The sequence below is a fragment of the Sus scrofa genome, chromosome 15 (genome assembly GCF_054392235.1).
Source record: "Sus scrofa isolate SSC_HxYL_T2T_F1_AM1 chromosome 15, Sscrofa_HxYL_maternal_Yorkshire_Landrace_v2.0, whole genome shotgun sequence".
Taxonomy (NCBI): domain Eukaryota; kingdom Metazoa; phylum Chordata; class Mammalia; order Artiodactyla; family Suidae; genus Sus; species Sus scrofa.
Window position 1 is genome coordinate 147,392,109 of NC_139397.1, and position 60,271 is coordinate 147,452,379.

Sequence of the window (60,271 nt, forward strand, 5' to 3'; positions counted from 1 at the left end):
CTGTCTACCGCCTACCACTGACGGTCCCGTTCAATCCACACGCCAACCTGAAGAGGCGGATACTTTCAGTACAGGATCGCCAGTACCGTGCAGCCGCCCTGGGGGTGGAGTCGGGATCTGTACCAAAGCCATGGGTCCAGAGCCTGCGCCGCCGCCGACTCGGCGCTGTATTTCTCCGAACCTGCCCGGAGAAGGGCTCAGGACGCGCTCCCCTGGGCAGGGCGGGCGGCGGCAACCCAACAGAAACACAGCTCAGGCCCGCAGGCCGCCGGGTCCCCCAAACCCAGCGCCGCGGCGCAGCGGCCGGGGGCCGGCGTCCTGGGATACGCGCTCCCACCTGGCCGGCGCAAAGACGTTCCGCCGCGTCCCGCGCAACCGGAAGTGGCCGGACCCGAGGCGGAGGGACCTGGCGGAGCGGAAGTCACTCCGTGAGGCAGTGGCGACGGCGGCGGCGAGAGGATGAACAACAAGTTCGACGCGTGAGTGCCGCGTGGCCGACCCCCGGGGCCCCTTCCCCCAACCGCTCCCCGCGCCCGCCCCCGCCGGGACCGCGGCAGGCGCAAACTGCGGCACCGGCTCCCCTCCCTCGCTGGGGCTGCGGGCTGGCCCGGCCTGCGCGGCCGGCGGGGAAAGGGGGTTTGGGGACGTGGGATGCCGGGGTGTCGGGGGGTCCCAGGGTCATACGGACCGAGGACGACGTGCGGGGGCGGGGGGGGGGGAGGAGGTGGCCGTGCCGCCCGGAAGGGGATTTTTGGACGCCCAGCGCGGCGGGTGCAGGTTGCCCGCGGCGTGGAGGGGCGGAGACCTCGGTGGTTTGGGTGTTTCCGCAGCCTGTCTCCCTTGGCTCTGAATCCAGCTTTCCGCACACACTCACGGTGGCCTAGCGAGGTCCCGTCTCCTGTCTGTGTTCTCACTTGCAAAGTGGGCACGGTAACAGAGCCCATGTGGGAGAGTTGCAAAGATGCGGTGAGGTAATGTGGCTGCCGCGCTCAGCGCAGTGGCTGCTCAGTTACGGAATTCTCCTCGTCTTGCTGAGACTCCTTCCTGCTTCCTTTCTCCTCCCCCTCCTTTCCCCGTCTTCCAACACACTCCAAACAAGGGCGCCTCAGTTTCTTGCCCAGCGAGTTCACTTGTTTTTACCCTTCCTTTGCAGCTCTGTGCATATCTCATACGATTTCTAGTTCCAGCATCAAATAATTTGGAGGCGCAGGAAGGAAATGCAGTTATTTTTGCATATTTTCCTCCAGCGATTGTTATCACGGGATAGATTATGTTCTTAGCTGTCTTTTAATCGGCTAGTAACTCTATCTTCTCTTCCCAAGACCTAGATTTCCAGTCCCAGACCCACCAGTCACCAGTTATTTGACGGCAGAAAAGTTACCCGGTTTCTGAGCCACTGTTACCCAAACCACATTAGTGGTTAGTGCCCTGTTGCCACACTGAATGTGATATGGATCAGATCACATCCAGCCGTGCTTAAGGTACTTTGTAAACTGACAGGGAGATATAAATGTAAACTGAAATTACTCTTAGTTGAGGTTGCCACTCACTGTTGCTGATGGGAAATTTTGAGTTTTTCCAGTACAGTGAGTGCTGGTGGATAATTCAGAGGTCCTGGATTCCAGCCCTCCTGGTAACTCTTCAGGCATGTTTCTTGGTTGCTGAGCGGACTCTTGCTGAAACAACATTCCTTTTTGATTTTTTTGGTTTTGGGGTTTATTTAAACAAACAAATGCTTGCTTGCTTGCTTGCTTGTTTAGGGCCATACCCCAGGCATAATGGAAGTTCCCAGGCTAGGGGTCAAATTGGAGCTGTAGCTGCCGGCCTCCACCACAGCCACAGCAATGTGGGACCCGAGCCATGTCCATGAGCTACATCACAGTTCACGGCAATGCCAGATTCTTAACTCACTGAGCAAGGCCAGGGATCGAACCTGTGTCCTCATGGATGCTAGTCAAATTCATTTCGGCTGAGCCACAACAGGCACTCCCCCACACTCTTTTTTGGATGGGACTTGAACCCAGCCAGAACTCAGAATGGGACTTGCATCCACAATCCCCAGCTTAGCGGGGGACTCAAACCCACTTTTATTGTCTTTTTAGGGCCACACCCATGGCATATGGAGGTTCCCAGGCTAGGGTTCAAATTGGAACTGTAGCTGCTGGCCTACACCACAGCCACAGCAACACCAGATCCGAGCCATGTCTGTGACCTACACCACAGTTCACAGGAAGGCCAGATCCATAACCCACTGAGTGAGGCCAGGAATTGAACCTGCATCCTCATGGATGCTAGTCAGATTCATTTCTGACGAGCAACAACAGGAACTCCTCAAACCCACTTTTAATTGAAACCACTCACCTGGTGTCAGGACATACTGAAGCTCAGGTCAAGAGGCAAAATGATAGACAAGGGTGATTTATTACCACCGGATGCTTGTGAGAGAGAAGCGGGCAGGCCAGGGAGTGCAGTCCCAAAGGAAAGAGGGCTCTGTTTTTATAATCAAAAGAAAAAGTGGGTCCTCATTTTTGGATAGATGTCAAGGATCACATCATTAAATCCTCCTCTGGCCCTCTGTGGTCTAACCAGAACTGTTCCCACCGTGGCTCAGCAGGTTACCAACCCAACTAGTATCCATGAGGATGCGGGTTGGATCCCTGGCCCTGCTCAGCAGGTTAAGGATCTGGTGTTGCTGTGAGCTGTGGTGTAGGTCACAGACGTAGCTCAGATCCCGAGTTGCTGTGGCTGTGACCTGCAGCTGCAGCTCCAATTTGATGCCTGGCCTGGGAACGTCCATATTCCACAGATGGGTCCCTAAAAAGCAAAAAAAAAAGAAGAAAAATGGCAATAACGGCTTCCACATGCGTTGCTACTTTTCGTATATTATTTCTGTGTCTGCTAACAACCCTCTAAAGCAGATTTTGTTAACCTCCTTTATAGATAAGGAAAACGAGACTCTCTGAGATTAAATAACTTGCCTGCAACAAGAAGGGCCATATGGTGGGATTCAAACTCAGGTTTGTTTAATGTTGGTTCAAGTACCTCTTGACGAAAACTAACTTTGATCGTTTTTAATTAGTTTTAGTTATTAGCTATTTGTATGCTGAGCCAGATTTTTAAAATATCTGTTTTCTAGCTCTGCAGGAAGCAAAACTGTCTTCCATTTAATTAGCACCTGAGAACAACACCCCTGCCCTTAGTTTTGTTTTTGTTGTTTTTGGTTTTTATGCGAAAGAGTGCAGTTTTTAGGCTACTGCCTTGTATTTGGCCTCTGCACCCTTCACCACATGGCTCCTAAGGATGTGTTCCAGTTTGCCAGAATCCTGATCCAGTGCCTGGATTGAGTACTGTAGTCTAATCCGGTGGGTTTAGATTAAAGATGAGCTCTAGGCTCCCTTTTTGTGAGACTTTCCAGCTTCGTAACCTAAATGCCCCCCCACCCCCAGTCCTGAGCTCCCACTGGCCTTGATCCTGTTCATATGCAGAACCCCAAGAAGCCTTCACTGTACTTCAGTCCCTAAGGTATTGAGCTGGGTTTTTAAATTTAGATGCCATATTTGATTTCGTACCTGTTCTTTCTCCATTAGCTTTGGCTCATCTTTTTCTTCCTTTTTAAACATTTTTTTGGCCTTGTTTGTCGCATGTGGGAGTTCCTGGGCCAGGCATTGAACCCCAGCCACAGTAGTGACAATGCTGAATCCTTAACCACTAGGCCACCGAGGAACTCCAAGCTTTGGCTCATTCTTAACTGTTGTCTGAACAACTTGTTTGATGCGCATCCTCTTCTGCCTTGTGCTGCTTTGATTTTAGAAGTCCATTCGGAGTTCCCATCGTGGCGCAGAGGTTAATGAATCCGACTAGGAACCATGAGGTTGCGGGTTCGGCCCCTGCCCTTGCTCAGTGGGTTAAGGATCTGGCGTTGCCGTGAGCTGTGGTGTGGGTTGCAGACGCGGCTCGGATCCCGAGTTGCTGTGGCTCTGGCGTAGGCCTGTGGCTACAGCTCCGATTCGACCCCTAGCCTGGGAACCTCCATATGCCGCGGGAGCGGCCCAAGAAATAGCAAAAAGACTAAATAAATAAATAAATAAATAATTAAAAAAAAAGAAGTCTATTCACTAAACATGTGTGATTTCTCCCACTGCCTGATGCTGGACGTGTAAAGATGGATTAGACCACGTTCCTACCTGCAGTGAATTGTCTAGTCAGAGTACGGGGGTATACCTGGTGAGCTCATTAGGTGCCACTCAGTCTGGACAGCCTTAGATACTAATTGCTGCCTGAGGCTGTGGAGCACTGATTTTTCCCTGTGGATTTTATCATTGCTCTCATCCAGCCTCAAGCTGGGAGGAATGGCCTCCGGAAGATAGGATGCAAATGACTTGCCCTAAGTATAGACTCGGTGTAGAGTGGTTGCTTAGCTCCCCTCTCAAGAAATAGCAGCATAAGATGAAGATCCATTGGGGTTTGCATTTACTATCTTAGGAATCGTAGGAGGGAGTTGGGAGATGGGGTCTAGAGAATCACAATAGCATTCTTTCTTGTCTGGCAAAATTGTTTTTCTTTCTTTTTTTTTCTGTTAATGGTGGTTTATCTCAAAAGCAATAAAAAGAAAGGAAGACACATGCTTTCCTTGTGACTGACAGAAGGCGAGATGCTAGGTGATGTGCCCTCCTCAGCCGGGGTGAAGAGGAGCGGACCCCAGCGGATATGGTGGGGGGTTGGGAGCTGAGAAGAGAGAAGTGGTTTGAGCCCCTGGGGTCCACCCTAAAGAAGAGAATTAGCTGTTTGGGGCCTAAGCAGTAGAAAAACTCATGAGATGTTTGCAATCAGGGGACCAAAAAAACTGGCCATGAGCATCGCTGGGACAAGTACAGGCATTTATGTGGGGATGCTCTGAAGAGGGGCTCCCAACTCAGAGAGATGGGGAAATATTTTCAGGACAGGGTGGCTTTTAGTCTGCGTCTTAGAGGACAGGTTAAGTGGGCAAGAGGAGCTGTCTGAGGAGAGACAGGTGACAGCATAGCAGGGTGAGGTCGGGACTGCAGGTGGTCAATAATCACTGGAGGTGTTCTCTGGTCTCTGATACACACCGTGTGCTTCTGAAGGTTGGGGACCTGCTTGCTGGACAGGCTCCTTCCGAGAAGGAGACCTGCCCAGCTCAAGTTTCATAAAGGGGAAGGGGTGTCGTGAGCACCATTAGGTAGGCCTCCCAGGAGGCAGGGAGGCTGCTCTCGGCCCTGGAGATGGCAGCATCACAAGCAGAACCCTCCTCCTTCCTCCCCACTCTGCCCATCTGCTCCCTGCCCTTCACCCCTACCGGCTTTCTCTGCCTTTGCGTGTTGTCTTTATTTTCTCAGGGCTTTTCTTATATGAGACTTAGATGAGTGCCTCAGCTCCTGAATCGGTGTGATCTTTCATGTCCTGGATGAACAATTGAGGGAGGAATCGACTCATAATTTTGAGCAAGACCCTGAGCCATTGGTTATTGGCCAGGCTGGGCTACCCTTTGGCCAGGAGCCCTTCATAGGCATGTCTTGGCCTGGGTAAGGATGGCAGTGGTCTCGGTGCGTGACCTCCAGAGTGTGTCCTACACCAAGGGCAGTGAAGTGGGCAGAGCAGACGTCCCAGCAGGCGCCCAGCTCATCCATTTGGACATTGGAGCACTTTTTTATGCAGTAGGCACTTGGGATTCGTGGGCAGACAGACAAAGGGCCGGGTACTTTGCACCAGACGCTTCTGCATCCCCGTGTGGCGATGCAGGCAAACCTGCTTTCACTGCCCTTCACAGATACTGCATTTTTTTTCAAAAATTGAAGGTTTATAGAAATCCCATGTTATTGGATGATCATTAGCATTTTTTATCGATAAAGGATTTTTTTAATTAAAATACGTCCTTTTTTTTTTTTTTTTTTTTTTTTTTGTCTTTTTGCCTCTTTTTGTCTGTTGTTGTTGTTGTTGCTGTTGTTGCTATTTCTTGGGCCGCTCCCGCGGCATATGGGGGTTCCCAGGCTAGGGGCTGAATCGGAGCTGTAGCCACCGGCCTACGCCAGAGCCACAGCAACGCGGGATCCGAGCCGCGTCTGCGACCTACACCACAGCTCACGGCAACGCCGGATCGTTAACCCACTGAGCAAGGGCAGGGACCGAACCCGCGACCTCATGGTTCCTAGTCGGATTCGTTAACCACTGCGCCACGACGGGAACTCCAAAATACGTCCTTTTTTTTAAAACATATTGTTTTATTGCGCTCTTATTAGACTGCAGTGTAGTGTAAACATACTGTGTGTACTGGGAAACCAAAAAAAATGCGACTTGATTTATTGTGATAATTTGCTTTATTGCAGTGACATGGAACCAAATCCACAATATCTCCGAGATATTCCCATATCTCAATTATAGTTTGACCGTTTCTAGCACATTTTCTTAGAATTGCCAAATTCGATTTGACTGGGTAGGGTCAAAATGGTGATTTCAGAGAAGATCCATGTAAGTTAATGATCCAGCTCTAAACTAAACAGCATTCATACTATCCTTGTGAATTCACCTTCCATTTATCTTTTGGTCTAAATCCAGTGAACTTGAGGTTCACTGAACGCCTTAGTATTTTGTTTTCGGGGGCGGCACGTTATGCTCAGAGACTGAGATTTTCTTTGCCAATAATTTAACACAGATTCACTGTGAGAATTACACAGTAGTTTCACAAGCCAAGTGTGCAGATGTGTACTATTAAACCGGTAAATAGCATAACATACTCCACACCAGCGATAGATTACTCATACTGTCATTTTAGCAAGAGGAGATGAATAAAGCCCAGATTTTGTTGAGGCAACCTTTGTGTGCATTGGTAATTGAATGAGACAGCTTGCCAACCAAGAGCTCAAGTCCAGCTGCCGGCTCCGAAATAAGTCCCTTGGTTGCTAGAGCACGAGCCTAGGAACCTAGAGCCCTGAGGTGATGGGCGGGCTGATCTCTGTGCGGCTGCCCAGACTGCTAAGGGAGTCACCTTTTCCTCAGCAGGAGTTAATGTCCCTTCTCTTCCCGAGCCTGCTGCAGGGTTTAACACCACTCCCTGCCAACCAGGGTAGCCTTGGCCACTGTGGGAGCAAGGCCTCAAGATCTTGAGAGAGCAGCATCCACAGAGAGTAGCTTTGCCCTGACGGGAAAGGTCCCCTCATCATAGTTCCTTAGGTCCTTCTTTATCTGTTTTTATTGATAAGCCCCAGCAGGGCCACTCAGCAAGTGAGCTACTAGCGCTTATCAACAACAGCAGATGAGATGACATTCTAACACACTTAATTCTTATGTCAAAGCAACTTCTGCAAAGAGTTTTTGTTCTTTGTCGTAAACAAGTGGATTAAAATATTTTCATTTCAGTTGCAAGCAGCTTTGAAATCATAGAAAACCGGCACACAGCACTGAGGATACTTTCTCTGCTCCTAAAACATGGCACCTAAAGTACATCTGACTACTTCGCGGGAGAGAAGACCTTCCTTCTTTCATTTCTTTTGCTTTTCATTCAGCATCTTCTTGTCCTATGTGCCGAAGATACCAGGATTAATAAGACACTGCCCTAAGAGCCCCTTCCATCTAGTAGGAAAAACAGATGTGGGAGGAATGGTGCCTTAGGCTGAGGGGTAGTGTTTGCACATAGCACAGATGTAGGACGGTAGGTCGCTTTGGAGGTAGGGGAAGGGAAAGAGGATGCCAGTTGGCAGGAGTCAGCTTCCGGAGGATCTTACATTCCATTGAACTTTACCCTGTATGGTGGGCATCAAAGGGAAAGGTACACTTGAGAGTTTTAAGCGTGGAAGTTAAATAATTAGATTTGCTTTGTTGTTGTCTTTTTAGGGCCACACCCACAGTACATGGAAGTTCCTGGGCTGGGGTCGAATTGGAGCTGTAGCTGCTGGCCTTCCGCCATAGCTGCAGCCACAGCAGTGCCGGTTCCAAGCTGTGTCTGTGACCTACCCTGAAGCCTACAGTAACACTGGATCCTTTACCCACTGAGCAGGACCAGGGATCAAACTCAAGTCCTCATGGATACTAGTCAGATTGGTTACTGCTGAACCACAGTGGGAACTCCTAGATTTGCATTTAGGTCAGGCTGGTGGTGGTGTAATTGAGATGCCGGGAGAAGAGGGCCTAAATTAAAGCAGTAGCAGTGGGGAAGAGTGGGAAAGACGGTTAGAAGAAGTGATGAAGAAAGGTATGTTTTTAAACTTTATTTGAAATGCCAAAGCACGTGTTTAGCCAGAAATTCTTATTGACTCTTTATTTTTGGCAAAGAAAAGCAGCCCCTTATGCTTACCTCTTGCTTCTTCATGCCACCTTTTAGAAAACTAGCATATGGTGTTTCCTTGAGTTCACAAGGTAGCTGATGGACATTTCATTTTTGTTTAATCCTCCTGCTTGCCTTTCTCTTGCTTTCTTCTCGTCTCTTGTGCCCTCCTTTCCTGTATCTTGAGTAACTTTGGGTTGGTTACATGGAAGTTCATTTGACCTGCTGGCTTTGTTAGATAAGCGAGAATCAGCTCAGTCATGGGATAACGTCGTTGTGCCTTCCCATTCAGATTGAAAGACGATGACAGTGGGGACCATGATCAGAATGAAGAAAACAGCACACAGAAAGATGGTGAGAAGGAAAAAACAGAACGAGACAAGAGTCAGAGCAGCAGCAAGAGGAAGGTGAGTTTTGTGCTGTACTGATATAGTTGCCTTTGGACTTGAGACTTAGTTACCTTATGAAATCTGTTTGTCTGGAAGAGGCCAGATTAACTTGATGGCACACCCTGTTTTGTAATATCTGATTTTGTTCTTAAAAAAAATTGTTCAGGAATTCCTGTTGTGGCTCAGCAGTAACATGCCTGACTAGTATCCATGAGGACTTGGGTTTGATCCCTGACCTCGATCAGTGGGTTAAGGATCCAGTGTTGCCACAAGCTGTGGTGTAGGTTGCAGATGTGGCTCCAGTATGGCGTTGCTGTGGCTGTGGTGGAGGCTGGCAGCTACAGCTCCAATTTGACCCCCAGCCTGGAAACCTCCATATACCGCAGGTGCAGTCCTAAAAAGCAAGGGGGAAAAGTTGTTGACTCACTGGAGCTCATTTTGGGACTTAGAACTTTTCAGGATCTTGGGTTGCTGCCTTGCTTTCCAACATTCTCCCAGCCTGAGGTAGGGAGATTCCCCCTAGAGTGAACAAGGATGTTAGTTGCTTCATAAGCTGCTGCTTGGTATTTCAAATCCTGCAGATCACTTAGAATTTTTGACCTTTTAGTCAGTAATAGTCTGAGCTGAAAGGGACTTGGAAAAGAGAAACTTTAGAGAATGAGAGGTCGATGGGTTTCTTTCTCAAAATATGAAAGCAATGATTAATTCATCCATCCCACAACATTGAGTACCTCCCAAATGTAAGTGTTTTAGATGCTAAGAGGACACAAAGGTGAATCAAGGAGATTTTTTATTTTTATTTTTTAATTTTATTTTATGTTTGCTTTTTAGGGCAGAACCTGTAGCATGTGAAAGTTCTCAGGCTAGTGGTAGAGTCTGAGCTACAGCTGCCGGCCTACACCACAGCCACAGCAACACGAGATCTGAGCCACATCTGCAGCCTGCACCATAGCTCATGGCAACACTGGATCCTTAACCCTCTGAGCTAGGCCAGGGGTCAAACACTCACCCTCGTGGATCCTAGTTGGGTTCGTTAACTGCTGAGCCACGAAGTGAACTCCCTCAAGGAGCTTACCTTTAATGGTGCCAGTAACACTAGTGGCTGTCACTTCCTTCGTGCTTACTATGTGCCAGGCACCGTGCTAAGCACTTTACATCTGTTAACTTGACCCTCAGCAGCCCCGTGAGGTGGTGGTTATTGTCCCCATTTTGCAGGTAAGCAGTTGAGGCACCAACTGGTTAAGCAGCTTGCCAAAGGTCACTAGCCGCTGAGTGAGAGAGTGTCCTGGAGGAGGTAGTACTTGGCTGGGAGTATGGTGAGATAAGATACAGACAGAAATACCTGTGATAGGAGGTAGAAAGTTAGGAAAGCTTAGCAACACAGAGAAAATGTTACAGAAATTTAGTGTCGGTTAACCACTAATTTAGCACGTAAGCCACATCTTGAGCACATTGAAGGTAATTGAGAGTGTATCCTTTTTAATCGTGGAGGTGGTAAGGGGTGACACTGTAAAGTGTTTTCCCGGTCTCAGAGCATGTGAAAAATGCCTGGATTAACACACCTTTTTGATTCACAGGCTGTTGTCCCTGGGCCAGCAGAGCACCCCCTGCAGTATAACTACACTTTCTGGTACTCCAGGAGAACCCCCGGTCGTCCCACTAGCTCACAGAGCTACGAACAGAATATCAAACAGATTGGCACCTTTGCCTCTGTGAGTACTTGGGGGTTTCATGTAGTGACCGTGGTAGTCCATTCATGCCTGTATTTACATGGTTGTGTTTATTTACGCTCCTGGTTTCCTTCGTTGGTTGACCTGAGTCTCTGAAGTCCCATAGATACACTCTTAAGATTTCTTATTACACATGCGTAGGTAACACATGTCAGTATCATTAAATATGTGAAGTGATCAGAAGGGGGCCAAAAGTAAATAGAAGTAGAATTTATTGCGTCCTTCCTACGCACAAAGCATCATGGGTGATAGCAAATGTTATAGCATGTGGTATCTGTTCTCATGAAACCCAACAGTAAGTTAAGAGTAAAATTAGGAAGTTTTTGTGTTTAATAACCTCCCATTAGAGTTTTGGATAGGTTGGTAGTTATGCATACAGTGGCATCTTCTTTCTGTGTTCAGAGAGAGAACAAAGCGTGTAAATGTTTTTTGTGGGGACAGTCAGCACCGAGAACCCACGCTCTGTCTTGTCCCCCTCACGGGTGGCTTGGTCTGGGTACCCTGAGCTGCTCTCCGCAGCGAAAGCCAGTCTCGCTCAGTGAAGATGGTTATGCGCTTCATAGGTGCTGTGTGGTCCATCTCTGGGCAGAATCAAATGCAAGATTGGTTATTTTTCTTGAAACAATTGAGGTATTTGCCCGTTTAAAATGCGGACGCTGGGAGAGGAAACCGTAAATTTTACAGTAGATTAGTAAAGAGGAAGGACACAGTAGCAGCTACTTCGTGTAACTTCTTTCATTCCTACCATAGCCCTATGCGGTCAGTGGTAGTATCCGTATTCTTCCAAGGAGGAAAATGAGACTTGGGTTAATTATCTGAAGGCTCAAGTCAGTTATAAGTAACTTGATTGAGTGGAGGGAACAGTATTGAAAGTCACAGGCTGTAAAAACCACCTTCCAGAGTTCCCGTCGCGGCACAGTGGTTAACGAATCCGACTAGGAACCATGAGGTTGCGGGTTCGGTCCCTGGCCTTGTTCAGTGGGTTAAGGATCCGGCGTTGCCGTGAGCTGTGGTGTAGGTTGCAGACGCAGCTCGGATCCCGAGTTGCTGTGGCTGTGGTGTAGGCTGGCAGCTACAGCTCCAATTCGACCCCTAGCCTGGGAACCTCCATATGTCTCGGAAGCGGCCCTAGAAAAGGCAAAAAGACAAAACAACAACAACAAAAAAAAAAACCCAAAGCCCATATTCTTTCAGTCGTCCATATACCAAGATGCATGCCAGGAGGCTCCAGTTTTTTTAAATGTTTAATTACTAGACAAACAAGATTTATTTATCCATTTATTATTAATCAGATATATATAGCTGGCTATCAGATAATCTGATTACTCTGCGAAATTGATACAATTTCGGCCAAAATATACCTGTGTGCTCTCTTTAGCACTGGTAAATTTAGGCTTTTTTGAATGATTAAAAATAGCTTGTGCACTAGTACATATTTGGTTCAAGAAATGCTGGTTGAATGAATCCAAGGCACTAGTAAGTGTTTAAAATGAATTAAAACCTTGACCATAGGGAGATAAGTCACGCCCGGGAATTTGTAATGCGGGGACTCAGTGGGCCAGGCTATAAGGAAGGCATGGTTAGAGTGCTTTTGGAGTTTGGAGGAAAGGAACGCATTTCAACCTGGAAAAGGAAAGCCTCTCTGAGAGGAGTTAGGTCTAAGATTGAATTTAAAGAATTTGGACAGGTGACAAGAAGAGGAGGGAATTCTTGGTGAACAATAGAATTAAACCTTTAAAAATATGCATGTAGACCTGGAGTTCCTGTCGTGGCTTAGTAGTTAATGAATCCGACTGGCATCCATGAGGTTTCAGTTTCGATCCCTGGCCTTGCTCTGTGGTTAAGGATCTGGCGTTGCGGTGAGCTGTGGTGTCGGTCGCAGATGCAGCTCGGATCTGATGTTGCTGTGGCTGTGGTGTAGGCCGGCAGCTACAGCTCCGATTGGACGCCTAGCCTGGGAACCTCCATACACCGTGGGTGCAGCCCTAAGAAGAAAGAATACATGTGTGTGTATGTGTGTATATCCATCCATGTAGTTCTAACATTCCTGACTCCACAGAAACTTCGATTGATTGCTAGACGTTACAGGTAAAAGGCAGCCGTGATGTTATGAACTGGTTAAGCACCCAGAGGATCGAAGAAGAAACTGAATTGGGTGGATAAGCAGTGAGAGCCTCTGTACAGCACAGGGAATTATATCTAGTCATTTGTGATGGAACATGATGGAGGATAATGAGAGAAAAAGAAAATATATATGTATAACTGGGTCCCTTTGCTGTACAGCAGAAATTAATAGAACATTGCAAATCAACTATAATAGAAAAAATAAAAATCTTTTTTAAAAAACTGAATTGGGGACTAAGTTTTCATTCAGGATTTAATTGAGTTATTTTGGGGTAATTTTAACTATCTCTAGCCTCTTTCTTTCCCTCTTAAGAAAAGCATTTATGAGTTTACCCAGCTTGTGCAAGGAGGGGTTTTGTTTTCCTTCCTTTGGGCATGAATGTTGGACAGTTATCATCAGCATCACCTTGGGTTAATGCTTCTTTATACCCATCGAGGTCCTGTAATTCAAGGTGTTAGGAACTGCCTCAATATTAAATTCCTCGCAGAGGAATAACTGCGCTAGGAAACCAGCGATGCCAAGGCAGTATTTCTCACTGGTCCTCCATCCTAGTGTTTGACAACATTTAAAAGCTCTTGAAATTAAGGTGACCAAGAAGGCCCTGTCTTGAAATGCAAAGAGCACCGGGCCTGGGATTGCAAGTCTCATCCATTCTGGTGCTTGACTTTGTGGGCCAGGGCAAGTTCTGACATCGTTTTCTCAATTATAAAATGAAAAAGGTCCTTGAGATGATTTCTGAGGTCTTGTGCACCTCATAACCTGTGTCTAAACATTTATTTTTTGGTCTCAATTGGGAGTTTCAAAGATGAACATCGCCTGAAGAAAAGGAAAAATGATCCAAGTTTAATGACACTTCTCAAGCTGCCTATTGTTTCATCTCTTAGGGTTTGGATGTGGGATTCTGGCTGTAAGATGGTATCGGGTGGCTCTCAGATGGGTGGAGAGTAAACTGTTCCTAAAGCAGTGCTCCTATGGGAGTTTGGGGATGGTTGGGGTTCTTTGTCCCACCCCCGCCCCCGTCCAGACTCGCAAGGAGCCACAGCGTCTGGCTGGCACACCTCGGTTCTTTGCGCTGTATGTGGTAGGACGTGCGCGCATGCGCTCTCACCTGCCCAAGTCACGGAGTGTGGTTAAGCACAGCAGTGGTGGAGGTAAAGTGTGCAGTGAAGTCCCACACGCGGCCTTCATTCTTGCCTTCGTCGTCGCCTGAGACGTTTCCTGTACTCCTGTTCCCCAGAGGAACGGAAGGCACAGCCGTTTCACACGGTGTACGGTCTGTCCCCCCTCAGATGCTCTCCAGATCTGGGAGGAGGACCCGAGTGGCTCTCTGCTCGGTGCCCGTTTTCAGCTGCACATCATGGAGTCTTGCTTCATGTTTATTTCGAGCCTCCTCGGCAGTGTGTTGGCAAACACCAACTGTGTCTTCAGACTGTTCCACAGTTTCTCTTTCCTCCTAAATGCACGCTTCACCAGCCAGTGCTCGCGGGTGTTCTCTGTGACTTGCCGAGGAGTAGCCAGGTCATCTCTCCTGTCCCGTCGCTGTGAGGGAAACAGGAGGAGCAGGACGAGTATAACTGAGCAGGCCCTTGATAGAGAAATGCGTCTAATTTCCTAACAGGCCTGTGAAGGGGGAGCAAAGAGAATTTTTCTAGTGAAGAGGGGGGACCTGAACCCTAAGTGAAAAAGGCTAAGTCCTGCTTGGTTTCAGCCTGTCCGGGCCTTATTAGCAGGGCACCATGGTTTGGAGTGGTGTCTGTGGCTGGTTCTGTGGCTTAATGCTAAGGAGCTAAACAGATAAAATGTATTTCATTGTAGCCAATGCTATCTTTGCTGTGTAGTTTGATTAATCAAACTTGCAATTGTAAAGAAGTCGTGGGCAGGTAATGTGCACAGTGTGACTGGTTGACGAACACAGTTAATACTGGCGGGGGGGGGGGGGCCTTGGGTTTTTTTGTAGGGTTGGTTTGTTTGTTTTTTTCGTTTGTTTTTTGCTTTTTAGGACCGCTCCTGTGGCCTGTGGAAGTTCCCAGGCTAGGGGTCTAATTGGAGCTGCAACTGCCAGCCTACACCACAGCCATGCCAGATCCAGGCCACATCTGCCACCTGCACCACAGCTCACAGCAACGCCATTCTTTAACCCACCGAATGAGGCCAGGGATCGAACCCACAGCCTCATAGATACTAGTCGGATTCATTTCCCCTGAGCCACAATTGGAACTTCTGTCGCCCCCCCCCCTTTTTTTTGAAGTGATTTGGTTCTTTAACAAAAATACATTCAGGCTGAGGTTCTGTGGCCCTTAATTTACCTCAAGACGAAATAGTTTTTATTGTGTCAAACAAGGTCCTCTTACAGCGAGCGATGACTCTCCTGCGGCCTCTGCAGGAGGCACATGTGGACCTTCACCAACTACGGCTCCTCTCTGAGGCTGGCATTTCTCACCTAAAGAGTTTACTGTTGTATCAGCAATACTGCGTTATTCTTTTATGTACGTCTGCCTTTATCTAATACACCTCCCTTCTCACATGAGCCCCTGAATGAAATCTATCCTACAGAAAGTAGAGCCTCTAGCAGTGTCTTCCGTGTTTATGCTCTTCTCTTAAATATGCCTCAACATTCAAGGAAGAAACATCTTTTTTACTCTGCTGTCTTCTCTGCAGGTGGAGCAGTTCTGGAGGTTTTATAGCCACATGGTACGTCCCGGGGACCTGACAGGCCACAGTGACTTCCATCTCTTCAAAGAAGGAATTAAACCCATGTGGGAGGTGAGGACTGAAAGCCTCAGACTGCCTTTCTCAGCGGGTTTTGTGGTGGTGGTGATGATGTTTGGGGTTTTTTGTTTTTTCCCTTTTTTCAGTCATGTCAAGGTTAAACGTATTTTAAAGGAGTTCCCATTATGGCGCAGCGGAAACGAATCCAACTAGGAACCATGAGGTTGCAGGTTCGATCCCTGGCCTCACTCAGTGGGTTAGGGATCTGGTGTTGCCCTGAGCTGTGGTGTGGGTCGCCGACACAGTTTGGATCCCCCGTGGCTGTGGCTGTGGTGTAGGCAGGCAACTGTAGCTCTGATTTGACCCCCTAGCCTGGAAACCTCCGTATGCTGCGGGTATGGTCCCAAAGAGAAAAGAAAAGGGAAAAAAAAAAAAGGTATTTTAAAGTCTTCTAAAAGCTATATCACTATTTGGTATATCTTGGAACCAGGACCTCTAGGAAATGGCACTGATGCCCTTGTTTGTCTGTGTGGATGGTTTTCAAAGACTGTTTTAGTACTAAAATGGTATTATTAACGACATTAAAGGGCTTTTTTAAAAAAATCACTCTCTTCACATAGAACTGGGTGTGTGCGTATCATCATAGTATACAAACGATTAAAGTGAGGAAAAAGTGAGCCTACAGGCAGTAACTGGAGACCCAGAGCTGAACTCTGTGACCCGTTTGCTCATCCGTCGTCTCTATTCCGGTGGCAGAGCCTTTTTGTAGAAGACAGACGTGGTCACCCCCCCCAGTTGCAGCTCTTCCGAGCTCTCCGTAGCACACCTGGTCACGCACCTCGTTTACCTGTCAGGACCCCTTGCCCGTCTTCTCTAAATCCTCCCTCCGGGGTGGCAGCTCCCTGTCTCACAGGCAGAGTTGGCACGAAGTCGTGTCTCAAGTGCCTGCAGGGGGCTTCGCCGGCACTGCCCGGCTAATTCCCGTGCGCCTCAAGACCCAGCTCCAGAGGTTTCTTCCTCCCGGCTGTTAGCGACTGTCTCGTTCATCTTGAACCCGCTGTGCGTGTCTGTCTCGCAGCGGTGCTTGTCACACTGTGCTGCTGTCATTCATTCTCTCGTCTGGCTCCCTCACTGGACTGGGTCCGGGTAGAGACTGTGGCTTCATGTCTGTGTGTTTGGGACATGGTGACACTTGATAAACTTTTAGCAAATGAAGTGAGGAATGATCTGTGTTTAAAATCTGGCATCATTTCATTTTGATGTGGTTCTGAAAAAAGATTATTTTTAAAGAGTCTGTTTGACCATTATTTTGTTAACGGTTTGGACTTTTTTTTTTTTTTTTTCCCATTTCTTCTCTCCATGCTCCTACCACCGCTTTTCCTGTAGAGTTGAGTAATTGGAAAGTGCTAAGACTTCTTAGTGACCAAAGCATCCTTGGCCAAAAAAAAAAAAAAAAAAAGGCTGTGAAACCATATTTTCTTTTTTTTTTTTTTAATTTTTATTTTTTGGCCGTACTTATGGTTCCTGGGCCTGGAATTGAGTCCGAGCCACAGCTACAACCTACACAGCAGCTGTAGCAACCCGAGCCACTGCAGTTGGCTTCTTTTTTTTTTTTTTTTGTCTTTTCTTGGGCTGCTCCCGCGGCATATGGAGGTTCCCAGGCTAGGGGTCCAATCGGAGCTGTAGCCACCGGCCTACATCAGAGCCACAGCAACACAAGATCCGAGCATCGTCTGCAACCTACACGACAGCTCACAGCAACGCCGGATCGTTAACCCACTGAGCAAGGGCAGGGACCGAACCCGCAACCTCATGGTTCCTAGTCGGATTCGCCAACCACTGCGCCACGACGGGAATTCTGTGAAACCATGTTTTACCTCTGATGCTTTCTTTTTACAGGACGATGCAAATAAAAACGGTGGCAAGTGGATCATTCGGCTGCGGAAGGGCTTGGCGTCCCGTTGCTGGGAGAACCTCATCCTGGCCATGCTGGGGGAACAGTTCATGGTTGGGGAGGAGATCTGTGGGGCCGTGGTCTCGGTCCGGTTTCAGGTAAGCCGCCCCTCGGGCCGGGCTGCTCTCGGGTGTTGCCGTTGCCGTTCTCACGGCCCCGCTTGGTTTGGTGACGCCTCTGTTGCTGCCCCTCTAGGAGGACATTATTTCCATTTGGAACAAGACTGCCAGCGACCAGGCCACCACAGCCCGCATCCGGGACACCCTGCGGCGCGTGCTTAACCTACCTCCCAACACCATTATGGAGTACAAAACCCATACCGACAGCATCAAGTACGTGTCGTGCGGGCTCGGGGGGGCCTTTCCCTAAGTTTAGCAGAAGTAGGTCCTCAGTTGGGCCCAGAGGAACGGGGTCGTGCGGGAAAACTGACTTAAGGAGGCGGGACAGACCAGTCTTCCCCTCTAGTACTTCTGGCCACCCTAGCAGTTCTTGGCTGGCGAGGTTCCCTGCCCACCTACACTGCGGGAGCCCCTCTGCAGCTCCCCGTTGCTCTGCCTGGGCTGGCTTTATTCACACAGGCTGGCGTGCCTCTCATTCACTAACCACTGTCTTAAAGTGAAAGCGCTCTTCTTTTCCTTGCTGATTTTCAGGGTAATTCCACTGAACACTACATCCTCCCCTGTCTGCCCCTCAGCCCGCTTTTGCATGCCTTTGTGACCTGTCAGCCTCAGTCGTTACCTTTGTCCTGGGAAATTGACTTCTCAGCAGAAATGCTGGCTCCATTTCCTTGCGTCTAGAGCTGGGATGGTAGAGGAAGCCGAACAGCGTGCTTGTGAGAGCAGAACCTAAGGGGAGCCCGCATGCTGAGGGGGAGCAGGCGCTGCGGTCCACCTGCGACTCGGGGACGTGGAGCTGGACGTCCACAAACAGGAGTCACTGGCCTTCAGTGACCGAATGTCATAGACAAATTCGGGTTATCATGAAGACGCTGGGGGCAGTGAGGGTTAGGGTTTTCTCACAGCTGGAGGGAGAGCTGGCCAGCTAAGAGTCAGGAGCGGGAGGTTAGTTCTCTCCTTTGTGTGCCTTTGGCAAGTCTCTGCCCCTCTGCTTCAGTTCCCCACCTGTGAGGTGGGAGAGGGTCATGCTTGGCCGGACAGGGTTTTTGTGAGGCTGATGTAGTCTTGGTAATTGGAGGTCCTCGAGGGTGCGCTCAGGAGCCTCGCATTCCCGTTGCTCTCATCGTCATCCTTAGCAACGAGCTCATCGTCATGCCGGCTTATTAACCGCATTCCTAGTCAGGAGCCCAGCGATGGTGTTCGGCAGGCAGACCATTTGGGAAGTGTTCCCCTTGCATTTACAGCTAAGGTCGGGGGTGGAGCTGGCTTAAACCAGCTAAGTGCCAGTTTTTAACTGGCAGTGCCTCCACTGGAGGTGCTTCGTATCCCATGGCTGTGTGCGGCTCGTTGAGCCACCTGCAGTGAGTAGCCAGCCCTGGCCCTGGTGGCCTTGGCAGTCCTGGGTCCACATCGTTTTTCGCAAGGCAGATTTTTCCTATTCTTTGTTCTGGAGTACAAGCAGCTTCTGCCCTCCAGCCATATTCAGTCCAGGCTGGAGAGATGCACACCTGCTTTTTCTAGGACTCTTATGTTCAGGGTTCCCAAACGCCCCTCCCACCCCGTCCACCCAGATAGCAGAGGGAAAGGGGTATTTTTCCACTCTCCCCTCTCCACTGTTCTCCCTCTCTGATGCCCTGAAGCCATTCTTCCTGACTTTTCTGGAAATGAGCACAAGTCCTTACAGAGTCTAGGAGAACCTGTGGGCCTTTGCCTTAGTCTGCTGCTCGCTGCTATCTGCAGAGGTCTGCCTAGTCCTCCAGCCCTGCAGCTCCAGGGACCAGAAAACCCTCCTTGATACCCAGATGCTCCTTTTCCCTCGCGTCTCCCTCTCTTTCTCTCCCAATGTGCCAATCTTTTGCACTTCCACACTAGAATGCCAGGCAGGCTGGGCCCCCAAAGGCTCCTTTTTCAAAACCTCTGGAAGCCGCGGTTGAACGTGCCATGACCCTCTCCCTCTCTGGATGGCACCGTCCTTGAAGCTGGCATCATCGGAGTCTCTTGTTCTGTTGGCGTGCTACCTGGAAGAGCCTTCTGTCCCGGACAAGAGGAATGAAGAGCAATTTATGTTTTAAGAACAGGCTGACATGCAGCAGCTACAACCACAGCTGAGATCACTTAATAAATGGTGCTAAACTAGCTTGTCTCATGCTCTTGCTCTTTCTGGTGCATCAAAGAAGTGGCCTTTCAGCCTGACTGTCACCATGTTACCAATGGCACAGACTGCTCCGTGGAGGGCCATCGGGGATGCAGCCTCATGTCCATAAGCCCGTTGTTTAAACGCCACATGGTATTTGGTTCCAGCTCTGCTGAAGTCTGACATAATGAGGTGACATCTAGCTCTCAAAATGAGACCCCATTTTTTGGTACTTGACTTACAGTTCCTGTCTAGTCATGGTGATGACCAGAACAGTGATTTCTGATTCAGAATTCAGCTTGAAAGTCTGTTAGGTTGGAAAGGGAGATCCTTGGCCTTTGCTTCGCTGACTTTGTTTTTATTCAGAGAGCGCTCTTGCTTGGAGGTAAAGCCCTGCTTCCGTCTGTGTGTGGCTGTACGTATATAGCTTCCTTGCTTTGTGTTAACGCGGTTTCCGCACTGTGCCAAAGCTGCCCAAGCCACAGGCTCTTCGCCAGCCTTCTCCCCTCCGCTCTCCCCTTAGAGCCAGATCATCTTCCTCTTTGAGCGTGCCCTGCTTGCAAGGTCTCAGGGTCCTGGCCCTTCCCCCTCCTCCCAGGTCCTAGGGTTGTTGTGCATTAGGAGACCCGGGGTGGGAAGTGTCTGTCCTGCCTGAGTTCGCCCTCAGGACATCTGACCAGAGCACGCACAGCCCCTCGAGTGCTCTGTGGCCTGGCTCTACTTGCCTGCGGGCCCCTAGCCCGCGTGCGGAGCTTCAGCAAGCCTCGTGTTGTTGACATTTTCTTAGGAGCCACCGCCTGAACCCCAAGCGAACTGTTTTCGCAGCCGCTAGGCCAGGTTGCCTGGTCGCATCTGCGAAGGTCACTCTGGGTGTCACGTGGCGTCTTCCAGAGTGGCTGTGCTGTTCCATTTTGGCAGCGACACCCTGAGCTTGGACCATCCTGACTGGCCATTGGTCTCCACTTGGCCTGGGACCCCACAGAACACCCATCGGACTAGCACCCTGAGCTCAGCATCCTGGGGGTATTTGTGTCGCTGCTGCTTTTTTTATTATGTACCTCACCCAAATGGGTTGGAGTACCCAGAAGGTGGGGGGGTTGTTGGTGTCTGGAAATGCCTGTTCTCTGTGTTTTCAGCATTTGCCAAAGAATCGCCTTCTCTGACCCTTTCCTTCCACTGTGGTGTTACGTGTGTTGACTTTGACTTCAGCCAACACAGCTGGTCCAGGGGCTGAGCTTGATGGCACCTTCCAGAGTTAGCAGTTGGTCAGAAGGCACCAGACTGACCTGGAGACACTCTGGTCCTTGCCGCATCTGAGCAGAAGCCGGGACTGTTCTCCTTTGTGCTCCTCCTTGCGGCTCTCCCGCAGGTGTGGCTTTGAGCCGAGGAACAGCATCTGCTGAGACTTGGAAACTCAAGGGAAGTGAAGAAAGAGCCGACAGTTGTTCTGTCTGGAGATTAGGGCCCCTGGAAGTGGCGAGGGGAATTTTTAGCAGTGGCTTTGGTATCTCAGTCAGTGAACCGCCACCTGCTGGGTTTCAGTCCAGTGTCCTTTTTCACCTGTCTGGGTTTCCAGCCTTCCCCTCGTCGCACCGCTTGTGGCCTTTCCCTGCCACGCTCCTCGGTGAGCTGAGAGGCTAACACTGCGCGTGGGGCCTGATGAGCTGCTTTGCTGCAGAGACGCCACCTGCTGCCTCGTACCCAGCAGTTCTTGCCAGCAGTCAGCTCCTTAAGGGTGCGCGGGTCCCCTTGCGCAAGGGGAGCTTGTTAATCCAGGTGTCAGCTCCGGGCGTGGCTCCTCCTCCTGAGCTCGGTTGTAGTTGTGGCCTCAGAGATGTGGGTCCCGCAGGCACCAAGTGGCTCACTGTGTCCTCTGCTTCGAGGACCATCTCCTCCCACAGCCAGACCTGCAACCCCGAATCTTGGGACCCCAGGATAAAACGTGGGGCTCAGAGCCGTAGAATGCAGCAGTTGACTTTTGAGAGGAAACTCCTCTTTGGAATCATCTGTTGAGCCCCTTAGTTCATCTGGCCTGGAATGGGAGAGGGAAGACAGGGCTGCCACGGGCCACGGTGTTGGGAGGACTGCAGAGAGAGCTGAGGGTAGGTGACTTCCCTTCATTCATTCATTCTAGAGGAGAAAGGGGCCCACTCGTGGCGACTTCGCCCTGTTAACTGTCATTGTATTTAAACATTGAACTTCGTCTTCTCCGAGGCTGAATCACAGCCGGGAGGCCCCGGGTCAAACCAGCACAACTGCTGGCCTGGCTTCGAGTTTATGCTGATCCCCCCCACCACCCCCACCCCCGGCCGACGTTCAAGGCGGAGCCCGGACTAGCAGGAGGCCAGAGTTCGCCCGGGTGTATGAGGGCCAGACGAGTGCAAGGCTGGGCGCCAGGCTTTGGGACAGGGTGGGCACGAGTACAGAGTTACAGACATGAGACCTCTGCTCTCAGAATGTGCTTTCTGGTAAGTGGGCTGGTAAAAAAGTGGTCTTTAGAGAGCTCGGTGTTACTCTGTCATTTGAATCTGTTTAGAATTCCCTGTAGGCTGTATTAACCTCAGGGTGATTTAAAGCATTTCTTTTTAAAGAAACCCTGTTTACATGACAGTTTGAATATTCAACTTGTTCTTTGCCTTTGAGACAAGTTTCAATACTTAACCTGCTCGGGATGCCAGAGGAAAATAGCCAGAAGGCCCCTAGTCTTGGGCGGTTGATGTGCCTTTTAGTCAAGCACTGACCTCTGAGAACAGGCGATTGTACCAGTGACTGTGGATCCATGCGAGCTACTCTCTGCCCAGATTCTTCATGTTGACGTTTTACGCATGAAGAGGATACTGCCGAGGAAACAGGAGGGCAGTTGAACACTAGAGTGGATTAGAGGAGACCTCTGACGTGCATATGTCTGCAGGTTCTTGACACAGAGAACGTCCCTGTTTGGACTAGTGCAGGCTTTGCAGTAGATGGAAGGGTTAAGGAGGTGAAGCTTCAACACAGCCATGTAATTTCTTGTTGACACCTCCATTGTTCAAGTAGGATTTAAATGCCACTGTTAGAACCAGAGGGGGGACCCGCGTCGTGGCCCAGGCATCCGCTTTTGCTTTCCTCTTACCTTCATTTGGAGTCAAGAGTGAAGTGGCCTTCTGACACCACTGACGGATTCTCAAAGTTCTCCACGCTACCGTCTTTCCAGAAAGAGCTGTGAAGCAGGTGTCTTTCTGTGGAAACCGAGTTTGTGGCGAAGATAGCACCCCTGTGGGGTGCTCTTACGTTTTCCTTCAGCTCACTTAGCATGTGTGTATTGGGGATGCTCTGAAGAAGCTATTAACTGCAAATCAGCCTCTTGTTCTGAGAGATAGCGCCCTTCACTTATAAATGCTGCTGTTCAGAAGAGGGATAGATGAACGCCAGTGGTGTGCCTCTTGCCTGGAAGAATGAATTTGTTGTGCCAGGTCTCTGATCTCTTGCTATTTAAAAAAAGAAAGGAAGAATGAAAAGCTCTCTGTAGAAGACTTGGTGAATGAAGTATATTTTAGTGGCTATCATTTTAAACCTGTAGTGAGTTAATTTAACATGTTAAACCCAGTATGTTGTCACCATGGGTATTTTGCCATTTTAAAGCCAAAATGGAATAGTTGGTAATCAAAAATTTTAGATTTAGAAGCACGAAATTACCCATTTTACATACAAGTCCCAGGAAAGTTACCTGACACTTTGTCCCTGGTGGAGCTGAAAGGTGGCTAGAGCAAAAAGGTAGGACATCAGCTCCTCTGAGAAAACACGAGGTGGGTCCGGGCTTCTGGGTACACAGGGAATCTAGCAGGCTGCTGTTTTCTTGGCCAGGAGTCACCGCCGGCCTGCTTTTTTGTGGCGCATCGACTCCAAAAGCCCCCCCCCCCCAGTCACATTCTTATCCCTTCCTAACTCCAGTTTCTAAATTAATACACATTAAAGTTGTGAGGAGCATTGGTCCCTGGAAATTTCAAACCGCTGTGACCCATACAACTTAAGTTTTAAGATAATAGTCACTTGGGTATTATCGGAAATGGAACCTGATATGAATTTGGAGTCTGAGTTCCGAAGAGTCAGAAGGGAAAGCGGATAAAGTGGTATGATTTCCTCACGGCGTCTTTGGACATTGTAATGCTGTCGGGTACCTGCCTTTACCCTCCGGGTGAAGCCTGAAGAGGAGAGAAGGTTTCTACCGCCTGTCCTCACGTCCCCAAGGCAGAAAGCAGAAGGCACTGCTGCCCTTCGCCTCGGTGAATTGGAGGTGTCTCCCTTGGTGGGTGAGCTCAGCTCTGACCTTGTGGCCTGGTTGAGGGGATAGATAGACTTGCAAGTCCTCGAAGGATGGTGAGGGCCAGACTTTGCCAGAGGAAGTGCCAACTGCCCTTGGAAGGTGCCAGCCACCCGCTAAGCTGAAAGGACAGTCTAGGTGGGAAACGTCACTGCCGTGCATCCAGGTATCGGTGGGCTCCACTTGACCTTGAGGGTATCTGAAGTGGGATGTGGGGTTATCTTGTCTGTTCGCTCTGTGTTAAAACGCCTTTGATCTGAATGTGCTATTGTGTTTTTTGTCTCTGGTTTGCCAGGGCCTGGGAGGAGTTTCATGGCCTGGTGAACAGCAGCGGCCGCTGATCGGACGCTCCCCCTCTGTCTCTCCCACTCAGGGTAGGGCCTTGTCTATCTTCTTTGTAACGTTGTGACATCCCCCCCACCCACCCCCACCCCTGCCCCCGCCCGAGGCCCCGGGTCCCCAGGGGATGCCCTCTCCCGGCCACCCCCAGCCCTGCCTCTGCCCGCAGCGAGCCTGCCCCAGCCGCTCCTCTTTGAGCCCCAAACCACCGAATTACCGTCCTGCCTGGGTCACGTGTCTCCCGGTGAACCCCTGGGCAGCTTGCTAAGCCTCACTGTACCTGCTTTTCTGATTCGGAAAACGAGGTGCCACGGACTAGCATGTCTCGGGCTCTAGACGCCGGTATCTCCTGGTGATGCGTGTGCCACAGATCCTTTCTCCTTTGCCCAGACGTGGTCCTTTTTAAGCCATCGGGCAGTGTCCTGTGAGGAACGGGGCAGTTCCTCAGGCCCCGGGATGGCTTAGGTGAGAGGCACGTCCTGTTCGCTGACGCTCTTTGTCAGCTGTGAGGAAGCAGTGGTGCAACTTCAGTGTCGCAGAGGTCACAGTGAACTGGGGTCCGTGTCAGGGCTGTGATGGAGACATTCCCAGGTTGTATTGTGACCGCAGCGTCCCATGTAGGCTGGCAGAGAGAGGCCCTGGGATGTTGAAGGCTGAGTCAGCCGAAGCATTCACTTGAAGAACAGTTGTATTTCAGTTAAGAGAGTTCCAATCCATGTCTCCGTCTCGCAGAAGAAACTGGGTTAATGTATCCCGCGAGGAATTGGCGGAAGGTCAGGGTCTGCGTGTGCCTGACCCGAGAGCACGTTCCTGGACGTGACCCCGGCCCCGCACCCCCGCCCCATCCCTGAGACATGGAGAGTGTCTAAGATTGGAACAGAACGTGCCAGCTGTAGTAGGAAGGAAGCGAGGCCTCTTCTAGAAGAGACCTCGATGGGCTAAAAGGGCGCGGATGGCGGTATGAGGGCCGGAAGCAGGCATCCAGGTCTGAGTTAGAAACCGTCCTGGATTCCTGCACACGCGTGTCACACATGGCTCTTTTTTAAATAACTTAATGGATTATAAATTCAGTTTTTAGATGCTAACACTAGACTTTCCAAATTGCAGTTTAAAGAGTTTTTCTATAAAATATAGTCAATCTAGAATTCTGAGACGGCTGCTGGTATATACAAGGAGGACTATAACATGCATATAAATAAGTTCCATTTCCAGAGGCCTGGTGCTGTAATGGATTTGTATTTAATTCTAAGATTCCTTTTTTGGGGGGCTTTTAATATCCCTAAAATTGAGGTGCTTACAGCGGATGTGCTGAGAAAGGTTTTTGTCGTAGTTTGATTGGCGGTGTGTACCTCTTAAAGTGTATAAAAATGGTGGTACCTTTACAAGTCAACAGCATCTTAGGGTCCGTGAAAAAAAGAGAAAGCTTTAAAATGGAATTGGAGTAGTCAGAATGGAGGAAAACTGAAACTTCTTCCCTCTCCCCCAGCTCACACGAAATTACCCCAGGAAAAATATCTTTGAATTACTTTGAAAAGTCATATTTGCCGTGTGCATAATTGGCATATAAATATGCCATATTTGCATAATTGCCATTTTGTGGTCTCTTTGTTCTTTTTGTCCCCCCGCCTGCCCCCCTGGTATCTTTTTTCTCTGGCAGGTTGAAGGGAGCACTCTTAGGTTGGGTGTTCTCCTCGAAGCACAGACTTGGGAGAATGAGAGTATTACGAGTCTAAACAAAACACCCCGCAGCTCCATTGTCCTCCCAGACTTTCTGTTTCACCGCCGTTTAACCTTGAAGGCCGTGGCGGCGTGTGTTTAGGAAGATGCGCACACCCAGCTCGGGGTGGTTTGAGCTGCTGTTTTAGAGGCCCTAACACGTCAGCCTTCTCTTCCTCCCTTTTCCTCTTTCCAAGTAGATCACGATCTGTGAAGAAACAAAAAGCGCTCTTTAAATATTATTCCTTGAGTCACAAATACTGCCCCTCAGTTTGATATCTTGGCCATTTCATGTAGCTGCTAATATTTTGGGACCGGCTCATTTGACCTTCAGGACCTTTACGAGTCAAACTGCCGTCTTAACCCTGGGGTCAGCGGAAGTCCCGGCTCGCAGCTGGGGAGGATGCTGGGTCATTGCTCGTCCAGGCTGCTCAGAGCCGTGATCTCTCCTGATGGAGAATGAAGTCGATGTGGCCACTCGGGGGGGAGATTAGGGATGGAAATTTGCAGTTGTATTTACTCTGCAGGGAGGGAGGGAGGGGGACGGGAGAGCTGGCGTGGGCCGGGCAGCTCCACAGCCAGAGACGTTTCCCTGAAGGCCGTGTGTGCTGCGGCCTTCGGGCTGATTGGTCAGTGTGCCCTCGGCCCCCTTGGAGCAGAGACTCGGGCGGGTCTCCTCCTCGGTGGCTCCCAGCTTTCCCTGGGCCCAGAATATCACTTTGGTGCCCCTGCTGGGCACCAGCAGAGGGCCAGGTTGTTGCCGAAGTGGGCGGCAGCATTCTTCTGAGGACCTGACCGCCTGGCTCCTCTGTTGTCCGCCCTCGGGGGCCAGCCGCTACCTTAGCTCCTTCTTTCCAGAGTTTGTACTTGTCCCCTTGACTGGAAGTACCGGGAGGTGTACTTTTGAGGGAGCAGATTGGAGAGCTGTTTCAGAGTATTGGGGCAGCACTTTTCCCCCAAGATGCCTGGGCATGTGAACTTGGAGTTGGGAGGAGGACTTGGGTGTCTCTGAGGCGTCGTCATCAGAGCAGAGGTGGCGTTTTGGGTCTTTGGTTCCCACGCCCTGTGTCCCGGCATGTGAACGTCCTCTGGAGTAAATGAGGGGTTACTGAGGGTGACGAACCCCTTTAATCATTGGTCGGGGCTCAGTCTCAGTTGCTTATTTTATGTAAGCCACAGGTGAGGGTGTAAATGTTATCACTTCCTTCTCCAAGAGCTGTTGTGTCATTGAAAAAAAACAAAACCGGAAAGCCTTCCAGTAGTCCACACACTGCTAGGTGCCTGGACGGGCTGACTTTCAGGAGCTCAGTCTGGATTTCCTAAATCTTAGTTTGGGTTTAACAGCAGAAGCAAGAGTTTCCTGGTGGCTCAGCGGGTTAAGGATCCAGTGTTGTCGCTGCTGTGGCGCGGGTCACTGCTGTGGCGCGGGTTCAGTCCCTGATCCTGGAACCTCTTCATGCTGTGGGTGCCGCCAAAAAAAGTAAAACTCTTTTAAAACCAAAAACCCGAAGTCGCTCGTGGCCTCTGCCCCTTATTCTCCCCATCCTCCCCTCTCTGTGCGCTGCAGCCTGGGCTGAGGGGCAGAACTGAGGATTAGCCCCCAGCTGCTTTGAGGTGGTCACATTCCTCAGACTGAACGTGGCACCAGGCTCTTCTCAACCCACTGTTTTTTAAGAACGGCCGAGCCAGAGTCGCCAGCTGCCACCAGCCTGCTCCAGCCTGTCACTGTCGGGAGCCTGTGGCCCCCTTTCTCGCTCTTTGTTTTTCTGTATATCAAACTCTGGGAAAACTCAGCTGGATTCTCCTGCCTCGGTTACCCTGTTCCTCCTCCTTCCTGTTTTATGAACTTGAGAATGATTGTGGCTTCTTAGGTTTTTCTGACGGCGAAGAGATCTATGACACTAGAATATAAAACGGCCACCTGTTGGAGGTGTTCCAGTGCTCGCCTCAGGTGCCCCAGAGGGGACTGTTTCCGGCCCAGCCCCAGCACAGTGCAGGAGTCCTTCCAGAAGATAAGATGACCTGCGTACAGTGAGGGTTTAGCCTGGAAATTCTCTTCGTCACATCACGAACCAGCTGAGAGGGCCGAGTTCAGAGACTTGCCTGCCGCCTTCCTCCCCCCAGACAGATCCTTCTCCTGGAGTCAGAAGAGCCTCGGCTCCTGCCTTCTGGTCACCGTACTTCTCCTGCCGATTAACTTCTGTGATCCAGTTGATCTGTGGGGGTCAAGAAGGCATCAAAGAGGAGGAAAGGAAACAGCAAGCCCTTCCTTCCTCATCACGTCTGTGTAGTTAGAGGTGTCCTCTGTCGTGCGACTCGGGATTACAGCGCATCGTCCCCAAGGGGACTCAGCTAGCACATCTCGGCCTGCTTTTCTGTCTTAGGATCAGATGCATTCTCATGTCCTTGCTGGCTACTTGGGGCACCTCAGTGGGGTCTGTCCTTTTGAAAGACCCTTTAAAAAGGTGATTCCCCAGTTCTCTTTGTGTTCAGTCTTCCACTCTTTAGATGGAAAACACAGAAATTCTCAGTAGCCCTTGATCATGGAGCTGCATGGTCGTGCATGTCAGTTCTAAAAAAATTAGTAGTGAGGCAACTGTGGTTTCTTCCCAGCCAGCGCTCACCCGCACCAGCTCCAGTTTCCCCTCTTAGGACTTGTTTGCAGTCAGTCTCCGCATAGTGAGGGCTGGAAGTCACTGTCAGCCTGCCACCCTCACAGAGGAGAATCTGATAGCCAACAGCAGGAGGAACCTGCTCTTTGGCTGGGCCAAGCATATTCTTTTGTCAGTATTAACTTACTCTGGACCACTGGCCAGATACCAAATGGTAGCAATTTTCAGACAGGGCAGTTAAAGCCAAAGCTTCTGTGGGAGTTGCCTGGTGTCTCAGCAGGTTAAAGATCTTGCATTGTCATTGCTATGGCTCAGGTCACTGCTATGACGCAGCTTTGATTCAGCCCAGGAACTTCTGCATGCCCATGAGCATGCACCCACCCCCCAAAAAATCTTTTAGGATGTTCCATTAAAATTAAGTTGAAGTGATGATTCCAAAATCAGGTTAATGAGAATTTGTTTCGAAATTTCAGACAAATTTGGGAGTTCCCGTCACGGCTCAGTGGTTAAGGAATCCGCCTAAGAAGCATGAGGTTTCCTGTTCGATCCCTTGCCTCCATCAGCAGGTTAAGGATCCGGCGTTGCCGTGAGCTGTGTTGTAGGTCAAAGACTCGGCTCGGATCTGGCGTTGCTGGGGCTCTGGCATAGGCCAGTGGCTACAGCTCCCATTAGACCCTGAGCCTGGGAACCTCCATATGCCGCGGGTGCGGCCTTAGAGAAAGGCAAAAAAAAAAAAAAAAAAAAAAAGAATTTCAGACAAATTTAAGTCTGAAGCACTGGGCCAGAGCAATAGATGCAGCAACCTTTAAAAGTCTCTTCCAGCCCTTAAATTAAAATGGTGGTGTGAACTGCCAAGGCATTGTCGGGTTTCTAATCTGAAACAGGGAGGCTACTAGTGAGTAGCTAAACCTGTCTGCATCCAGTAGGAGGCCACTAAGGAGACACATCTGAAGATCTGTTACACACATGCACACACATGTACCTCTTCCAAGAGTTACAGCTAAGTTTTTAAAGTGAAGGGTACCCAGATTTCACCTCTCAAAATCTCCTTTTGTAAGCAGCTGTAAGTTTGAACCAAGGGGTTGTTGGTTAGTTGGTTTTTTTGGAATGTGTAATACAATCTGTGTGTGGTTCAATTTTTAAAAAATGTGTGTGTGCATGTGAGAGAAAGAGGTTTCCTCTTGCTCTTTCTCCATCTGTCCAACTTCCACCGCGTCCCCTTGCCCTGCCGCCACCCCTCCCCAGGTAACGACTGTTACTGGTTTCTTGTGTAGGTAGTCTTACAGCATTTTATTATGCGTGACCTTATTCGAGGCATGTACGAGCTATGACCTTATTTCTCCCAACCCCACTTACACAGAAGATGGCGAGCTGTGAACACACACTCTTCTGCACCTTAACACAGCAATTTTTCTTGGAGAGCTTTCTCTATTAGTAGAAAGTGGTTTTTCTTTCTTCCTCTTCTTCTTTTTTTTTTTTTTGAAAGCTGCACAATGTCCCATTCATATTTAGTTTAGTCCCCTAAATATTAATATTTATTGCCTTATGGATTTTTAGTCCCCTGCTCACGTGCATTTGGGTTGCTCCCGATTGTTTGATGTTGCAATCAGTTGAAGTGTGTGGAAGGACTCGGGGGGCAGGTTGCTGTGTCGGCATCAGGAGAGCAAAGGAGGAAGGTGCTGGGGTGTGAGGGGGGGCCCGGGGGTGTTGAGGCCAGGTCTTCCCCTGTGTATGCATGCTGCCTAGAGAGGATCTGTGTATTGAATGCTCTGTTTTCTCCCATTTTTTCTTTCAGGGACAATTCAAGCTTTCGAAATACAAAGATCGCGTTGTGAAAGTACACCAGCTGGCAGTAACCCTTTTCTGTGTGTGTGTGTCTGTCCAAAGCGGACGGGAGGTCTCCAGCTGCTCCTTCTGTCTGCTCACTGAAGGGACGTCCCTGAGCCACGTGCTCCCCTTTTGCACTCACTCCTGGAGGACGGGTTCCGCTAGACACCCTCCAGCATCGCTGACTTTATAAAGCGGAGAAAACGGAAAACGTGACTTTATAATAGACAAACTTTTTTTAAGAGGGTTCCGTGGGGGGCGGGTCAGCCTTTCATTTTGCTGTGTGCTGTCCAGGTGCCTCTCGGGCATTCTGCCGTGCTCTCCTCTGCTGTACGAAGGGCATCGTGACCACGTGTACAAGCCAGAGCCGTGGGCTGAGAGTGACCAGTATTATGAATGTCTGTGCCTCCAGGAAGAGCTTCGTGTTGGAGAGTCCCGGAATAGCTATAAATGCTCTCTTCTAGATCTGCCGTTCAGTTATTGGGACATTTTGTTTATTTCACCCCCTCTTCCCCCGAGCCCACCACTTTCTGAAATTGTGTCACCGACGGTGTATAGGCTCCTGCCTTATGCCCTCCAGCTCTCCCTCTGGTGGGACACTTTTGAGGCACTGCTGCACTTAGAATTTTAGTCCAGTGGGCCACACTGGTTTCACGGAGGTGGCTTAGAAGGCATGATTAAGCCAGAGTGGAATCCAGTTTGATGAGGAGCTAAGTTATAACAGAGGTTCCAAGTGCAGGGTTTGGAGCTGAGGGTAGTTTCTGAAACCATTTTCCCAATGAGCAGGGCCTGTGTGTCCAGCCTGTTGGTGCACGTTCTTGCACGCCCCTCCCTGGGGAAGGGAGGCAAAGCTGGTGGTCGTCAGGTGTTAACACTCAGGACGGGGAGTTCTGTGATCCTGAAGCTGGGCCATGTGAGGGACAAGGGACCACGCTGGATGGCTGGCTGCGCCCGGCTGCGCCTGGCTGCAGTGGTGGGAGAACCTGCTTCCAGCCCTCGTCACATGGTGTGCGTGTCAGCAGCTGTGTGCTGCTCGGGGAGGCCAGGACAGCAACCTGGCAGGCCCTCAAAGTGACAGGCACACGTCAGAGAAGCTGGGTGACCAGACTCCGGAGGGACTGATGTCAGAGAGGTCAGCGAGCACCCAGGTTGCAACAGGTACTGGGGACCAGTCCCACTGCAGCCTCCAAGGAGCACTGTCTTACTTGGCTCTTGTGAGCAGAGACCACAGTACCTTAAATTAAGGCCTCTCCTAAAACCTGTCCTTGCAGACCAGCGGGCCTGAGCCACCTGGTCTCGAGAAATCGTGTGAGAGGAGCAGGCATTTCCTTACTGTATTTATACTCCTCTCTTCCTACTTTCCAACTACTGAGCACCCCCTGGCTACCCCTGTCTTGGGGTGCTTTTTCCTAAAAGAACAGGGGAGCACAGGAGCCAAAGGGAGGTGCCTCCGTTACAGGTGAAGTTGGATCGGATAAGAAGATCTAGCAGTCATTTCAGTTCTAGGAATATGAAGAATAAATTCTACGGCCCAGACAGTTGTGAAGGGCTCAGACAGATATATGAGTGACATTGGCAAAAATGGGGAACAAAGGCTGCCTCCTGAGCGTAGACCCCAGGGAGGGCTTCACTTTGGCCTAAACTCAACATTTGCCACGAAGATTCCAAAGAGAGCAGCCATTTGGATTAGCCCTCCTGGAACGTGTACCGGACAATTATTAGTGTGTGTGTGGGTGAGTGGGTGCGTGTGTGTGACGTGTTCCCAAGTGACCGTTACGTCAGGCCGACTGCTTAGGTATCTTGTCTGTATTTGTGTTTTTCCTTTTTTTGGGTCTCATTTGGTGGAATTTTTTAGTCTCCTGTATTTTCTAAAGGCGCTTGTGTTTCCCCGCCTTCCTCTTTGTCTTCGCAGTGTTTGAACATTATTTTTTCCCATCAAAAATATACCAGCTAGAACAAGGGTTATTTCTGCTAAGCAGCCTCTTCCCCCCGAGAGCTCTCCAGACACTCGGCCTAACAACTGCCCCTTGGAGACTGAAGAGGCAGTTTCCCCAAACCACCCACTTTCCACACAGGCTTGCGAGGCCTTTTCAGTTCTTCTTGACTCCGTGGGCCTCCGCAGCGCTGAGACAGGACGTGGTTGCCGTTGTGGTGTCCCCAGTTCTAGAGGCAAAGGGGAGAAGGTGCACCAGGGCCAACCTAGCCAACGTGTTAGGTCGCTGCTGGGAGATGGGGTGTCACTGTCACTGCATAGGCGGGCTGTCCCCAGGACCCCTCAGAAAGCGGCCCCCCCTCCTCTCCAGTGCTCTTCTCATTTATCCTAAGATTCGTGTGTGCGTGTGCGTGTGTGTTCCCTGTGACGTTGGCAGTGACGGTAATTTTCCACCCAGAGAGAAGCTTGTGGTCCACGATGCTCCAGGAATGAATTTCCAAGTATTGGCCATTGGAGGAGCAGAGGCTGTGACAAGATGGTTTAGTGTTGCACTTTCAGAGCAATTGTCTACTGCAGTAATAAATGGAAAGTACCTGCAAGAACCTGGTCCTGGACTCTTTAATACAGTGGAAATGGGACACTGGTGGCCTGTGGCTGCTAATTCTGCTCTTCAGTAGGTGCTCTCTATTTTATTTATTTTATCTTTATTTATTTATTTTTTGTCTTTTGTCTTTTTAGGGCCCCACCCACGGCACATGGAGGTTCTCAGGCTAGGGGTCGAATGGGAGTGGTAGCTGCCGGCCTGCACCACAGCCACAGCAACGCCAGATCCAAGCTGCTCTGCAACCTACACCACAGCTCACGGCAACGCCAGATCCTTAACCCAGTGAGCGAGGCCAGGGATCGAACCTGCAACCTCATGGTTCCTAGTCGGATTTGTTTCCACTGCACCACGACAGGAACTCCTCTTTTATTTTTTTTAATTTAATTTCATTTTAGGCTGTGGCATACAGCTGCTTGACGTGGGATCCCAGTTCCCAGACCAGGGATTGAACCCAGGCCACAGCAGTGAAAGCAACAAGTCCTAATCCCTAGACCACAAAGGAACTCCCTTCTTTCTTTCCCCCATGGGTCTTCATTTTAAATGCACTCTAGAACAAAATATGTAGTAGCATAGTCTAGACACTTCCGGTAACATGGACATGTAAGTATCATAAAATATTCTCTTAATTGATAGTAATCATTGCTAAAACTCAATCTACACTTTGTTTTATTTGGCCACCCTACAGAACTTGGAGTTCCTGGGCCAGGGATCAGATCCAAGGCACAGGTTCAATCTAAGCCTCAGCTGCAGCCATGCCGGATCCTTAACCCACCTGCTGGGCCAGGGGTCGAACCTGCGTCCCAGCACAGCCATGATCCCGCCAATCCCATGGTGCCACAGTGGGAACTCCTCAATGTACATTTTAAATATCAAAATATAGTTCATTTTAATTTAATTTAATTTTATTTATTTATTTATTTTGTCTTTTTGCTATTTCTTGGGCTGCTCCCGTGGCATATGGAGGTTCCCAGGCTAGGGGTCGAATCGGAGCTATAGCCACCGGCCTACACCAGAGCCACAGCAACGCGGGATCCGAGCTGCGTCTGCAACCTACACCACAGCTCACGGCAACACCAGATCGTTAACCCACTGAGCAAGGGCAGGGACCGAAGCTGCAACCTCATGGTTCCTAGTTGGATTCGTTAACCACTGCGCCACGACGGGAACTCCAGTTCATTTTAATTTTAAATTTGGGATGTAAGGAAGTTCAAATATTTAGATTTGAAAATAAGAATTCACTCCAGGCCTTAGCTTCAAATGTTTTCTCTAGCCCAAAGATGGTCACGTGCAGACTTCCAGTGACCTTGCCCATATGCCCTGCCCCGGAGGACGTGCTCACGGCCTCCGTTCCTGTTTATGAAAGATTTAAAACATAGTCCGGAGACTACTTCGATAGATAGAAATTTCCTTTCTATGTCCATCAGTCATGGGTCAAGTGGGGACAGACACCAGGCAAGTTATTTTAGCACTATGATAGAATTGTTGACGTATTTGCTAAAATAGACCTAAAAGAGACACTGAAAAACGGAAAGGCAGTAGCAGCTCCAGGGGGAGGCGCCACTGAGGAGGGTGCTGGTGTCTGAGGGCGAAACAGCTCCTGAGCTTGTTGGGAATGGCCCCTGGACTCAGCTTTGTCAGTGGGGACATTGGTTGCAAAGGCGAGGCTGGGATGGGTGCTGATAGGGCAGGAAGGCGCACGTCCGCTTTCCTTCCCCTACTGCTGAAGCTCTGTTGGAGAATCCAATGGTTTGCCAGCTGGCAAACCTGTGCAGGCTTCTGTGGCTGGTATCCCAGGAACAGAGTTGGAAACGGTGCATGAGAAGCTGAGAGAGGAGTTCCAGTCATGGCTCAGTGGTTCGAGAATCTGACTAGGAACCATAAGGTTGCAGGTCCGATCCCTGCCCTGGCTCAGTGGGTTAAAGATCCGGTGTTGCGGTGAGCTGTGGTGCAGGTCACAGATGCAGCTTGGATGGCGTTGCTGCGGCTGTGGTGTAGGCCAGCGACTACTGCTCTGATTGGACCCCTAGCCTGGGAATCTCCATATGCGGCGGGTGCTGCCATAAAGAGACAAAAAAAAAAAAAAAAAGCTGAGAGATAAGAGCCTCATCATCGTACAGTCCTCCCCTTTAGCCACTCAGCATCTGTACACACCCTTCTATGTGTACTTGAACTTCAGCAGAATTACAAAAGCAACTCTGTTTCTGCCCGAGATGCAGCTAATTGTAACATGTTCTCAGCCTCTCCCCCAAATGCCAAATGCAAAGCTCAGCAGCCAGCATGGGTTTCTGGACTGTGCTGATTCCTCTAATTCAGACATAGACTCATCTGAGCAGATAGATAACAAAAATAAAGGGTAAAAATTTCCCCCAAACTTGCTTGAAATAATGAGGAAAGAGGAAAATTGTGTGTCTACACATAACAATCAAGAATAGATAGAGGAGTTCCTGTTGTAGCACAGTGGGAACGAATCCGACTAGGAACCATGAGGTTGCGGGTTCGATCCCTGGCCTTGCTCAGTGGGTTAAGGATCCAGCGTTGCTGTGAGCTGTGGTGTAGGTCACACATGGAGCTCGGATCCTGTGTTGCTGTGGCTGTGGTGTAGGCCGAGAGCTGTAGCTCTGGTTTGACTCCTAGCCTGGGAACCTCCATATGCCGTGGGTACAGCCCTTAAAAACAAACAAACAAACAAAAAACTTCTGTATTTGAGTTTTGTTTCCTAGGAATTAATGCATTTTTGCTGTCGATGGTAGTTTTCCAGATGATCCGAAGGGTGCTGGCAACTGGCAACCAGAGTATTTGATCAAGGACCCTAAGGCCTGCAGGGAGGAGGTGAATCATGGCAGAGCCACAGGGAGGCTGGAGGCACCAGTGAGTCCACATAACAGGTGGGGTGGGGTCAAGGAAGGAAAGGACTGCAGGCACGTGATTCCAGAAAGAGGGGGTTCCAGACGGGGCCAAGGGAGGAGCAGGGAGGTCCAGGGAGCACGAGGGCGGGAACATACATGGCCCTAACGTCAGAGGAAGAGCAAAGCTGGGACGGAAGCTTGCTAACACCACCTCTTACCTGGGCAGGTGTCAGCCTCCCTGGTGCACGATGCTCACCAGTGTCGCGGCTCAGGCATCAGGGACTCCACCAAACCACAGTTCTAACTTAAATCCCTGTTGGTTTCCTTTACACTGAAGTGGGAGAGCATGAATTAAGACTGAGAGTATTGAGAGGGCCTGTTGGTTCCTCTCATCTTAGGTCTAAAGATTTTCCAAACTTTCCCTAAAGCCTCAGCTCTCACAGTGCTAACAGCCCGGGAGCAGGGCCGGACCTGATTCTCTAGTTCTCGACACACAGCCTCAGGGCGGATGCAGGCATGAGCTTGGGCTCAAAAATTGTCATTCTGGGGAGTTCCCTTTGTGGCTCAGCGGTTAACGAACCCGACTAGGATCCATGAGGATGTGGTTTCAATCCCTGGCCTCACTCAGTGGGCTAAAGATCTGGTGAGCAGTGGTGTAGGTCGCAGACGCGGCTCGGATCCTGCATTGCTGTGGCTGTGGGATAGGCTGGCAGTTGTAGCTCTGATTGGACCCCTAGCCTGGGAACCTCCATGGGCCACAGGTGCAGCCCAAAACAGAAAACAAACAAAAAGACACAGGAGCCTAATGAAACAGCTCCCAATGGCCAAAGCTGTAAAAATTTGAGCAACAAAAAAGAGTAGTAGTGTATTGTAACCCAAAGTATAAAATAAACATCCGCGGAGTTCCCGTCATGGCTCAGTGGTTAACAAATCCAACTAGGAACCATGAGGTTGTGGCTTCGATCCCTGGCCTTGCTCAGTGGGTTAAGGATCCGGCGTTGCCATGAGCTGTGGTGTAGGTCGCAGACGTGGCTCGGATCCCGCGTTGCTGTGGCTCTGGCGTGGGCTGGTGGCTATAGCTCCGATTCGACCCCTAGCCTGGGAACCTCCATATGCCATGGGTGCGGCCCTAGAAAAGGCAAAAAAAGACAAAAGGACAAAAAAAAAAGAAGAAGAAGAAAATGGCCCTTTGCTTCTGTGGTCTTCCTCCCAAAGACCCAGAACCCCCGTTTAAGCCTAAGAAAAAAAATCAGACAAATTCTGTCACAGAGGTATTCTACACTACACCCCACAAGGACGCCTCAAAATTGCCAAGGCCATCAAGAACGAGAAGAATCTAGGAATTCCCTTTGTGGCTCTGTGGGTTAAGAACCCAACATAGTGTCCATGAGGATGGGGGTTCAATCCCTGGCATCGTTCAGCAGGTTAAGGATCTGGCATTGCCACAAACTGTGGCATAGTTCACAGACGTGGCTCAAGTCTGGTGTTGCCATGGTTGTGGTGGAAGCTGGCAGCTGCAGTTCTGACTTGACCCCTGGCCTGGGAAGCTCCATATGCCACAGGTTCAGCTGTAAAAAGAAAACAAGAAGGAGAAGAAAGAGGAGGAGGAGAGGAAAATTGTGGTGCAGACAAGAGCCCAGGAAATCCCAAACCGCCCCCTGCCCCCCAGCACTATCCCAGGCAGGAAACAGGGGTGAGCTGACAGCTATGGTCAGGAAATCGTAACTGGACTTTCTGGAAGAGGAGAGGCCTCGGCTAACAGCATACAGGGCTGATCCATGCAGGTGGAGGGTCTGAGGGAGATGGGGATGGATGCGGAAGAGCAGAGGCCCTGAAATCCTTTTAGTCTGGAGAGAGGAACAGTGACAGGTGAATGGCTTTGCTGTCTCAATGACTGACTGGAAAAGTGGCCTTGTGCCATGGACCCAGGACTTAGAGGGAGACAGCCTTGCAGTTTAAGAAACTGATCATTTGAGCTGTCTAAAAATGGAGTGACTGGCTCGGCACTGCAGGTGAACAAGCAGAAGCAGGCAAGCCACCCCCTGGGGCATTTACAGCGGAGATCTCGGAGGCAGACCCCAGGGTAGAGCAGATCGCCTTAAGGCCATAGGCATCCCTGGATCTGAGAATCTCAGAGCTGAGTGGGAGCTACTCTGCCACCTCCCACAGCTACCCCCGGTTCGGGGGGCGCAGTGCCATCAGGCTCTCCAGCTGTCGTCAGTTGGTGAATTACACCCTAGCACCAGCAACAACAGGCAGCCTGCCAGTTTGGCCACGGAGGTGCTAAATGTCCAGGCTCTGAGCCCCCGGCCTCCTGGGAAATTCTTGTAGCACATTCATAAAGTGAGGGCTTGGTGGGGAGCTTTTCCAGACGGCAGCTGCCAGGAAGGGGGAGATGAGGGGTTTGAAACCCACCATGAGCTAGGCAGGAAATTCCTCAGGACACAGGTCAACATGAAGCAACATAAGGTCTAACCACTGCTGCACCTGTCATGCCTCTGCCTCCTCTCCCAGAACCCGGAGGCCCAGGGCCCCAGCTAAGTACGTCCTGCCGGTGGCTTTCCTTTTGCAGGCCCCGCTCCAGTCCAGGCGACCCAATGCCTCTGCCCTGGAAAGCCTGGCTGTGCCCCACCCTCTCCAGCCCACAGCGCCGTCCCGCGGTGCCTCTCTGCACACACCTTTTCGTTCTGCCTCATCTCCCTCAAATGTACTTCACCCCCCTTTCTTCTGGGTTTTCTTTTTTAGGCTGCCCCGTGGCATATGGAGCCCCCTGGCCAGAGATCAGATCCAGCGAGAGTGGCCACCTCTACCGCAGCTGTGGCAGGTTGGGATCCTTTAACACACTGTGCCAGGCAGGGGATCGAACTTGTGTCCTGGTGCTGCAGAGATGCCACCAAAAATCCCATTGCGCCACAGCAGGAACTCCTGTCCCCCTTCCTAAGGGAAGAGTTTTGTTTGTTTTAAAAAGTGCCTATTAGATAAACAGACTGGTACATCTGCGTAATGAGATGTGACTCAGTGATAAAAAGGAAAGAAATATCAAGCTATGAAAAGGCACGAAGGAAATTTAAATGCATATTATTAAGTGAAAGAAGCCAATTTAAAAAGGCTGCATACTGTGGTTTCCAACTGCATGACATTCTGGAAAATGAGTTTCTGTTGTGGCTCAATGGGTTAAGAACCTGACTAGTATCCATGAGGATGCAGATTTGATCCCTGTTCTTGTTCAATGGGTTAAGGGTCTGTGGTGTAGGTCACAGCTGCGGCTTGGAGCTGATCCCTGACTCCAGGAACTCCATATGCCCTGGGGTGGCAAAAAAAAAAAAAGAAAGAAAGATCCAGAAAAGCGACAATTGGCCAAATTGCATTTTTTGTCTTGTAAATGGCTCTGTTTATTAACAATGTAAATGAAGAGCTTTCTGTCAATGGTTATTCTGCAGTGCTGTGGGCTTTTTTTTTTTCCCCAGCTGCAAGTTCCAGGGCCAGGGATTGAATCTGAGCCAGAGCTACAGTCTATGCCACAGCTATAGCAACGCTGGATCCTTAACCCACTATGCCACAGCAGGAGGTCCTTTCATTATATTTTATTTTACGTTTTGCTTTTTAGGGCCGCACCCATGGCATATGGAGGTTCCCCGGCTAGGGGTCAAATCGGAGCTATAGCTCCCGGCCTACACCACAGCCACAGCAACATCAGATCCAAGCCATGTCTGGGACCTACCCCATAGCTTGTGGCAATGCCAGATCCCTAACCCACTGAGCGAGGCTGGGGATCGAACCCACAACCTCATGATTCCTAGTTGGATTCGTTTCTGCTGTGCCATGATGAGAACTCCTATTTTTTGGGTTTTTTGTTTGTTTGTTTGTTTTCTTTTTTGCTTTTTGCAAATGGAAGTTCCCAGGCTAGGGGTCGAACCAGAGCTACAGCTACCAGCCTATGTATGCCACAGCCACGGCAACTCTGGGTCCCTGACACACTGAGTGAGGCCAGGGGTTGAACCTGCATCTTCATGGATACTAGTCAGATTTGTTTCCACTGCGCCACAATGGAAACTCCTGGACACTCCTATTTTTTAAATGAGAGTTGCAATGTACATTTCAGGTTCTCTCTTGTGTTTTTGTTTGTTCGTGTTTTTTGTCACATGGGCATTATGTGGAGGTTCCTGGGCAAGGGATTGAACTTACATCACACAGCAGCAACCAGAGCCCCACCGGTGAGAACACAGGAGCCTCAACCTGCTAGGCTAGCAGAGAACTCCCCTTTCATTATATTTTAAGCTGAAGCTGCAGTAGAGGGCATGGGAATCATTTTTGTACATTTCTCCTTTAACACCGCCTCTTGGAGTTCCTGATAAATTTCATGAATAGGCTAATTTTGAACCATGTTTGCATTCCTGGAACAAACCCCCTTGGTTGTGAAGTTTCATTACTGAAGCACAAGGTAGGATTTGCTTTAGCAACATCTAAATGCCTTTCATCCTCGGCTAGGACTTGCTGCCAGGGTTCCCCTCTCCTCGTCAGCATTTATTCATCTTCCTCTTCGAGGGTTGCTCTTTTTCCTGCTAAAAACAACCTAACTTCCCTAAACCCCACCCTTCCTTTTGTTTCTTCCCTTCCCGGCATCCGAAATGAATGCTCTGGGCCAGCAGGCACCATGCACTGCCCACTCTGTCCTGGGCCCCGTGACCCAGCCCCCTGCTTTCTGCATGCTCCCTGGCCAGGGGCATACTCGTCTCACTTCTGGCTGACCCTCTGGGGTCCCTGTTCCCTGCCCTGACATGTCCATCTCCTCCCAGGGCCATGAGTCACGTCCCTTTTCTGCTCCTCTTTCTTGTGTCTTCTCCCGCCACCGGCAGGATCTCAGGTTGCTGACACCTGAGATGTCCCGGCTCTTGTATCCTGTCCCCACTTTGCCACTAGACAGACTTCACCATCACTCCGAATTCTATAGATCTGAAGTTCATCCTCTTCCTTCCTCTCCATCTTCCTACATCCCACAGTTCCTCAAGACAGAGAAAACCCCTCTCAGCCTGCATAACTCGGACTCAGAAACCCTGGACACGCCGGTTTTCCTGGACACGCTCCTCCCAGCCGCCCTTCCCCCTCGGTACCCAGACATTCTCTTACCAGCTCTGACAACATAATCTCATTCTGTCCTTCTGAGCTCTGACAACCAGATAACTGTGATCCCATTTTACAGATAGGGAAGCTGAGGCTCCAGGAAATCCATGCGTTACCAGATGGGGCATCTATGCATTGCAGAGCCTAGGAAGAGGCAGGGAGGTCCTCAGCAGACGCCTCCCTCCAAAGCGTGTCCCAGCTCCGTGCAGGTCTCACTGTCTCGCTTTTGTCTCTTGCCCCATTTTCGTCCACAGTTGGTGATGAAATCAGACAGCCAAACACTAAGCCAAAGCCCCCAATCTTGGTGGCACGTTAAAGAATCAGGGCCAAGGGAATTTCTGTCGTGGCTCAGCGAAAATGAATCCGACTAGGAACCATGAGGTTGTGGGATTGATCCCTGGTCTTGCTCAGTGGGTTAAGGCTTTAGCGTTGCTGTGAGCTCTGGTGTAGGTCGTAGATGCGGCTTGGATCTGGCATAGGCCAGCTCTGTGGCTCTGGCATAGGCTGGCAGCTACAGTTCTGATGAGACCTCTAGCCTGGGAACCTCCATATCCTGTAGGCGCAGCCCTAAAAAAGAAAAAAAGAATTAGGGACCAGAGTGGCACAGTGGATTAAGAATCTGACTGAAGTGGCTTGGGTCACTTCCGAGCACAGGTTTGATCCCCTGCCTGGATTCTGCATTGCTGCAGCTGTGGCATAGGTTGCAGCTGCAGCTCGGATTCAATCCCCAGCCAGAGAACTTCCATACGCGAAGGGTACCGCCGTTAAAAAAAAAAAAAAAAAAAAAAAGAGTTCCCGTTGTGGCTCAGTGGAAATGAATCCGACTAGCATCCATGAGGACGAGGTTCAATCTCTGGCCTCGCTCAGTGGGTTAAGGATCCTGAGTTGCCCTGAGGTATGGTGTAGGTTGTAGATACGGCTTGAATTCCGAATTGCTGTAAGCCAGCAGCTGTAGCTCCTATTCAACCCCTAACCTGGGAACTTCCATATGCCGAGGTGTAGCCCTAAAAAGAAGAAAAAAAAAAAAAATTAGGGACCAAGTCCTCAAGACTGTGACCCCAAAGTCCCCCACCATCCTTCACTGTAAGGACACCGTGTTTTTGTCCATGACTATCTAGGAGAACATCAATACGGAAGTGTGATCGCTGGGAGGGCGATGCAGGGTAGGGTCAGGCCACCTTTGCTGCTTGCCGGCTGTGTGCTCTCAGGCAAGTCACTAGACGACTCTGAGCCTGGTTCCTCTCTGGGAATGTAACGATTTCCTACGCCTCAGCATCAAGTGAACTCAAGTCCCGAAGAGCCAGCGCCGTGCCCGGGACATGTTAGGGATCGATGAACCGCTGGGGTTACTATCAAATGTTGGTGCCAGGGGGAGATCTTTGCTTTGAGGCCCCGCGAATCTCCGGGGCAGAAAGTAATGGGCCTGACAGCGCCATCTGGCGGTCACTTTTCTCTTTGCTGCATTTCAGCCTGTGCTTCAGAGGAACCGACGCTTCAGGACCAGAGACCCTAGGGACCCTTTATCCAGGGTGCTGACTCTGGAGGTGGCTGAGGGACGACAGGCAGGGCTTGGACTACTTGAGTGTCACCTGGGGTGTCCGGCCTCTCATGTCCTCGTCCCATCTTCCCTCTAGACACAGATTTCACTGTCACCCCCAATTCAGCAGGCTTAAGGGGGGCGCCCCCCTTCCGCTTTGCTGGGATGGCTTGCTCCCTCCTCTGCAGCTCCTCTGCAACCGAGGAGACATCAGCTGACTCGCTGCGTGATCATTTCTTTCGCCTTCCAACAATTCTTCAAGTAGCAAACCCCCCAGATGACCTTACTGTGGCTATTACAATCTAGTGTATGGCCCGGTGGTGATAGGAGTGGAAATGGGAGAGCATCACTGTTTTGGCAGCTGCCATAGAAGAACTAATTCCAGCAGGAAACATGAAAGCCGTGCTAAAGTGGGTGGGTGAGAGGAGTTCCGGTTGCGGCACAATGGAAACGAACCCGACTAGCATCCATGAGGATGTGGGTTCCATCCCTGGCCTCACTCGGTGGTTAAGGATCAACAAGGCAGCAGCCATAAGGAAACATCAGGCATCACCCACTAGGCTGCAAGGAAGAGAACACAGGGCATGTGACATACGTTGGTTACTTGGGTCTGAGCACCGTTTGGTCAAATCCAAATTGAGGCCATTCTACAAAGGGACTCGTCTATCTAAAGGGACGAGCCCATCTTCTTTGGAAAAAAGTGTATGGAGTTCCCATCGTGGTGCAGCGGAAATGAATAGTTTCCGACTAGGAACGATGAGGTTTCAGGTTCAATCCCTGACCTCGTTCATTGGGTCAAGTATCCGGTGTTGCCCTGAGCTGTGGTGTAGTTCACAGGCATGGCTTGGATCTGATGTGGCTGTGGCTGTGGCTGTGGCTGTGGCGTAGGCCAGCAGCTGTAGCTCCGATTGGACCTCTAGCTTGGGAACCTCTATATGCCGAGAGTGCACCCCCCCAAAAAAAGCCCCCCCCCCCAAAAAAGTAAAGTTCTGGGCAATAGTATCCATGAGGTTGCAGGTTTGATCCCTGGTCTTGCTCAGTGGGCTAAGGATTCAGTGTTGCCATGAGTTGTGGTGCTGTGGCGTGGGTCACAAACGTGGCTCAGATCCGGCGTTGCTGTGGCTGTGGTGTAGGCCATCAGCTCAGCTCCTATTCGACCCCTAGCCTGGGAACCTCCATGTACCATGGGTGGGGACCTAAAAAGAAAAAAAAAAAAGTAAAGTCCTGAAAGTCAAAGAAAGACCGAGGGGCTGACTTGGAAAGTGACAGCAGAGGCAAGACAGCCGACTGCCACATGTGATCCTGAGCTGGACCCTTTGTCCTAAATGATGCTCCCGGGACAACTGGTTACATGTGCATAGAGTCTCCAACTGGAGCATATACAGGAGTTCTTGGTCTTCTTGTTGCAACTTTTCTGTAACTTCAAAGCTGTTTTGCATTAAAATGTTAAAACTAGAAGAGAGTTCTGTTGTGGCACCGTGGGTTAAGGATCTGGCATTGTCACTGCAGGTGGCTGCTGTGGTGGGTTCAGTCTCTGGCCCTGGAACTTCTCCATGCTGTGAACACAGCCAAATCAATCAATCAATAAAACAACTAGAGGACAGAGCTGCCAGCTCCACTGAAGGATCGAATCTTCTGCCTCCTGCCCTGAGAGCCCAGATCGGCCTCTCACACACTCCTGTCAGAAACCACTAGGCAACTGGACAAAATGCTTCTGTTAACAGGGACGAAGCTGGATCCGTGACCCGTTGTGCCACAGGGAACGCGAGAATTTGACATGAGAATAAAAGGCAAGGGGGAGGTCCCATCGAGTCTCAGCGGTAACGAACTGGACTTTTATCCATGAGGATGCGGGTTGGATCCCTGGCCTCGCTCAGTGGGTTAAGGATCCAGCATTGCCGTGAGCTGTGGTGTAGGCTGCAGACATGACTCAGATCCGGAGTTGCTGCGGCTGTGGCGTAGGCTGGCAGTTGCAGCTCTGACTCAACCCCTAGCCTGGGAACTTTCCTATGCTGCAGGTGTGGCCCTAGAAAGCAAAATAAATAAATAAAATAAAAATAAAAGGTAAAACATTACCTTTAGTCTGGGGGGTGGGGAAGAAATCAGATAGCAAACTAATCCAGAAGTCACCATTTTTGAATTTCAGAGAATGTTTCAAATTCGTGTTCCATTTTTAAATTTGTATCAACAGTCCTGGAAGAATCTTGGAAATGGGATTTTAACCCTCTTGGTAAACTGTTTCTGCTGTGCTCAGCCTGTCACCAGACAAGTGGCTGCAGGGGTCTTAGGGCCGGGCTGGATTGGGGCTCAATCTTTACACACCAGGTCCTGCTGCCTGACATTCTGTTTGATCCCAAACATCCATTTCAGAAGCAATGCCACTTTTGGTGGGAAGCCCTCCCCGACCTTCCAGTCCCTGGAATATGCCACTATGGGGTTGGTGTGAATTTATGGGAATGTTTTACTAACATCTGTCTCCTCCGTTAATGCCCCTGGAACTGGAGTCAAGCATGTTCTTGGATCTCAGAAGCACAATGTCTGCACAGGGTGTCATGACAAACATTTACTGAATGAATGAAACATTCATGAATTTTTTTTTTTTTTGGTCCTTTTTCATATGGAAGTTCCCAGGCTAGAGGTCCAATTGGAGCTGCAGCTTCTGGCTTAGGACAAAGCCACAGCAACTGGATCTGAGCTGCTTCTGAGACCTGCATCTCAGCTCATGGCAATGCTGGATCCTTAACCCAATGAGTGAGGCCAGGGATCGAACCCACGTCCTCATGGATAATAGTAGGTTCCGTTTCCACTGAGCCACAATGGGAACTCCTGATGATTTTTTCTTTTCTTTCTTTTTTTTTTTTTGTCTTTTCTATGGCCACTCCCTCGGCATATGGAGGTTCCCAGGCTAGGGGTAGAATTGGAGCTGTAGCCACCGGCCTATGCCAGAGCCACAGCAACGCGGGATCCGAGCCACGTCTGCAGCCTACACCACAGCTCACGGCAACGCCGGATCCTCGATCTACTGAGCAAGGTCAGGGATCGAACCCGCAACCTCATGGTTCCTAGTCAGATTCGTTAACCACTGCGCCACCACGGGGACTCCTTCTTTTCTTTCTTTCTTTTCCTTTTTAGGGCCACATGTGGCATATGGAACTTCCCAGGCTCGGGGATGAATCAGAGTTACTGGCTTACGTCACAGCCACAGCCATAACAATGCCAGATTCCAGCAGCATCTCTGACCTAAACCACCTGTGCTGCAACTTGTGGCAACACCGGATCCTTAACCCATTGAGAAAGGCCAGGGATCAAACCTGCAACCTCATGGTTCCTAGTCAGATTCATTAACCACTGAGCCATGATGGGAACTCCAGGTTAGCATTTTTTAGTAATATATATATATATATTTTTTGCCACACCTGAGGCATGTGGAAGTTCCCTGGGGCCAGGGATTGAAGCCACATCACAGCAATAACCAGAGCCAAAGCAGCGACAGTGCCAGATCCTTAACTCAATGAGCCACTAGGGAACTCCTCATTTTCTTTTTTCTCTTTCCGCTTTACTGAGGTATAATTGACATTAAAAATTGTCAGACATTTAAAGTGTACATTGTGGTAATTTGATATATGTGGTGAAAGCATTCCCCAACTAGTTAATTAATACATCCATCACCTCACATAATTATCTTTTTTTCTTTTCTTTCTTTTTTAAAGTCTACTCCCTTAGCAAATTTCAATGAACCTGCCAGATTTGCTTGAGTGGGACACGGTAATTCCTCACTTGCGCCACTAGGTGGCACTTCCAGCTATAAATCGCCTGCCTGGTGGGAGATTTGAAATCCTCTGCACTTTTTTGAAATTTATTTTTATTATAGTTGATTTACAATGTTCTATCAATTTCTGCTGTACTTCTGATCTTTTACACCCAGACCAAGTTTGTCTTGTAGAAGAGAGAATTGGGGGAGTTCCCATCGTGGCTCAGCAGTAAGGAATCTGACGGGTATCCATGAGGACTCAGGTTCGATCCCTGACCTCACTCAGTGGGTTAAGTATCCGGCGTTGGTGAGCTGTAGTGTAGGTCACAGACTCAACTTGGATCCTGCATTGCTGTGGTGTAGGCTGGCAGCTCAGATTCAACCCTTTGCTGGGAACTTCCATATGCCGCCGGTATGGCCCTAAAAAAAAAAAGAGGAGAGAGAGAGAATTGGTAACTGGGAGCTTGTAAAGATCTCGCAGCCTCCTGCAACCCTGGGATGTGGCTGGGTGGAGAAATCTCGCCATCTGACTCATCTGGAACCTAAGTGAGAGACCCACAGTGAGGTCTCGGCTCCAAGGGGCGGGGCGATGCAGAGACAGGCAGGGCTGGAGACATCCTTGAGCAAGTTCTGCCCCCCCCCCCACGGACCCTCATTTTTACAGTCAGGGTGCACAGGATCCGCCTCCATGGGGACACCCCAGAACATCTTATTTCTAATGTAAAGACTCCCGGGCTCCATCTCCAGAGATCCTGACTCTGGTGAGGCTGAGGGTACTTCCCAGGTTACTGGGAAGATTAAATAAGACAAAACCTGCCTGTAGGACTTTGGGGGAAGTCGTGAGGCCGTATATGCAAAGCTTCTGGTACCGTGTGCATCACACAGTGAGCTTTGGTTGAATGAGAGCTTTTATTATTTTTAACGCTAACAGCAGCCCGGGTGCCTGGGACTGTGTCTGTATGTAGTAGAGGCCCCGTAAATACTGTCAAATGAATCAACAACTTCCTAGGCAGATCCGGGAGGCGGAGGCTGCGACTCCATCTGTAGGGATGAGGGAATAGTAGGCTCACCTGCGGCACGAGGACCACCCCTCTCCCTCTGGGTCTCTGGGGAGCCCCTGATCCCACAAGCATCCTGGGAGGTCCCCTCCCCGTGGCATCTTTGGAGGGGGCTGTCCACCCCTGCCCCCGTGTCGCATGTACTGCCTTTCTGGTCAGATCTTCCATAGCTGAGGGCTCCAGTTGCCTGGGAAATGAGGAAAACTTGACAAGGCCCAGCCCAGCAGCAGGCACCCTGTGGCAGTGGTTGGACTGCAAGTGGCAGAGAACTCAGGGTGACTGATGGGCCAGCTGTGCTCCCAGCGACTCAGGGGCTGGTTGGAGCCACTTCCGAGTCTGAATCACCCTCCCTTGGGCAGAGCGGATCTGTTTGTCCTTCCAAACTTCAGAGATTCCAAGAACTAAATCTGGAACCCCTGAGGCAAGAACTGTCCCAGGGATGGGCTGCCAACAGGAAGCCTCTGCTGGCATCAGGGCAGGTAGGAGGCCCACGTCCCCAAGGGGTTCCCACCCACCCACCAACCAACCCACCAACCAACCAGCCTGGTGACTCAGGGAGCACATTGCCATGTAGTTCCTAGAGACCTCCAGCAGGGGGCAGGCTGTCTGTGAAATCTGGGGCCACCCTCTCCCGCCCGCGGGGTGTGGGCTTCTTCAGGCCGGCTCCCAGGAGTTCAAAAGAGAAGACCCCTGGCCTGGGAACATTCCATATGCCACAGGAGTGGCCCTAAAAGGGAAAAAAAAAAGTGGTTTTATGGATGGAAATAATTCGAATGTTATTTTTTCTGAAGGCGTCTTACACGCATGAGCCCTGCCGTCACTAGGCCTTAAATAGGTGATATTCCCCAGTGTCTGAATCAGACGACCCTAGGTCAACACAGCCAAGCCTGTATTATGCATATGGCTCAGACATTTGTGGATCAAACCATAGCTTCATGCTTATTGTCCTGGAACAAGTCCCAGTGGAAAATCTTCAAGAAATGATCCACATGAATATTAATAGGTTCATTAAGAAGCTAATTATCTGTAACCTTTCACATTAAAGGTTAGGAGTTAAATCTTCCCTTAATGATATGCCACAGTTAGATACAGCTACATGATTTATTACTAGTTCGTCAATAACTCTAGTCCTATTTATTATATTTCAACTAAACCTTTCAAAATATGTTTACTCCTGGAGTTCCCATCGGGGCTCAGCAGGTTATGAACCCGACAAGTATCCATGAAGATGCTGGTTCAACCCCTGGCCTCGATCAGTGGGTTAAGGGTCTGGTGTTCTGTGGCTGTGGTGTAGCCTGGCAGCTGTGGCTCTGATTTGACCCCTAGCCTGGGAACTTCCGAAGGCCATAGGTGCAGCCCTCAAAAGACAAAAAAAAAAAAAAAAAAAAAAAAAGAACTTTAACAAATATCCAAAATATAAAGACAAAAACCCCAGCAAATAAAGCTTTTTAAACCCTTCAAACAGACAACCAAACAAACAAAAACAAAAGAGGCAGACCTGAGCACTAATGCTTATATCACTCATTCTACTTATCAGATCAATAAACTCGCAGGTTCATTTACAGCCACTACCTAACTTTCAATAAACCCAGGCATATGGCAATTCCTCTTAACCCACTGCACCTGGCCAGGGATTGAACCTTCAGCTATAGCTCAGATTTGGACCCTGGCCAGGGAACTTACATATGTCTGGGGTGAAAACCCCCCCCCCAAAAAAAGTTTTGCTTTTCAAGGATGTGTGATTGCCTTAAAAGAGTTTAATATCACTCTCACCCATACTGCATAGGATGGGAGAATCCAGCAAAATTAGTAACTTGTCCCTAATGCTTGATTTTTAATAGGCCAATTTTCAGCCATTGATTTGGGAGGATTTCTGGTTGTTTGATGCTGATCATAAATAAGGCAAAACATCTGGTCTCAGAGTTCTTGTGGCGCGGCGGTAACGAATCCAACCAGGAACCATGAGGACACGGGTTCGATCCCTAGCCTCACTTAATGGGTTAAGGATCTGGTGTTGCCGTGAGCTGTGGTGTAGGTTGCAGACGCGGCTCGGATCCCGCGTTGCTGTGGCTCTGGCATAGGCCAGTGGCTACAGCTCCAATTCGACCCCTAGCCTGGGAACCTCTATATGCCGCGGGAGTGGCCCAAAGAAATAGCAAAAAGACGAAAAAAAAATAAATTAATTAAAAAAAAAATCTGAGTCCTGCTGGATCAAACTGGTGTAGGCAAGTTTGTTCATACCCATTGCCCAATTTTACATCAGGTTTTATTTTTTTGTCTCTTTAGGGCTGCACCCTGGGCATATGGAGATTCCCAGGCTAGGGGTGGAATGAGAGCTGCAACTGCCAGCCTACACCACAGCCACAGCAGCCCCAGATCTGAGTCAAATCTGTGACCTACACTGCAGCCTTTGGCAACATGGGATCCTTAAACCACTGAATGAGGCCAGGGATCGAATCCGCATCCTCATGGATACTGGTCGGCTTGGTAACCTACTGAGCCACAGCGGGAAATCCTGTACACTGTTTTTTTTAAAATATATGCTATTGCACACTCAATAGACTACAGTGTAGCATAAATATAACTTTTTTTTTGTCTTTTTTTTTTGTTTTTTTTTTGTTGTTGTTGTTGTTGCTGTTGCTATTTCTAGGGCCGCTCCCGTGGCATATGGAGGTTCCCAGGCTAGGGGTTGAATCGGAGCTGGAGCCACCGGCCTATGCCAGAGCCACAGCAACGCGGGATCCGAGCCACGTCTGCAACCTACACCACAGCTCACGGCAACGCCGGATCCTTAACCCACTGAGCAAGGCCAGGGACCGAACCCGCAACCTCATGGTTCCTAGTCGGATTCATTAACCCCTGCGCCACGACGGGAACTCCAAATATAACTTTTATATGCACTGGGAAATTAAAAAATTCATGTAAATCACTTTATTGCAATGGTCTGGAACCAAAATTGCAGTATCTCTGAGGATACATGTATCTTCTTCTTTTTTTTTTTTTTTTTGTCTTTTTTCCATTTTTCTAGGGCCGCTTCCCATGGCATATGGAGGTTTCCAGACTAGGAGTCTGATCGGAGCTATAGCTGCCAGCCTACACCACAGCCACAGCAACGCGGGATCCGAGCCGCATCTGCAACCTACACCACGGGTCAAGGCAACACCAGATCCTTAACCCACTGAGCAAGGCCAGGGATCGAACCTGCAACCTCATGGTTCCTAATCGGATTTGTTAACCACTGCGCCACGATGGATGCCTGTATCTTGTTGTATATATGATTAAACAAAAGTTCTGAGAAATGAAGTAACTTACTCAAAGTCGCAGAGCCACTGGGTGAGAGAGCCACCGCTGCTCTCCTCCTCCCCCTTCTGCCCTCATGACTGAGGGCTCCAGGTCTGGTGTCTAAAGAGAAGAGCCAGAGTTCCCGACGAGGCTCAGTGGAAATGAATCTGACCAGCATCCATGAGGACACAGGTTCAACCCCTGGCCTCGATCAGTGGGTTAAGGATCCAGCATTGCCATGAGCTGTAGTGTAGGTCGCTGGCTTGGCTCGGATCGGATCTGGCATTGCTGTGGCTGTGGTGTATGCCTGAAGCTACAGCTCCAATTCGACCCTTAGCCTGGGAACCTCCATATGCCACAGGTGTGGCCCTAAAAATAAATAAATAAATAAATAAATAAATAAATAAGCAAGCGAGCCGAATAGTTTATTATTATTGGGGCCCAAAAGGCTCTCTTATCCTGTGTTGCATGTAAAGACTGTCCAAGAACGTGACGGATCAAATGAGAGGTCACATCCCAAACGCTTGAAGAAATGCTCTTATCAGCAGGTGCCTGGCAACCAAGCAAACCTTTGAACCTCAGAGCTGTCCCCTCTGCAGGCGAGAGCAGCACCCCCGACTCCCACGAGCTTCCTGCAGCCACTGCCAGGCCCGGACGGGAACAAGAAGGGCACCTGGGAGCTGGGACCAGTGGCGCCCTTTGGTCTTTATTTTAGGATGTTATTCTCAGGTCTGGCGTCCTTGGCGCCCTGGATCAGATTTGGGTGGATCCGAGTTCCTTGGTAGGGATAAGCCTAGTGGCAGGGGCGGGGTAGCGGTTCAAACCAGAGGAAGTGGCAGCCAATGGTGAGGCCAGGCAGGCATTTCTTAGCAGCAGAAGTTCGTTCCCAACTGAGTGTCAGAGCAAGGGAGCAGGGACCCCTCTGATTTGCTTAGTGCTGAGTTATTCAAGTTGGTAGCCACCAACCACGAGGGACCATCCAGAGCTTGAAATGTGATGGTCTGAATTCAGATGAGCTGTGTGAAACATACCTCAAAGCCTTGGTAGGAAATAAATAATGTAAAATATCTCAGTAATATTTTTTATATTGATTACATGTCAAGATGCTAATATTTAGCATACGCTGTGTTGAAAAAATGTATTACAAAAAAGAAATTCACCTGTTTTATTTTTACTCTTAAAAATGTGGCTACTAGCAAACTTAAAATACCAAATACAGGCGTTCCCACTGTGGTTCAGCAGGTTGAGAATCTGACTTGTATCCACGAAGATGCAAGTTCTACCTATGGCCTCGCTCCGTGGGTTAAATATCCGCTGTTGCCTCAAGGTGCAGTGTAGGTTGAAGATGCGGCTTGAACCTGGCCTTGCTTTGGCTGTGGCTGCAGCTCCGATTCAACCCTTAGCTGGGACCTTCCATATGCGGTGGGTGCGTAAATAAATAAATAAAATAAAATCCCAAATACACATTTTAAAATAAAAGTGTTCATGGAGTTCCCTGGTGGCCTAGTGGTTAAGGATCTGATGTTGTCACTGCTGTGATGTGGGCGCGGCCAAAAATAAATAAATACAAACAGAATAAAAGGGTGCTTTCTATTTCTGTTGGCCAGCACTGCTTTAGACCCGTTCCTCCTGCCTGGGTGAGTGAATGGAGGACAGATGGCAGAGAGCAAGTCGGCTTAAGAGGGTGGCATTGTCCCCTGTGCCCCTCCAGCAGAGATGGGCTCTGGCTTGATTCAAAGAAGGAAGGAAGAGGAGTTCCTGCGGTGGCGCAGTGGTTAACGAATCTGACTAGGAACCATGAGGTTGCGGGTTCGGTCCCTGCCCTTGCTCAGTGGGTTAAGGATCCAGCGTTGCTGTGAGCTGTGGTGTAGGCCGGTGGCTACAGCTCCGATTAAACTCCTATCCTGGGAACTTCCATACGCTGCAGGAGCGGCCCTAGAAAAGGCAAAAAAAAAAAAAAGACAAAAAACCAAAAACAAACAAAAAATAAAAAACAAGGAAGGAAGAGAACAGAACCACCCCCGGAGGCAGGGGGTGGAAACAAGGCTTAACCTTCTGAGCAGAGGGAGGGAGGACCTCCCCTGATGGAGCGACGGAGAGGAGGGCGCAGGGGACAATGCCTGACAGTCAAATCTTCCGACTGTCACACCCCAGGTCCCTAGGGCCATGGGAGGGTCTGGCTTTCGGGGGTGGGGGGGCACCCCCCACCCCCCAACCCTGGTGAGAATTAGGAAAGGGAATTATTTTCGCTTTGAGCACCATCCCCTGCAGCCCGGGGCTCTGTTTCTTTCCTTTTTTTTTTTTGCTTTTTCCGGCCACGCCCGCAATATATGGAGGTTCCCAGGCTAGGGATCTAATCAGAGCTGTGGCTGCCAGCCTACGCCACAGCCACGGCAATGCTAGATCTGAGCTGCGGTCTGTGATCTACACCACAGCTCATGGCAATGCTGGATCCTTAACCCACCGAGCAAGGTCAGGGATCAAACCTGCGTCCTCGTGGATGCTAGTCAGATCCGTTTCCACTGCACCACAATGGGAACTCCCCAGGTCTCTGTTTCTGAGCAGCCTGGGAGCTGAGGCCACCCAGGGAACCTGGGTCTGCTCATGGTCTGCCTGGAGGGATCCCTGGCAAGTCTCCAAGGTCAGAGACAAGGAAGCCTGGTGCCCAAGGGACCAGAGGATCAGGCCTTGCCCTGGGCATCAGAGCCTCTGGTCCACCTTGGGGCCTGGATCTGAGGTTTAAAAGGCTCCACAGCTTTTCTGCCTGATTCTCTGCCAGGAATGTCCCTGCAGCTCAGCGGGGCCAGGTGTGGTTCGGGATTCTTTGTCTACTACCTGGGAGGAAACACTTTAGGTAGTGCCTGTGGGCTTTCCATGGGGAAGATGCAGCCAGCCTGGGGAAAGACAAGTGAGCCACTTTAAAGGTTTCCCAAAAGACACAAAGACCTGGAGTTTCTGCTGTGGGGCAGTGGGTTAAACTCTGGTCTCTGCAGAGGCGCAGGTTTAATCCCCAGCCCAGTGCAGTGGGTTAAAAGAGCCCAGCAGGGAGTTCCCGTTGTGGCTCAGCAGAAACGAATGTGACTAGCATTCACTGAGGATGCAGGTTCGACCCCTGGCCTCACTGGGTGGGTTAAGGATTCTGCATTGCCATGAACTGTGGTGTAGGTCACAGACGCAGCTTAGAGTTGCTGTGGCTGTGGCATAGGCTGGCAGCCACAGCTCCGATTCGACCCCTGGCCTGGGAACGTCCATATGCCACAGGTGCAGCCCTGAAAAGACAAACAAGGATCCGGCAGTGTTGCCACAGCTCTGGTGTCGGTTGAAGCTGCAGTTTGGATTCAATCCCCCGCCCCAGAACGTCCATATGCCGTGGGTGTGGCCACAAAAAACCAACCAACCAACAAACAAAACAAAAACCATAAACAAAGACCTGAACCTTGCCCTTAAGGAGCCAGCCCTGGGGGAAGCAGTCCTTGAGGGCTTCTGGAAACAGCTGTAGCGGGGTCAGAGGACAGGAAATGGAAGCCACCTGCAAAGGAGGGCGTCCTCCAGCCTCTGCGATCTGAGCACTTTCTTTGCTCACTGTTTAGCCACTTCACTTTCTACTGGTCATTATTTATTCGCTGATTTTATTTATTTATCCATCTCTCAAATGCTTCACTTTTTATATTTATTTTAGGCAAGAAATAGATTTATTAAGACAGGACACTTGTGAGAGATGCAAGCGGACAGGCACGGAAGCTCTGCTCAAATGCTTTATTTTATCTTAATTCATTCGTTAATTAATTATTTTATTTTTAGGGCCGCACCTGTGGCACATGGAAGTTCCCAGGCAAGGGGTCCAATCGGAGCTGTTGCTGTCGACTTACGCCACAGCCACAGCAACGCCAGGTCCGAGCCACGTCTGCGACCTACACCACAGCTCATGGCAACACTGGATCCTTAACCCACCCACCGAGCAAGGCCAGGGATCGAACCCGCAATCTCATGGTTCCTAGTAGGATTCATTTCCGCTGCGCCACGACAGGAACTCCTCAAATGCTTTATTTTGTTAAAACTTTTTAAATTGAGGAGTTCCCATTGTGGCTCAGTGGGTTACGAACCTGACTCGTATCCACAAGGATGTAGGTCCGATCCCTGGCCTCGCTCAATGGGTTAAGTATCTGCCATTGCCACAAGCTTTGGTGTAGGTCGTAGAGGCAGCATGGATCTGGCATTGCTGTGGCTGTGGTGTAGGCTGGCAGCTACAGCTCTGTTTCTACCCTTGGCCTGGGAACCTCCATATGCAGCAGGTGCAGCCTTAAAAAAAAAAAAAAGAAAAAAAAATGGAATAAATAACAGCTTTATTCATTTATCTTTGGTGCTTTTTTTTTTTTTTTAAAGGGCCGCACCATGGCATATGGAGGTTCCCAGGCTTGGGGTCTAATCGGAGCCACAGCAACGCCGGATCTGAGTCGTGTCTGCAACCTACACCACAGCTCATGGCAATGCCAGATCCTTAACCCACTGAGCGAGGCCAGGGATTGAGTCCGCAACCTCATGGTTCCTACTGGATTTGTTCCTGCTGCGCCACGACAGGAACTCCTGACAGCTTTATTGAGATATCAGTCACATACCATAAAAATTCATCTCCTTGAAGCAAACAATTCAATGGTTTTTGGTATATTCATGGAGTTGTACAACCATCATCACTATCTAATTTTATTTTATTTTACTTTATTTTATTTTGTGTTTTTAGGGCCAAACCCAAGGTTTATGGAAGTTCCCAGTCAGTCTACGAGTTGAATCAGGGCTGCAGCTGCCAGCCTATGCAGCCTATGCTTGTGGCAACACCAGATCCTTCACCCACTGAGCAAGGCCAGGGATCGAACCCATGTCCTCATGGATACTAATCGAGTTCATTGCTGCTGAGCCACAACGGAACTCCACTATCTAATTTTAGACTTTTTTTTTTTGTCTACACCTGAGACATGCAGACACTCCTGGGCCAGAGTCCCAACCTGTGCCACTGCAGTAACCAGAGCCACAGCAGTGATGCAAGGTTCTTAACCCACTGAGCCACAAGGGAACTCCCACAGTTTAGAATAAATTTTTATGAGGGATGGCATGAAGAGACTTAGAAAAAGAACCTGAAGAGTTCCCACTGTGGTGCAGTGGGTTAAGTATCTGACTGCAGCATCTCAGGTCGCTGTAGAAACATAGGTTTGACCCCTGGCCTGGTGCAGTGGATAAAGGATTGGTCGTTGTGGCTCAGATTCCCCTGGCCTGGGAACATCCTTATGCCATGGGTGTGGGGATAAGAAAGAAAGAAGGAAGGAAGGAAGGAAAGAAAAGAAAGAAAGAAAGAAAGAAAGAAAGAAAGAAAGAAAGAAAGAAAGAAAGAAAGAAAGAAAGAAAGAAAAAGGAAAGGAAGAGCACCTGACACTAACAGTTTCTTAAATTTTTTTTTTCCTTTTTCTTTTTAGGGCCGCAGCAGCAGCATATGGAGGTTCCCAGGCTAGGGGTCTAATTGGAGATGGAGCCGCCAGTCTACACCACAGCCACAGCCACAGAGAATCCAAGCTGCGTCTGCAACATACGCCACAGCTCACGGCAATGCTGGAAACTTAACCCACGGATCGAGGTCAGGGGTCGAACCTGCAACCTCATGGTTCCTAGTCAGATTCGTTACTGCTGCGCCACAACGGGAACGCCAACAGTTACTTAAATTTTAAAGGACAAAACTTTTTCCGCTAAAACAAATCAAAGCCCTGAGATTTTGAGTCATTAAAGAAGCTGATCACACGAAGATAAGCAGGGCTGAATACCTCCATAGATGGAAGCATCCCAGGTTTCTGCTCTCTGGGAAAGGCTTTTCCCTTTCTGGGCTTCATCTCCTTCTGACTTCTTTGTGGCTTTCTGGTCCCCAGTTCCTGGAGGGCCCGGAAACCTGTCCTAAGCCATCTTGATTGAAGGATGCACCTGTTTGTCTGGATACCACACAACCACAACCGACTCAATCCTGCAGGGATTTTCAGAGCGAGGACTGGCAAACCATTTTCCAAAGATGGCTCCAACAGTACATATCCCATCTCAAACTCTATTTTCGGTTTTCTAGTTTCACTCACGGCCTGCAGAAGCTCCAGGGCCAGGGACCAAACCTGCACCGCATCAGTGACAACATCAGACCCTTAACCCTCTGCGGCACCAGGGAACCTCCTCACGTGCTAGTCCTTTTTTTGCTGTTGTTGCTTTTTAGGGCCGCTCCTGCAGCATATGGAGGTTCCCAGGCTAGGGGTTGAATTGGAGCTGTAGCTGCTGGCCAATGCCACAGCCATAGCAACGCCAGATCCGAGCCCCATCTGTGACCTACACTGCAGCTCCTGGCAACGCTGGATCCTTAACCCACTGAGTGAGGCCAGGGATCGAACCTGCGTCCTCATGGATGCTAGTCAGATTCGTTTCCACTGAGCCACGACGGGAACTCCTGACTCTCCCTCTTTGCAAGCCCACCCTGGGAACCCAGTAACCACGTCATGAGGAAGCACAGGCCATATTGAGAGGCTTCTTGCCAACAGCTCCAAGGAAGGGCCCAGCCTCAGCCAGCGTCAATCCCATACCCGGGAGAAAAGAAGCCTTCAGACGATGCCTGCCCCCCGCCTCCAAGCTGCCCCTGCTTTACACCGAGTGGGTCAGGCAGAGAGTTGCCCATGAAGTTCTGCCCAAACTGCAGATTCGGGAGCAAAGCCAGTTTGCTGTTCGGGCCACAGATTTGGGGACGGTTTGTTACACAGCAGTAAAGAACCGAAAAAGACCTCTTGGGGGTAAAACACATTTGCTTTTCCCGATGAGATGCAGAAGCTCCTGCAGCCGCCCCAGAGAATATCGTGAAAAAACACTCTCACGAGGTGACACAGGCAAAATACTTGCAACTGCTCTACTGCTAAAGTGTCTACCTTCTGGCACTTCTGTCACTCGTGCTCTGATTTTAACAGTGTTCTAGAGTCATTGTAGAAAATTCAGAAAAGTGAGAATTTAAATTGTAGGAATGGGAGTTCCCATCGTGGTTCAACAATAATGAATCCAAAGAGTATCCATGAGGACATGGGTTTGATCCTTGGCCTTGCTCACTGGGTTAAGGATCTGGCATTGCTGGGGCTGTGGCGTAGGCTGGCAGCTGTAGCTCTGATTTGACCCCAGCCTGGGAACTTCCATATGCTGTGGGTGCCACCCTAAAAAGCAAAAAAAAAAAAAAAAAAAAAAAGGAGGAGTGCCCATTGTGACTCCTTGGGTTAAGGACATGATGCAGTCTCCACAAGGATACGGGTTAGATCCCTGGCCTCAGTGTCGTTGCAAGCTTCAGGGTACTTCGAGGATGGGACTCAGATCTGGCACTGCAGTGGCTGCTTCCGCTCAGATTCAACCCCTAGCCTGGGAACTTCCATATGCCGCAGGTGTGGCCATGTTATTTGTTTGTTTGTTTGTTCGTTTAAAGTAGGCACTGCAGGAAGTTCCCTGGTGTCTTACTGGGTAGGACTTGACAGGGCCCGGTTTAATTCCTGGTCTGGGAGGTGAGATATCCAACGTCATGCTGCAGCGAAAAAAAAAAAAAAAAAAAAAAAAAAGGCAGCAATGCAAATGGTCTGACTCCTAACATTCACAACTGTTAATAATTTGGTCCCTTTCCCTGTAGTTTTTTTTTTTTTTTCTATATATAGAAATGTATTTTGTAACACATGGGTCCTGTTTGCATAGTAATATTGATATTGGCTCATCATTCAGCCACTATGTTTTGATGGCTTTGTCGGGCACCCCACAGGACACTGGAAAAGGGGAGATGGGTAGCAGGGTTTCCAGCTATGGCCGTGGCTGAGACTCACCTTGGGCTACTAGCGAGATACTGAAACTTTCTCCCCAGGGTGGCCAGGTGTTGTTTGATGAGCGTCATGGGTACCTGCTGCTTTGCTGCCAAGGATAGACCTCCTAAGGCATTCCATCCTGCACTCCCACCTCCGTGCGAGAAGGTTTAGGGGGTGCCTGGTGGGCACAGCCTCGAACTCTGCCCCTTGCAGATAACGTGCCTTTTGAGTGGTGCCTGGGTGACAGGTCGTATTTCACACCCACATAACGCCAGAGTGCTTCCTTAGAGATCCAGAGTGCAACGCAGAGCCAGTAGTTACTAATACGGTCTTGTGTGCTATGTTAAATTTGTGGTTCTTCTTTTTTTTTTGTCTTTTTAGGGCCGCACCTGCGGCATATGGCAGTCCCCAGGCTAGGGGTCCATTCGGAGCTGTAGCCGCCGGCGTCCGCCAGAGCCGCAGCGACACGGGATTGGAACTGCATCTGCCACCTACACCACAACTCACTGCAACGCCGGATCCTTAACCCACTGAGCGAGGCCAGGGCTGGAACCCACATCCTCATGGATGCTAGTCGGGTTCATTCACCGCTGAGCCACCACGGGAGCTCCACTATGTCAAATTTGTTGAGAGGGTAAATCTCATGTGCAGTGTTCTTACCACCTTCCCTACCTTCTCCAAAACCAGCGGGACACAAGAAAACCTTTGGAGGTAATGGGTGTGCTTACTACCTTGGTTGTGGTGATCACGAGTGTTCGCACCTGCCCAAGTGCATCAAATTGTTTTCATTAAATATGTGCAGTTTTGGAGTTCCCCTGTGGTGTGGTGTGTTAAGGATCAGGCATTGTCATTGCAGTTGCTCAGGTTGCTGCTGTGGCCTGGGTTCCATTTCCTGGCCTGTGAACTTCCACAGTTTATTTATTTTATGATAAATATATATAAAAATATACTTTATATATACATATGCAGTTTTTTGTTCATCAAATATACCTCAGTAAAGCTTTTTCTTAAAAAGAAAGAGCTCTTCCTCTTAAATGAAAAGTTGAATTGCATTCAAAATCCATGCTCATTGGAGTTCCCATCGTGGCGCAGTGGTTAACAAATCTGACTAGGAACCATGAGGTTGCAGGTTCGATCCCTGGCCTTGCTCAGTGGGTTAAGGATCCAGCATTGCCTTGAGCTGTGGTGTAGGTTGCAGCTGCGGCTCAGATCCCGAGTTGCTGTGGCTCTGGTGTAGGCCGGTGGCTACAGCTCGGACTGGACCCCTAGCCTGGGGACCTCCATATGCCGTGGGTGTGGCCCTAGAAAAGGCAAAAAGACAAAAAAAAAAAAAAAATCCATGCTCATTAACTTGAGACTTTTCAGCGGTATACTGTAAATATAAATGAAAGAAAGGGAAGAGCTATAAAGATTCTTTATCTTCCTTTATTTATTTGTTGTCCCAGGTCTCAGACGCCCACAGCCAGGCGGGGTGGCAGACACCCTGGCATCAGCAGCTCCAGCGGGGCAGTCAGAGCTGAGTCCGTCCCACTACGGGCAGACCAGTGTTTACAAGGTTGTTTTCAATGCTTGGCTGACGTAACAGCCTTCAGCGTCAGCCTTCCTTAGGGAGAGTGACGACTGTATTTGTTTTTACCCTTCGTTTCAAATGCTGATTTCTTTCTTTATTTTCAGGCTACTTTTTCTTTTCTTTCTTGTGTGTCACAGGAAAAGCCAGAGCCCCCCCCCAAGGTCGTGCTGATGTCTTATCACCAGGAAAGCCACGAATTCGTTTCACTTGCCTGCTCTTTTTCCTGTTTGCTTATTTGCTTTTAGTATTTTTAGTATGTTTTGGAAACATTTCTTTTCAGTGAGTGTTGGAAACTCAGCGCGTCCTTTCTCGCGCTCCCTGTGGGCTCCTCCCTCTCCCAGACCTGGGGACGGGTGGATGCCACGCCCAGCCGTGGGTCGCGTGGGTGTCGCCCGAGGGGGGGGGCGCTCGGTTCCCCCCACCCCCAGTCTGTCTCGGGCCGCGAGCGCCTCCCGTCGGGTCGGGTCACGTCTAGGGGACCAGACGAGAAAGGAACCGTCCG

The 60,271-nt window shown here is 49.8% G+C and overlaps 1 protein-coding gene across 17 annotated transcripts; it reads left to right on the forward strand.

Moving 5' to 3' along the window:
* The first annotated feature begins 423 nt into the window (after positions 1 to 423).
* EIF4E2 (eukaryotic translation initiation factor 4E family member 2) lies at positions 424 to 32,761 on the forward strand. 17 transcript variants are annotated; one of them, XR_014828680.1, is made up of 11 exons: positions 424 to 479; positions 1,323 to 1,481; positions 2,941 to 3,017; positions 8,571 to 8,685; positions 10,245 to 10,379; positions 15,181 to 15,285; positions 17,131 to 17,283; positions 17,381 to 17,517; positions 20,572 to 23,901; positions 24,031 to 24,109; positions 30,198 to 32,761. XR_014828680.1 is itself a non-coding variant. In XM_084997920.1 (10 exons), exons 3-9 carry the CDS (start codon positions 2,998 to 3,000, stop codon positions 24,074 to 24,076), a joined length of 711 nt encoding a protein of 236 aa, XP_084854046.1. In that variant the 5' UTR covers positions 424 to 479; positions 1,323 to 1,481; positions 2,941 to 2,997; the 3' UTR covers positions 24,077 to 24,109; positions 30,198 to 32,761.
* The last annotated feature ends 27,510 nt before the right edge of the window (positions 32,762 to 60,271 follow it).

Coding starts and splice junctions, on each gene's coding strand:
- EIF4E2 (XM_013984575.3), top strand. CDS start 460: ATGAACAACAAGTTCGACGC. Junction 10,380..15,180: donor AGATTGGCACCTTTGCCTCT/GTGAGTACTTGG, acceptor TCTTCTCTGCAG/GTGGAGCAGTTCTGGAGGTT. Junction 15,286..17,130: donor GAATTAAACCCATGTGGGAG/GTGAGGACTGAA, acceptor TTCTTTTTACAG/GACGATGCAAATAAAAACGG.